The sequence below is a fragment of the Chenopodium album genome, chromosome 8, assembly GCF_948465745.1.
Source record: "Chenopodium album chromosome 8, dcCheAlbu1.1, whole genome shotgun sequence".
Lineage (NCBI taxonomy): Eukaryota > Viridiplantae > Streptophyta > Magnoliopsida > Caryophyllales > Amaranthaceae > Chenopodium > Chenopodium album.
Window position 1 is genome coordinate 5637169 of NC_137841.1, and position 71240 is coordinate 5708408.

Sequence of the window (71240 nt, forward strand, 5' to 3'; positions counted from 1 at the left end):
CTCTTGCTCAGCTCATCTATAATGATGAGGAAGTGGATGTGTTTTCTGTAAAGGCATGGGTTTATGTATCTCAAGTGTTTGATGCTAAAACAATAACGACATCAATTATTAATTCAATCACTGGTGAAAGCAACACTTTTTGTGATCTTGATCAAGCTCAAGTACGATTGAAGAAAGTGCTAACAGGTAAACGATTCTTGATTGTGCTTGATGATATATGGAGTGATACATATAGTGATTGGGATGTATTACGAACCCCATTAAGAGCAGGAGCGAAGGGAAGTAGAGTTGTGGCTACTACAAGAAGCCAGAAAGTTGCCAGGATCATGACTCCAAAGCTGAATAGTATGATTTTGTTGGAGGGTCTCTCAAATGATGATTGTTGGCGTATAATTGTACAAAATGCATTTGATGATGCTGGTGTTTCTTTAAGCCCAAATTTTTGCTTAATGAGAGATGATATGACAAATAAGTGCAGAGGCCTACCCATGGTAGCGAAAGCTCTTGGAGGTCTTTTGAGGACTAAAGTGGAGGAGGATGAGTGGCAAGAGATTCTTCACTGTGATACTTTGAGGATGAGCGAGAGCAGGGTATTAGAGGTATTGGAGTTGAGTTTTCATGACCTCCCATCACATCTGAAACGGTGTTTTTCTTATTGCTCCATTTTTCCATATGATCACGTATTTAAAGAGAAGAATGTCATTTTATTGTGGATGGCTGAAGGCTTTTTACCTGAAAATGTAGGAAGCAAGCAAATGGAAGACATAGGCCATGATTATTTTCATGATCTAGTATCACGATCATTTTTTGAACCGAGCATAAAGGGATCAGAATACTTCAAGATGCATAGCCTACAAACTGATTTGGCCAGGGAGGTTGCAGGTAAATTATGCTTAGCAATAAAGGATTGTTCAGTAAATAAAGATTGGCAGAAGGCTTCTTGTAGAGCTCGATATATATCCTTCTCTAAACTAGATGAACCTGAAAGATACACTGATACCGTTTCCTTGAAGGTCAGCCACTTTCGTACTTTTGCTCATTTTGACAAGCATATATTTTCTGGTTCTTCAAATCGAGTACTTGATCTAATAGGAATGTTTCAATGCATGAGGGTGCTACTGCTACCTCACATGGGACTTACAATATTTCCAGAATCCATAGGCGATCTTAAGCTCTTACGGCTTCTCAATCTCTCATACAATAATATTGAAGAATTGCCTGGATCCTTAAGCAACCTTGTTAATCTCCAAACTCTGTTGTTGAAGGGTTGTGACAAACTTCAAAAGCTGTTGGAAAATATGAGATGCTTAATCAACCTTCGTCATGTGGATATTGATGGCACCTCTGTGCATGAGATGCCGTTGGGGATTGGGAATCTGACAAACCTGCAAGCATTGAACAATTTTTTCATAGGAGCAAATGCGCCCGTTATAAGAGATTTGAAGAATTTGAATCATCTTAGGGGAAAGCTAACTATAACTGGCTTGGAAAATGTGTTAAGCTCCAATGACGCAAGAGATGCAAGGCTGTATCAGAAATCAGGTCTTCATGAGCTAGAGATGGTATGGGATTGGGGAAACTTTATTAACGGGGTTGATGACAACACTAGAATAGATGTGCTTGATCAATTGGAGCCTCACAAATCTATCAAAGTGTTAACTTTGAGGAACTATAAAGGTGTGGCATTCCCAAGATGGTTGGGAGACCCTTCTTTTACTAAGATGGTTATTATAAAGCTAGTAGGTTGTGAGAGATGTGAATCTTTACCACCACTAGGGAAGCTGCCATCATTGAAGGAGCTTGAGGTTCAAGAAATGCGTGGTCTTAAAGTCATAGGTTATGATTTTCATGGTGTTGATTGTTCAAATCCTTTTCCGGCATTAAGAACTATGAGGTTTAAGTCTATGACTTCTTGGGAGAGTTGGTTACAGTCAGCTGATAACAGGGGATTCTCTTGCCTTCAAGAGCTTTCAATCAAGGATTGTTCATCTCTACAGCAATCTTTACCTTCATGTCTCCCTTCACTACACACACTAGAGATACAACGTTGCAAGCAACTGTATGCCTCTCTTCCAAGCCTCCCTCGACTCCAAAAGTTGATAATAGATGATTGTTCATCCCTTGTCATGGTTGATCGGCTACCTCTGACCCTTCGGCAATTAGTAATCTCTAGTTGCCAGAAACTACAGTTCGTGGAATTCAGGGAATCATATTCTTCTTATGATGAAAAACTTACTCTGGAGGTTCTGGAGGTTGTCAATTGTCAATCTCTGTTAACATTGTTGAGTAAAGATCGCCTCAAAACCCTTGAATCTCACAGTTCTTCACACACTTTAGGATTAACAGAAACAGGAAGCATTTCTTCTTCTGATCTTTCACTGTTTGAAGAAGGTTTGAGTCCATCAAAACTTGCTAACCTCACCAAGCTAACAATTAGTGAATGTCCCTATCTCATCTCATTTCCAGAAGATCTTGTTCTCCCTGGCCTACGAAATCTTCTGATATCAGTTTGTCAAAACCTAGAGTCCCTCCCGAATCAAATGCATAACTTCACTTCCCTCCAAGACCTTATTCTTACAAATTGTCCAAAAATCCACTACTTCCCAAAAGGCGGTCTACCCATGAACTTGATTTCACTCTACATGGATGGACTCAACATTGAACAACCAATGCAAGAATGGGAGTTGCACAACCTCCATTCTCTTGAAAAGCTCTCAATATCCGAAATTGGGTGCTCTTCAAATTCAGTATACTCATTCCCAAATGAGGATATTCGTCTTCCCTCATCATTAATCGGATTAGCCATCAGTGGTTTCATAAATATGAAATCAGTATCTTGCTTGGGTACTCTAAATCTCACATCCCTCTATGTTAGGGGGTGTCCAAATCTTGAATGTTTTGTTGACAATTTTCTTCCTCCTGAACTTATAGAATTATGGGTTGTTCAGTGTCCTGTGCTGAAACGTCGAATGGAAAGGGATCCTCTTCGTCACACTCTATCTTACATTACTCATCTCCGTTTTTGCTAGTCTTTTGATGTCCCTGTAATGATAAGGTGATACCATGTGAATACGTGACTATATCATACATCCCAACTATGCACTATTTTTTTATATGTTGTTCAATGTCTTTCCTACTTTGTCTATTGTTCAAGTCTTTTATTTCTCTTTATTTTCTTGATTTCAGAGTACTGCATTTCTAGAATGAACAGAATGTAAATTCCAGAAACTAGCATTACAGATCAGATAAACTGATTTTGAAAAAAATATATGACGTCCGGCCTCCGGACTCCAGTCTTTCTTCAGTTTTCCTGCAGTGAAAGCATCTGTGAGGTAAAAATGCTTACTTGCAGAGAGGGGCCTTCCACGAGGCCATTTGGGGCCCGGTCCCTGGTAAATTATTGTAATTAATAAGTTAATAAACTTAAATAACCTTGTTTTACTTATAAAATATTGGAACATAGCGACTAGTTTAAAGCGAGAGGCAAAAGATTCAAATCCCGACCCTTTAATATTTTTGATCAAGATCCGCCACTGCTTACTTGTGTAGTTAACTCTACTACAGTTTGGGCTTTATTGATTATATATATTGAGTGACGGATTTCCTAAAAAAAGCTATAGAGGAAGAAATGCTAGAAGGGTATGATATCTAGTGTGATATCTCAATTGATACTATATGATTCCTTCAGAAGTGATCATTTTGGCATCTGCAATACTTTTTTTATGCAGTATGTATACTATTCTTCAAGCTTTAAGTTGCTTAGAAACATAAACTAGCATAAAATTAGATGGTGGAATTTATACTTTCGGTTATAGTATTTGCCAAATAAAAGAATTGGAGCCAACTACCGCTCAACACCATTCCACTTCGAATCTTGAATATAAAGATGCCTTGTAAAAATGTGAATATGTAGTACTATAATCGAATAAACACTAAAGTATGATTCTATGTTGATAATATGGGTAAGATTCTAGTACCACTAAATGTGGAAAAAATAAATTCCTGACCCTCTATCATTGTTATTTTTATTAAAAGACTAAAAGTAGTCAAATGTGGCCATTACGTACTTACCTTTGAATCCTTTGATTTAGTATAATGGTTAAGATTAGCATTTTCATATGAATGCATGATACATCCCATCGAACTTACTAAACCGATTAGACGCGAGCATCACTACTATATATCATACTTGGTTAAAGTCTTTAGGGTCATATTCGAAATTGGGATCAAATGTGATCTACACTTTGAAGCTCTCGGTATATAGAAAATAGAATAAAATTATTTTCATTCTTGTTTATTTGTCACACTTTTTTTTTTTTTAGACTAATTTGTCACACTTTTTTAATAAACACGTCTTTATTTAATTGATATATTTTTCTTTATTTTTAATATTCATCGACTTCATCATTTTGAATTTGTATATTTTTTTTACCCCACATTTTACCCACTAAACATTTAATATAATAGAAAAAATCGTACCACCCACTAAAAAAAAGTAATTTGTAATAATAATTCACTACTACATGCCACACAATCAGTGGCGGATCCACTACGGCACAAGGGGTAGCACATACTAACCCTAAAAATAAAAAAATAAAAAATAAAAAAAAAAAAAAAAAGTGTTCAAAGAGACCTGTTATCTTAAATAACTGGTCTCTTTGAGTCTGCTAGCAACAAACCCGCCTGTTTTCCATACTAAAACAAAAGAGATCTGTTATATATAAACAGGTCTCTTAGATTCTGCCTTTTTATTGAACATACTTTCCATGTTAAAAGAAAAGAGACCAGTTATACATAAAACACGTCTCTTATCTTAATTTTATTTTCTTACTTATTTAATTTTTTTTTTTATTATTGATTACTTTTACTTATATTTGTACATAAGTTTTTGTTTTTGAAGGACTCTCATTTATAAAAATAAAGTAATAGAATCTATCTACCAAAATGAATTTTTAAAATTTAAAGGCTAATTATTAAACGATAATACTAATATATAATATAGAACTTTTTTCTAATTTTTTTCCCCTTATTATTCTATGCTACCCCTATTTAGAATTCCTGGATCCGCCACTGCACACAATAACATAACAATTCAATTATGTTGCCTATTTTTTTTCATCCGTTAGACTGTATCAACTAGATGTGTCGAGGGTTTCAAAAAAAAAAAAAAAAAAAAAAACAAAACAAAACTAGATGTGTCGAGAGCAAAATATAATAAAACTCGCTCTCTTTCTTCATTTTTTTGTTTTTTAGAAGAACGCTCTCTTTCTTCATATTTCATGTGATGTGGTGTCTATTATTACCTCTTTGTACATCAAATTTGTGTAAGAAGACAGTAATCAAAGGATAAGGGAGCATATTTCAAAATCCAAAAAATAAATAGACTAAACATATGGAATATATGCCTATGGAATGCACGTTACAGGAATTTTCAAACAATCTTTTTTCAAAACCATGGAGAAATTGAAAATATGAAAATATGATACAAGTGGAGCAAGAATCCACTTTTTTTTTTTCTAACAAAAGAATTATTAGATTATATCTTGGTTCACCTTATATAAAGGGACTAAAACTTTGTATGCTATAACTCACCCACTTCATTTCTAACCCAAATTTCCAACCTTTGAAATAAGTTGTTTTTAATCATTTGTTTATCTCATCAATGAAATTATACAAACCTAGCTATTCCAACCAAACAAACTTTTCTAAATATGAGTACCAAGAGCATATGAGCCAATCAAGCTATGAAAGCCAGGCCCAAGATAATTTCTTGGGCCAATCCATTGAGAAGCCCACCAACTACTATGCCCAAGCCCGAACCGTCCTCCCAAGCCCATCAATTCATGTCCAAGAAGACCATAATGTAATGGGGAATATGAAGATGCATGAGGGTCAAGTGGGCTTGGGAGAAATGGAGCATGGTTGGTCAAAAAAGCCCAATCAATACTCTAGCCAAGCCCAATACCACCAAGGGCAATCCATGTACCAGGGAGGAGGGCAAAAGGCTTACAATTATGGTGACGGCGGATTCGAAGGTGGTTACGCTAGTAAGGCCACCGCACTTTCCGGTCCAAAATACTTGAGCCCAATCAAAACAAATCAATCGGGCCGTATGGCCCATAAAGAAGAGCATATGATGGGGAATATGGATCAGGGTTGGGGTAACTCGACCCCTAAATTCTCTGGCCCAACCCATGATCAACACTTGGGCCTAGCAATGCATAACGAGGATCGTACAATGGGGAAAACGGGTATTGGTTGGGAAAACTCGCCCACGAAATTCACCGGCTCCACTCGAAGTAATCAATCAGGTCTTGGAATGCATAAAAATGAGCATGTGATAGAGAATGATGATGAAGTTTGGGCTTATCCGCCTAATAAATTCTCAAACTCGAACCAAATTCATCGTGATGATAGTTCGCTCCATAACGAGAACCATATGGCTGGAGAAATGGGTCGTGGTTGGGCCAACTCACCAAATAAGTTCTCTAGTCCAACCCAAAATCAACAAGGCAACATGGCAACGTACAACGAGGGGAATATGATGGGTAATATGGATCAAGGTTGGTCCAACTCACCAAGGAAGTTCTCTAGCCCAACAAAGGCTCACCACTCTAGCCTTGCAACACATAACCAAGATTACATAAATGGGAACACAAATCATCGCGGTTGGACTAACTCACCAGACAAGTTCTCTAGTCCAACACAACCACATCACTCAGGCTACACAATGGGGAAAGTGGACCATGGTTATGCTAACTCACCCACCAAATACACTGGGCCAAATCATTTTAGTAGCTCCAACAACACCATGTATGGAGAGCGCGAGCAACACGGATGGGGTGATAAGTCCATCAACGGATTTGGGTCAAACCAACTGAACCATTCGGCCCACACCCCATATGGGGACTATGATCACAACGTAGATGAGGGTGTTAATGACATTATGGATGAGATACTAACCAAGTATCCATCCCATAATGTTAGTGGTGGACATGGAGGTGGTTGGGCTGAAAAGCCCAATACCTATGCAAGCCAAAACCAGGTTATGGGCTATGCTGCTCAAGCATTTGGTGGCTCGGGCCAATATGGGAGCGCGGCCCAATCCATGTCTAGTTCTAGCTCTAAATACGCGGTAAAAAAAGAGTTAAGTTTAGGATTTTCTGCCAATTGCAATAAGGAAGAATATTCAAGTAATTCCAGTGCTAAGAAGTTCGCAGCCAAGATCATGTTTGGTAGAAAAGGGTAGCAAATAGCCAAATATGATAGCTAAGGTGATCAAGAAAGCGGGGTTCAGATTACCAAAGACATTATCAAAGGTAAAAAAAACCTCTTCTAATTAAAAACTTGAAATGTTGATCATCTTAAATTTATTACTCGTATAGGAATATAATTGGTCTTTACGTGTCACATGTGATATGTGACACAATACACACACTGCCTTAGTGCACGTACACTCAAGTATAAGATAGATGTGCTAAGCAGCCTAGCACCCGAGTGTAATACTAGTCACGTTGATCTTTTATGTGTTGAATTATTTTGATATTGATGTATAAACGTTCATTGATTAATATGTCCACGAAATGACAATTGCAGGTTTTACCAAGTAGAGAAATCAGCTTGGACAATATAAAATCATACGGAGTATGATACACTAAGAAATAAAGACTAGTTATAAGCAAGACTTTCACATTTGTCTAGCTTAATGTATGTTTTAATTTAATGCTTAGCATTTGTAAAATAATTATGCTTGTTGCTTTAAGCTCTCTTTTTTGTATAATGAATTGCTTGTTATATATAAACTAGTCTTCTGGCCCGTTCCATGCACGGGTTATTACTTAGAATATTTTCCTTGTAATGTGTTGTTTATTTATGTTGTATGAGTCAGCTTTGTTTTATTATACTTTATATGTTTATATAATGGGGACTAATTAGCTCGATTTTTTTTTTTACTATTACTTTATTTTAAGTTTAAGAGATGAAAGACTACGACTTTATATTGGTGTAGTTGAAACACTTAATTTCCTTACTTAAATTTGCAAGTTACATAATGCATAAAGACATAAAATTTATTTTTTTGATAAAGAAGGTGGCATGTGGCATATGAGTGATTTGTGATGACATGTGACATATAAGTAATGTGTGGTTTGTGTTTTTAAATACTAAAGTATAGAGTATAGATAGATATGTATTTTCAAGCGATTAGGAATTTGAGATGATGTGAAAACTGACTAAAGTGAAGATAAATTATATATCCGCCCATGTGCCATACATAGGCAATATAATGGTTCAGAACGACCCAATAATTTTACAGCCTAGCTTAGTAATGAGACGATTAAGCTTGCTAACGCGTTTAAACAATGACAAATTATACCAGAGACACATACTATATTATCTTCAGACGATCAAGAACCCGTGACAATATCAAAACACAAAAGTAGTGATAAAACAAATCCCCTTCATTTTAATGTTTTGCATTCCTCTGTTTGTTTCAGTACTATTTTGTAAATTGTCCCCCTTTTTTTAACTAACCAAATTGTCACTTTTCAAATCATGGACTACCTTAGTAAAAAAAGGATTACTCCAAGACATAATTTATAACATCACTTATACTAATACATTATGTTTTTTCTCAGGTAATGAACAAGATTTAACACTCCCAACATCCTTAAAAAAAATTTAAAAATTCTAAGTACAAGTTTCACGAGAAATGCCAATCCTATTGTTAGGGACATCATAGACAACCCTGTGGTTTTGTTGCTGCATGTTGGCTATGATATTGAGGGCGGAGTTGGGGTTTTCCGGGGCAGCCGCCATTGCGAGGCATGCAATGCTGGTGGAGGTACTACGGAGTAGGAAGTTGTCTTGGTCTAATGTCAAGTCCATGCCATCAAAAACAAAGGTTATGGATGGTATGGTTATTGGTACGCTGTAGCACGTGTCGAACCCTCCTAGGGATGTTACCTCTGCCTTCCCCATTCGACGCCTGAACTCGTCCCTCACCGCGGTGTAGGCTGGTAGGGCTAGCCGGGTGTACACCGTGCCTGAAAAATATTTTGGAAGAATATAATTAAGCATGGAATAATAATTTTGATAATGGATTGGTCTTTTGACATAAAGTATAAAATAATTAACGTTATTAGTGGTTTGGTCTTTGATACAACTTCAATTAGATAATTATTTTCATTTGATAATTTTTGTAAGGATTATTGTACAAATTAGTTCATAGTAGAAAAAGCACATCAAACTAAATCAAATTCGAAAATGTAGATCATGTTAGGGGAAGTTCTTAGCAAGTCTTAGAAGATCAAACCTTGCCTCGTAATAAATTATGTTGGTACTAAATTGTGACTTAGTACCTAATGACTCAAAGTCTAAATCTTATTGGTACCTAAACGAGGTTTACAAGTACTTAATGACTCAAGTCTGAGAATTTTCCTACTACCTTCGTTTCATATAATTTGCAACGATTTAACATAAAGTAGAAAAAAAAATATCTAATCGTTGCAAATAATATAAAATGGAGATAGTATATCAAGTGAACTAAATATAGCCTAAATTGTCTTAACATGTTAAAAAAAAAAAAATTGGACCCATAATTTCATCATTTATGTGCATAGAACATGTCAACATGGGCATGGTAAATTGATAAGTGTAGTTGACAAAATAAACTTTGGTGTGGTCACAAAGACAACTTTTGTGAATAAAACGGGGGTGGTCCTACAAAATTTTTGGCCTTAAGTAAGTTTGGGGATGACTATGCACTAAAATTGAGAAGAATTGAAGTGAGAGACATAGATATTAACGTTACAATACAAGCATCTAAAAATGATGCCTTTCACGGGTGCGCTTCTGTTTTCCACTTTACTGATAGTGGCAGCAGCTGCACCATAATTTTAATTTGTAGGACATGGAACTAACTGTTATTTTTCCAAAGGGTGATGCAAGCACTGTTATGTGGTGCCTACACCCCGGTATTAGTCTTCATTACGACCTCGGTCATTAAAATGAACTCCCTCTCTCCTATAATATAGTTGTGGTTAGTGTTTTTTCACGGTATATAAAAAATAGGAGGAGAAAATGGATGAATTGCATTAATAAAAGTAAAAAGTATAATTATAGACAAACATAAGAGAGAGAAAGTGGAAAAAGTACGAAGCATGTGCAAAATTCAAGGTAATTTAGGAAGTACAATGAATAAAGTTAAAAAAAAATGAGGGTATAATGGTCTTTACATATTATCCAAAAATAGAAACGAAAATAACATTTTGGATCTCCAAAAATAGGAAAACATGAACTACTTCCTCCGTTTTTAAATACTTGTTCCATTTCTCCATGCGCGCAGTTTTAGGAGAAATTGGATAGAATAATAAAGAAGGTAGTGGGGGTGGGTGGAAGAATAAAAAATTATATAAAGTCAAAGTAGTGGAGAGAATTGGAGGAGAAAGAATATATATATATATATATATATATATATATATATATATATATATATATAAAATTTAAGTTGGGTCCACTAGGTGAGAGAAAATAATTAAATGTTGTAAAAGTTTTCCGAAATGGAGCAAGTATTTAAAAACAGCCGAAAAAGGAAAGAGGAGCAAGTATTTAAAAACGGAGGGAGTAACGAAGAAAAACATGTGTTTGAAGATGGAGTTTCATTGATAAGGTAATGAACATAGTATTCCATATTTAATACCATTATTCCTATGAATTTTGACCATTACTGATGGTTGACAAATTGTCATGTACTAAAATTTACTACCTTTGTTCTTAATTAGTGTTGGAATAATGTTAAAAGTCAAAATAATGCATCTATTGAAAAGCAAGATAGTATATATTTGTTTATTTTTTATGGTTAGTGTTAAATAGTCCGTTTACTTACCGGAATCAATAACAGTGCCAGCGCCGTTGTTAGGGTTGAAGGCCAAAGCTTCCGGTGGAATGGCAACGGTTTTACTCCCCACTTTAACTGCTTTCAAGTTAACATAGTAAAGGGAAGGCCTCTTTGGGTTCTTAAGCAATGGTGTGTAATGGATTCTTTTAGGCTGGGCTACCGGGCCGAGTTTCATGGATCCAGAGAAATTGGATGACCTAAAGCTAGGCAAGCAGTAGGAAAATGTGGATCGATATAGGCTTTGGGTTTGGGACATGAGCGATAATGGGCCTCGTCCAAGGCCCAATAGCCCTTGTGGTGGGACCGACGCTCCGGTTGTCTTTTGGATGCAACCAAAGACATAGCCTGGGATAGGGTCCCGGGCTAGGGCGATGGTGTCTTGTGCAAGGGTGGCCGCTAGGGTGGAACCGCCATATGTCTGGTTGTAGGTGCACGAGTTTTGGACACAGACGGGGTTTGTTACCTAAAAAGGAAGAACAAATAAAACATGGTTAAAATTTTGTATACTTCAAATCTTGCACAACGAATAGATACCACAAAATTATTGATGTACTTTGTATTACTTTTTTAATTTTTTTTTTTAATACAGTGTATTACAAGTATTAGTCAAGTACAAAATGTGATGTAACATATTGCCTATTTGCTTGTAAGAAATGCATAACTAAATTACTGAAATAAATTTATTTTATTTTACTTTTATTTTGGAATATATAATGGTCTCATTATACATAGTAGAAACCTCGGTCATTCAGACTCGTAAAAGATTACATCCACATAATATAAATTCGAACCTCAGTTAGTGGACAATGAGGCTAGATCCAACCCTCATAGTAGGAAGGCGAGAGCTCTAACAGACTTAATTCCTTACAATCCAAAAATATTTTACGAAACTAGTTTTATTTTAATTTTAACCTCCCGCTAATTATAAGACATTTATTTGAAATTCCAATAAATCGCTCGATCAGGATATCATTCGTGTACTAAAGGTCAAAAGCTAAACCCAAATAACAGATCTTGTTTTTTAGGGGTGTGGCTTGTTTATCCATGCCTAATAATTATGAAAGTTACTTTGCCTTTCACTATCTTATTATGTACAAACTCATACTTTTATCCAACATAAAAAGAGCAACTAGCTTTACAACTTTTTAATTCACAATTTCTAATCATGATGGTAGATTCATTTTCATAAAACTAATTTTGTAATAACTGATCAACACCTACTTTCTAAACTATTTGGAGTATACCACAAATGGTACATTTATACATGCCTTCCCAAAATAATAATCCAGCCTAATTTCTAAGTGTGGTAAGGAAAATTATATTACTTTTAATGATACCAAATTTATGAAAATATTGAAAAGTTGTTCAATAATAATGAATGGTACTTATAGTTTATTCTAACATAATTCCTTGATAATGATTGATAATAAACTGTTGCCAAACATTATTTAACACAAAATGTTTGTTACATTTTGCCTAAATTGTGCCATTATTTCAACAAGTAATCCTGGCCTCAAGTTAAGATAAGTCCATCATACAACTAACAAGAAAAAAATAAAGGACGACAATAATGAGGGAGTCTGAGTTGATCCCTTGGATAAACAAAATTTGTTTATCTCATGGCATTTTGGTAAATATATCAACAACTTTATCTAGTCGTTATCACTGTAGAATCCACTTTTATTAAAAAAGTTGATTTATTTACAAAATTGTCATGTGATAAACAAATTTTGTGTATCTCATATATTAACTTGTATTTACCCGACAATAATGTATGCATTATTGCAATAACTATTTATCTAATACATTTTCTATCTTTAGGAATACATGATAAAATTATTTATTAATCCGATCGGTGTAATTAATGTTAAGTTTAAGCCAGTTATTCATAATTTCACTTTATGTCATTTTCTTAATTAATTGATATTTCGTATCCAATTTCTAAGTCAACTCTCGAAAAATTTAGTATCCACCTGGTTAATGGTGGATGTCGTAAGCACTTAAATCTAGTATATGACACAAAAGAAATGAAGAAGAGAAAGTACCTGTTGACACTGAGATGTGCCACAAGCAACGCCTTTATAGGAAGTGGATTTTTCGGTAGAAAAAAGGGAAGAACCACAATTAGTGCAACCACTACAAGGCAACCAAGAACCATCATTACTAGTATCAAATGCCATAAGAAATGTCTGAGCAGGAGTCCCAACCTTCACTCTTACAATGTAGGTTGGGCTCTGGATCAGCTGTCGAGCCCAGGCCACGGGAGCGATCGACTTCCGTGCCACGAGGCTCGACAAGTATTGTAACCGAGCCTTGTCCTCAATAAAAGTTTGGATCACACTTTCTTCCCATGACATTTTCTTGGGTTTGAAGGGTGAGCATGGGCTTGATACATGGAAGACCTTAAGGGTTGACCCCTTGTCTTCTGGGAGGTTACATGTGTGATCGAGTCGGCCGAGGCCGAGTCGAGTGAGGGAGAGGAGTTGGAGGAGGAGGAAGAAGAGGGGTGTGAAGTGGAGGTGTTTCATGGTGGCTAGCTAGCTATGTGTTTTTGCTAGCTATGTTTGGTGTAAGATGATAAAAGAGGGGTTGAGAGTTAAGAGTATATATAGTGATGTAATGTGGGATGGAAGTGAGTGACTTAAGTGAGAGTGTGTGAGTGTGAAGTGGGTGTTGTGTAGTGTGTGATAACAGTCTGTATTCCATTTTCTATGCTCATACTTTTTGTGATAGTTGCAAGAGTTGTAACATGCTAAATGTCCAAATTGTAATCTATACTATGTGCTACATGTATTAAATTAAGGAATAATTAAAGGTGTTATTTACGGACGACTTAAGTGTTGTCTATCTATGACTTTATCTTGTGTAACCTTTCTTTATTGTGATATGACTACATGCTCTCGACTTGAAATTAAATAAACATTTTATTATGCAATGTTAGTAATTTGGTATTGAGATGAAATCTTGTTTGGGATTGTAGATTGTCAAACATCTCACACCTCTTATATGAATGTATTGACCTCTTGACTATTTTTCTTTGTAATTTAAATTTAACAAGATATCAAATCAAGAGTAAACTACGTGCAGGACAATGTTTAGATTTTGTGTGAATGAAAATGTATGTTATGAATTGTTGGACATTGAAAATGCATGAGAAGAAATAATAACCACCTTGTAAACTTAAGTTATTAACTACGTAAGATGATAAGATTTCGTGTAATGTACATAATTATGATTTGTCGGACACTAAAAACGCATGAGAAGAGAAAATGATAACCACCTTATAAGCTTAATTCCTCCATTCCACAAACATTAAGGAAATAAGGAATGTCTAATTTTACAAAGAGGGGAAATATAGAGAAGTAAGACCCACAATAATAAGCAAGCAGAATAACATATGTAGATAAAAAAACGGTTACAATAAAAATGAAGATTGTATACACAACGAGTATGTTGCAATACTATTTGTGCAACGGAGGAAGTATTTCGATTGGCTTTTGGTTTTAATAGAACAAAGTTTTTGGCTAATTTCATCGGTTGCACATTTGCACCATGTGTCCATGTTAGTAGCACATTAATCTTTAGTGTCTTGTAATCTTGTGCAACTACATACAGCTGACATGGCATTACCACCTTTAGTCTGAAAGAATTTTCTTATCACCTTTCCCTGTTTTTTTTTACCAAATTTTGTCCCTGATTTATTTAGATGTGACTGTCTAATTGTAATTTCTGGTTATACTCTGATCTATTACAATAGCTCCAACAAATTTGTAGCATGGGCGCAAAACTATGCGGTTAAGCACGTCGTATAATTGCTTGGGCACTGCCAAATACACAAAATTACAAATGGTATGGAAAATACTTTCAATAATTTTGCAATCTCATCAACATATATATCACAAAATTGTGAGATTGAGGTGGTGGAATAATGGTATCACGTTCCACCTCGAAATCCTAGATCAATGCAGTTTAATGATTAACCTCATAGGGCTCATTTAGTGAGTTTCCTCCTATATCTCGTGCACTAATACGAGTATAATCTAGTATTGTACTTTCTAAAGTAAATATTGTGCTTTGTCAAATATGTAAGACAATTGGTTGCAATTACTTTATGAATTTTCCCATATAGTACATGAAATTTATTATAATTATATTATTAATGAAACACTAGTGCAAAGGTTTGGAGGGAAACTTGGTAGATTTGAGAGACCTGCAGTAAGTAGTTGAGAAATGTATAATAAATTGATACAACATAACCTTTTATATATAGCTGATCACACTGTCTTTCAAATTAGACGACACTGAAAACACGCTGATAATACAAAGTATTTCTTACTACATATATATAAATAATAGTTTTAGAAAAACCGATCGATACTCTTGTGTCAGATTAAGCATATGGATCTTTAAGTTAAGAGTGTTGTATTTGGTTGTACTTCTATCCGTGATTAATAAAATAAAATTTAGGTATAATATTTCCTAAATTACATGAGAGATGTTATCATAGAAATGCGATTAGATGCCAGGGATTGATAAAATCTAGACAAATTCAGGTTGGCTAGTATGATTTAATATTATTTATTAATGTTTGGTAACTAATATTAAATTAATTAAGGATTAAGACTTATGAACACAAAACATCTCTCAAAATATACTGTTTTAATTAGCAAAATCGTACTTAAGTACGTTAACATTCTCTATAATCTAATAATATAACTATATGATCCAAAGTGCAACAACATTCTATCAATTTTCATAAGCAGACAAATGTGTCATGTGATCTACGTAAATTACTAAAAACAATAGAAAATGACTCTTTTTCTGCCCTTCTAACGCATCTCGTGAAATTGATAGTGCATTGTTCTGAATTGGACAGAATATTGTTTCACTAAATACTAATTAAGTACTAATTATATGTTTTACAATGTGATTGGCAACTTAAAAGTCTTATAAATTACTGTCTTATACGTGTTTAATTTCAATAAAAAAAAAATTACACAGTTGGATTGCTAGTTTTTTAAAATTCTTAATGTAAAGTGTACATTTGAGTATATTATGTACGTACGGCATATTCACATTGAAAGATGAAGTATTGAAGCAAAGAGCTTCAATTTTATAAACAAAGTAGGTTAGTTGCTCCACTAATCACTAATTGATTTTAAGATGAAACTTCATATGATTTTGTTAGTGTGTGGGTCTTCATCTCCTCTAATTCAATTTGAGATCATTTTAGCTAAGATGTTTGTTATTGATTTTGTGCCGATAAAGCTCATAAACACTATATACTGCGTCTATTAGTGAGTCGTGCCATATTTTCATGTAAATGATTGATAAGGTATAACCTTATTATACTTCGTTACTAGGCCTTCACTTTCTCATTTCTCCATTTGTTATGTCACTTAATTTCTTAAATTGTGTATATAGTAAATTTATTTGTGTAAAACTTTATTTTTCTCTATTACTTAATTACTTAATGTTTTATATTAGTGAAATCATATCAAGTTAAATAATGATTTGATGATGATATAACTCATTACATAGTAATGGTAAATAATCTTGGTTGTGGAAACCAGTGGTGCTCTATAATGCAGGCATGAGACAAATGGTCCAAGATATTCTCTAATAATTAGACATCATAATCATTTATTAACTTTTATGAAAGTGTGAATTTTTCTCCAAATATTTATGTTAATAAAATATCCTTCTTATCACTTTGCATTTGGTGCTAGCTTTTGGCCCATAAATACACAGGCACTTGGTTTGTTGCTACTTCTTCTAGACAATAGAATCTCTAACTAGCCTTTTTTCCCACTTGAAACGATATTTGTTCATAATAATTTGTGGAGAGACTGTTTTGTACACCCGAGTGCAGTGTATCATATTTGATTTTTTTTGCTAAGTGGGATCATAAGATCATACAATAACTAAGATCATGCCTAAGATTTGCATCGGTGACATTTTGAATACAATTATAAGATCAAGATTCAGTTTTTATGTACCATTTTTGTTTATCTCTATTCTATTCGTCTGAAATCAATAATCACGTCATTTATAATCAAACTCGATCAGTCATGCAATGTGAGTATCTTATATCAATAATGTGATTATTGATTTTTAATAAGGTGACTACTCAAAGTTACATTGTGACAACAAAGCTCGGACAGAGATAGTATTATCACAACATAATAATAATTGCGCATAATCTAGCACTAATATGTTAGAAGATACATTTATTTTTGTAAAAGAAGACTGCCCTACCAAGAGCGGTATACCCACAAATGATCGATATGGGTCAGAACTCAGAAGTCACAAGATGTATAATGTATAGTGCAAACGTTATGATTATAAGGTGAATGAAATGAGAAGAAGTTTGATGACAATTGTTGTCGGTAGGAGCATGCCTTACAAATATTAAAGGAACCCTTAGCTAGCTAGGCCTTTCAAATTTCATTTTTCTATTTTTTAAAGATAATTAAAGGACTCTGATCGTACCTCAATTCTTAAATTTTTTGGTCTAACTTTTTTTGAGTCAAATACTTGAAGTCGGGATAAGGTAAAATGATTTCATCCCACATACTTCCAACTACATCACTTAATAAAATTCAAACCTTAAATCTCCAGGATATACGACAACAAATTAAATCTCTTATCAACTGAGTTAAACCTTAGCTTGCTCGATAGGGCCCTTTGAAATTTGGTCATCATAAGATTGGTAATGATCATGTTACATTATATACATGTATTGTGCATCTTATGGAAACCACATTTCTATCACTGAATATATGCTTTTTGCTTCCACTTTGACTATATTTTATATTGGTAGGTCATATATATATATTAGTTATTTCTCCACTTATTTTTGGTTCTCTAATTTTAATTGGATTAAAAGTAACGTTTTCAGTTTTTTAATTCTAAGCCTTGTAAAATGTAAATTGACTCTACACGAAGAAGAAGGTGGGGAGCAGTGTACGTGTGCTCAGCACTTCTATTTTTGAGCTGTTTCAAGATCGGGGTTCATTCTCATCATTAGTAAGAGACCTTATTTTCATGTAGATATATATCCCGTTAAGAAAATAACCTATAGTTATAGACTTGCATGGCAAATAAGTATTAAGATTATTGTATTATTATTTGATTATTTCGAATTGTGTTAAGTGTTTTTAATTGCGATTAATTAGGTCCATTAAAGTGTGGATTTGATACAATTTACAACCATTTAATTAAGTCGAAAATGTATAAAAATTTAAAGCCAATAAGTCCAGCATATATGGTGCATTGGTGCTGGGTCTTAAAACACACGATGGATTTAGGATTTGAACTCTTGGAAAAGCATCATTATATTGAACCGTACTTCCTAATCATTTTATTTTGATTATACTTCCTAATCATTTTTTTATTGGAAACCATATTTTTGCACGGGAAAATCATTAATATTATTTTCCACCTCCATATATGTATTTATAACAGGAAAAATGAAAATTAAAAATCCAACATTTGCTCGGTCTTCTCTAAAAAATTCAACCTTCATTTAATCCCACAAAAATCCTACAAATTCTTAAATGGACCTGGTTCACACTAATTTATTGTGGACCACCAATATTAGAGACAATATGATTGTTTTGTTAATAAAAAAAAAGTCACTATATTAAAATAAAGGTTATTATGTTGAAATAAAAGGTACTGTGTCATAAGCTATAAGAGGTTAATTAATTTTTTTAATGAAATTTTTAATTCAATGGTCAATATGAATAATAAACACCTCTATGTTAAAATTAAGTTACTATCAACATAATGTCGTACTTTAATTTCATAATAACATTAAAGGTCGCACAAGTTTTTAAAAAGGTTACTATGTTAAAAATAAGGTTACTATATTAAAATTAAGGACACTATGTTGAATATAATGCCAGCTACGTATGTATAAATCTCAGGTCCACAATAATATTATTGTGGACCAGGTCCACACAAGATTTTTTGCAAAAATCCAACCTTTATACCCCACATTCATCCAAAGATCCATTACCTGTTGATGACTGGTTTTAGTAAGTTATATGCCACGTGTTAGCTATTAATAGGTCAATTAATTTTTTGATTATTATAAAACAAAAACAATTAAAAAACTTAAAAGTTAAAACAAAAAAAAATCGGAAACAAACCCAGCCCCACCCTCCTTCCCTAACCACCCCATCCACCGCCCACCGCGCACCGGAACCCAGCAAACCCATCTCTTCCCCCCCCCCTCCCCCGCAGCACAAAACCCACACGCATCACTGATAGATATTATATTTAGGATAATATTTGTCACAGTTTAGGATATATATTGTATATTTTGTATGTTTATCATATCTAGGAATCCTTATCCTAGTGTTGTAAACTCTATATTTTTTATCAATGGTACACACTCCAGATTGAGGAGTTTTCCCGAAATCTAACATGGTATCACAGCTTAGGTTTTAGATCTCAAATTTTTGTTTTTTTTTTCCACTTCGTTGGTTTTTTGTTTTGTTTGGGACCTTGCCTTTCAAGCCTTCCGCGAATTTTTTTTTTTTTTACTGTTTTCCAGATTTCTGTTTTCCTTTAAACACTACACTGCCTTCCTTCAATGGCCAAAGACAGCGACTCACCTCCCCCACCGCCTCCACCGGCCAATGAATTTCACCCGGCTCTCGCCGTTAATAATATCAAGAATGCGATTCCTCTTATTCTAGATTATGAGAATGTTCAATATGTTAATTGGGTTGAATTGTTTGAGAACCATGCTTGTGCTTACAACGTTCTTGACCACATCAATCCCAAAACACCACGTCCTTCTGAGACTTCGGATGCCCTTTGGACTCGATTAGATGCCATTGTCAAGCAATGGATCTATGGAACAATTTCTCTTGACCTTTTAACAACAATTCTTTCCCCGAATTCCACTGCCCAGCAAATTTGGAATCGCCTCAAGGATATTTTTCAAGATAACAAGAGCACAAGGGCGGTGTACCTTGAAAACCAATTTAACGCTCTACATCTTGATAATTTTCCTAACGTTACTGCATTCTGCCAGAGTCTCAAGAGCATCTCCGATCAGCTTGCCAATGTCGATCAACCTGTCTCAGATCAAAAGTTGGTCCTCCGTCTTGTTGCCGGACTCATCAAAACCGACTTTGATACTGTCGCCACTATGATAGCTCAAACAGACCCACTTCCCTCTTTTAAAACCGCACGATCTCGCCTTCTATTGGAAGAAACAGCCGGAATTCTGAAACCACGGCGGCTCCGACCACTTTTGTGGCACAGCAACAACAATCGCCCGCTTCTCAGGACTCCACCCAGCAAAACTCCACTGGCGCCGGCAGAGGCACTAGTGGCGGTGGACGAGGACGCGGCGCCGGCGGTAAGGGACGTGGGAAAGGTCGCGGCCGCGGCGCACCTGGTCGAGGTAGCCCTTCTGGTCAACAAACACAACAACAATAAGGGAGTTGGGAGTCACAGCAGCCCTCACCTAATGGGAAAAATTGGGCCCAACAGCCCCCTTGGCCCAACCCGCAGCAGCAACATTGGCCTCAACAAGGCTGGGCCGTACCTCCTGCCCCCTTTCCAACCAGTGGGATGTACCAGTCTCGACCCAATGGACCCCCTGCTCGTGGTCTGTATTCTCAGCAAGCCTACACCATGGGTCAACCTCAATACGGGCCGCCTATAACTCCCACGGAGCTCGGGAGTGCGTATTCCTCAATGAGTCTATCAAGTCCGGACAATGGGTGGTACATGGACTCCGGAGCTACTTCTCATATGACTCATACCTTAGGTAATCTCTTGCCCCTTTTTAATTTAAGCACGAATAATCATATTTTAGTCGAAAATGGTCATCGCATTCCAATCACTGGTTATGGTCATACCACTTTACCTAACAATTAGCTTGCTTTAAAAGATGTTCTTCTAGCCCCTCAAATCATTAAAAACCTGATTTCAGCCCGTAAATTTACATCTGATAACTCAGTTTCAATTGAATTTGACCCTAATGGCTTTTCTGTGAAGGACCTTCGAACGGGGAGGGTACTAGCAAGATGCAATAGTTCCGACGACCTTTATCCAGTCATGTCCACATTACCAAGCACCTACCTTGCCACTTCTCTTACCACAGTCACTCCGACCACTTGGCATGACCGCTTAGGACACCCTGGAGCACCTTCTATTAATTTTCTTAGGAGCAATAATTTTATTGATTGTAATAAGGAGCTTGACTCCAATTTTCGCAATTCTTGTCAAATAGGGAAATATGTTAGACTTCCGTTTTATAACTCAAATAATCATACTTATTGTGCGTTTGATATTATTCATGTTGATTTATTTACCTCTCCCATTCATAGTGTCAATGGTCATAAATATTACTTGGTATTACTTGATGATTTTACTCACTATGTATGGACTATCCCATTAGCTTCTAAATCCCAGGCTTACCAAAGCTTCCTTATTTTTAGACAATATGTTCAAACCCAATTTGAGCGTCCAATTAAATCCTTTCAAAGTGATCATGGTCGTGAGTTTGATAATGACCCATTCAAAAAATTTTGCAATGCTAACGGTATGGTTTTTAGATTCTCGTGTCCTCACACTTCATCCCAAAACGGGAAAGCAGAGCGTATGATCCGCACCATAAATAACATCAACCGCACTCTTCTTTTTCATGCCTCTTTGCCTCCATCTTATTGGTCACATGCTCTTGAAACGGCAACTTATCTTCTTAATATTTTGCCATCTAAATCCATCAAGAACATTACTCCGGCTCAAGCTCTCTTTCGTAGGAACCCATCCTATGGTCATCTTCGGGTTTTTGGTTGTCTTTGCTTCCCAAATTTGTCTGCCACTGCTCCAAATAAATTAGCCCCTCGCTCCACTCCTTGCATTTTTTTAGGATATCCCTCCAATCATCGAGGCTATAAGTGTCTAGATATTTCCACCAAGAAAATTTATATTTCCCGTCATGTCACCTTCAATGAGACCGTTTTCCCTTTTAAATCCTTAGAAAAATTCACATTGAGTAACTACAATTTCTTGGGCCATGATGAACAGTCGCCTCTCCTTACCCATTATCTCATGGGCTATCCTCACTCCATGAAGCCAAGCCGTGCTGTAGCAGACCCAGCTCAGCCGAGCCCACACATAGCAGGCCCAGCTCCGCCGAGCCCACACACAGCAGGCTCGCCTCACCACAGCCCACTCACTGCTAGCCCACACTCCCATTCTCCCTTTCCCGCAACTCCAACCCAGCGCACTTCACACCCCAACTCGCCAACCAGTCCAGCCACACCACACACATACTCCCCGCCACCTATGCGTGGCATACCGCCCTTGCAGCCCACTCGCCCCCCCCCCCCCCCACCGTCCCCTCGTATCACCCATAGTCAACGGGGTATATACAAGCCTAACCCGAAATATTGTAACCTCACCGTTCAACCTTCGGGTCCACCTCATCCCAAATCACCTCTTCCAAAATCTTATAAACAGGCCTTAAATGACCACAATTGGAATGCGGCGATGAAAGATGAGTATAGTGCTTTAATTAAAACAGGGACATGGGAATTGGTGCCTAGGCCTACGGGGGTGAATATTGTTAATTGTATGTGGCTCTTTAAACACAAATACAAGTCTAATGGTGACCTTGAAAGGCATAAAGCTCTCTATGGTTTGAAACAAGCTCCCAGAGCTTGGTACCAACGCTTTGCAAATTTTCTTATTAATTTGGGATTTGTCATTACTAAAAGTGACACTTCTCTCTTTACTTTCCGGCAGGGAGATGATATGGCATATTTGCTCTTATATGTTGATGATATTCTTTTAACTACCTCATCTGACAGGTTGCGCACATGGATCATCTCTCAGTTGCAAACTGAGTTTCCCATGTCTGATTTGGGGCCTCTGAGTTATTTTTTGGGTATTGCAGTAACCCGAAAACCTTCTTATATGCTACTTTCGCAGGAAAAGTATGCACGGGAGATTTTAGAGCGTGCAGGGATGGCCTCTTGTAAGCCTTCCGCTACTCCAGTTAACACTAAGTCCAAACTTAGTGCAGATGCAGGGCCACCTTTTCGGGATCCTACTTTGTATCGCAGTTTAGCAGGTGCTCTTCAGTACCTAACTTTTACCAGGCCAGATATTTCCTATGCGGTACAACAGGTGTGTCTCTTTATGTATGATCCACGGGAACCTCACTATGAGGCATTGAAACGCATTTTGCGTTATGTTCAGGGTACCATTGATCACAGTCTACATTTATATCCTACTGTTTCACATCGACTGATTACTTACACTGACGTTGACTGGGGAGGTTGTCCCGACACCCGACGTTCCACATCGGGATACTGTTGTTTCCTTAGGGACAACCTTGTATCCTGGTCATCTAAGCGTCAACATACATTATCTAAGTCGAGTGCAGAAGCAGAATATCGAGGCGTCACAAATGTTGTCTCTGAGGCGTGCTGGCTCCGTAATCTTCTCCTAGAGTTACATTGTCCTCTACGGCAAGCTACTATTGTTTATTGTGATAATGTCAGTGCTATCTACCTTTCTGGCAACCCCGTATAGCACCAACGCACCAAACATGTGGAGATGGAAATTCATTTTGTTCGAGAAAAGGTTGCATTGGGACAAGTTCGGGTTCTCCATGTTCCTACTAGATATCAGTTCGCAGACATTTTCACTAAAGGCCTACCGCGAGAATTATTTCTGGAATTTCGATCTAGTCTTAGCGTACGACCTCCTCCCGCTACGACTGCGGGGGTGTGATAGATATTATATTTAGGATAATATTTGTCACAGTTTAGGATATATATTGTATATTTTGTATGTTTATCATATCTAGGAATCCTTATCCTAGTGTTGTAAACTCTATATATTTGATCAATGGTACACACTCCAGATTGAGGAGTTTTCCCGAAATCTAACAATCACCTCCACCAACTTCTGCCTCTGCAACTCTCATGCGCCACTACATCACACGCACAACAACCACAAAAAAACGCAACCTCAATTCGCCTAGCCCATCTAGCCTACCACCCACCAGTCCACCACCACCAACAACAATTGGCACAATTGCAGCGACAACTAGTCCTTGCTCAACCCCCAAAATCGCACCACCTGAAATTGCAGTCCAAGCGAACTCAAATCGTGATTTTTGTCCACCGTCCATCGCACTTCATCATCTTCATTTTGAGGGTTTTTCAATTCAATCTTCGATTTGGTTGCCTGATTCAACCATAATAATCTTTGTTTTGTGAATTTTGAGCCTAGGTAAGGTTGGTGGTTTAAGTTCTAGGTATGGTTGAGTGGGGTAAGTGGTTGTGGCAAAGGTAGTGGCGGCGGCGGTGCGTGCTGAAATAGGACTGGGGTGGGTGGTTTCAGCTTTTAAGGAGAGATGTGAGAGAAAAATGAGGAGTGGGAAGGGAAAGTAAGAGAATTTAAAAAAAAAAAAAAAAAAAAAAAAAAAAAAAAAAAAAAAAAACTTGTTTATCAGATCACAAGTAAAATGGATCTATTGGAGAAGGTAGAGTATAAAGGTTGAATTTTTTTAAGATTAAACGAATGTTGAATTTTTGTGAGAACTGCGCAAATGTTGGATTTTTAATTTCCATTTTTCCTTTATAATATCCACTTTTACACTTCATATTTATACTACCTCCGTTTTCATATTATTTGCAACGATTTGACATAAAGTAGAGAGAAAAAAAGTTTAATCGTTGCAAATAATATGAAACGGAGTTAGTATTATGGGTAATACTTAATGATATTGTAAGTTTTTTTGTTTGATGTTTTTTTAACTACCTAAATCAGCCGCCATAAGCGTAGAAATCAAGTTGTGTATGTCAGGAATTAAAAGTAATATTAGTATATATATTTGTACATTCAATGATCACTGATCAGAACATAATAATGCGATCAAGATATGAAAATTTTAATTAATCAAAAGTATCCTCACGTCAACTCTCATTATGAAATATAGTGATTTCTCCGTGAGTTAAATATTAGTAGATACGTTTTTCAATAATCACTTTTCAAAAGAAAGCAAAAAACATGATTAAAAAAAAGCTAAAAAGGAGATTAAAAAGTGGTGCAAAAGAAAACAGATCTACTTTTGGTGACCTTCAATATTAATTTATTTTAATAAAAAAGTTTAGGGTATGGTACGTTTGTCCAATTTATATACAAGTATATATTTTTTTATTTTATAAATTCCAATTAATACATTAATATAGCTGGAATTCATACTTATTAGCGAAAAGAAACAAAAATGAAGAACACTTAAATTAATTAGCAACCAAAAATATCTTTGTTGTTTTATTTCTACATAGCCAATGCCTTAAAGTAACGAAGGCATGCCACCACGTGAATTCGTCGGCAATAGCAAATTTCATATACGAAGGACTAGTAGTGAAGTACCATTCTTTTAAATTTTTTAATTTCACTAATATCCATAATTATAGCCTAATAGGACACATTGTATACAAAATATCTTTATCATATTGTTAAACGCCGGTCTGGACCGTACCCGCAAACAAAGAGAGAGAGAGTTCACTTTACAAGATCAAAGGAGGTTCCATTCCAAAATCATGTGGCAGTAGGAGAAGTAGCCCCTTAGCCTTATAAAGTGTTTAACTCTCTTTTCTTTAACCAATGTGGGACACTTACATGTGGTGACACTTGAAAAGTTTAGTCTTCAACACATATAAGTCAGCTCTTGAGTTAGTACCTTCAAATTATGAACTAACAATATTAACCCTATGGCCTATACACATACTAGTGGATGTCAACTACATACGTTAGTTGGCTCAAAAACGTTTGTGTGTACATATGATATAGAATAATATTACCATATATCGAACTGTAATAGTGAGGGTTTGAGGAATATATCAAGGTTAGAGCTTCCTTTCCGGTTTGAGGAGATTACGAGATCAAATTTCATAGTTAGAATTTTTTCGCTTTGTGTATTTAGCAATTACCTTTGGGCTTTTAGTTGTTAGCTACTTTTAAGTAGCTATTAAATGTTTGCATTAACTATTTTGACTAACTGATTATAATTAACTTTTTTGGGTAAAATTGTTTGATAAATAGATGTTGATTACTACTTGCTTTAATAACAACAATAACAATAACAATAACAATAACAATAACAATAATTCAGTTCAGTTCAGTTCAGCTCTTAATTTCACTCTCTCATAAAATATTCATTTCAGCTCAGTTCAGTTCAATTTAGTTCAGCTCCAATCAGTTCAGTTCAGTTCAGTTCAGTTCAACTCAGCTCAGCTTAGTTCAATAAATGTGAATAGGCCTTATATCACTTTCAAAAAGCGCATCACCGAGATTGAGAGATAGCTCAAGTTGCTAGAGCTTCCCTCTCAATTCTAAGAGATGTTATGATCGATTCTCACCCCGCCCTTGTGTGGCTCTCTAAACACCATAAAAAAGTGCATCACCAAGCAATCCAAGAGTTTTTGAAATGGTCGTTCAACTAATTTTATTCCAAAAAAAAAAAAAAAAAAAAAAAAAAAAAAACAAAACTCCTAAACATATACCCTCTTAATATCGATTATGGTCTTGATAAAGGTAGGAGTAAAAAAAAAAAAAAAAAAAAAAAACTCCTAAATATACTCCGCACAACAAGAAGTTAACAACCAAAAAACAAAAAAAGAGAGAGAGAGACTAGGGTCAGGTAGATAAAGGTATGGATGGCCAGTACTCCAGTAGGGTGAGTTAAATGGGCTTGGGAAGGGTCAGCGTGAGTCGGGTCATTGGTCTGTAAATACAAATTCTTGGCTGCATTCTAGTGCAGCCAAGCTAGCTGCAACAGCAATAAATATGAACATATAGTACGTTAAAATGAATATACGTTTTTTTTTCTTCCCTATATCTTAATTTTCTTTCTTCTTCTTCCTTAGCTCTATTATTTTTCTCTCTCTTCAGTTTTCTTCTCAATTTAAAATTTTCTCTTTCCTCTTTACCTCACTTCCCTTCAATCTTTAAAGTTTTCTTCTTCTTTATATAAAATTTTGAGTTAGTAATTCGTGTTTTGATGGGTATACTCCTTTCTTTCTAAATCTATGAGTTTCAGATTCAATCATTTGGCTTTATCAAAGAAGAAAGAAAAAAAATGGAGGAGAGAGAAAGTTGAGGTCAAAGAAAACAATGGAGGTTAGATTTTATCAAATTGTAATTGTATTTTGTATGATTCCGTTGATCATGCATGATGATTTATTGTTTGATTATTTGAAATTATTATGAGTTTGTGATGAATATCAATTAAATTTCTTAATTGTTAATGAATATCAATTGTATTGCTTAATTTGTTGTTATTTTCTCTCTCCCCTATCTTTCTCTCTCTCTTTTGATTTTTTTTTCTTTTTGATTTCTAATCATGTTACAAATCAATAATTATTTTCTCTATGATGAATCAAAATTAGATTTAAGGTTTATAATCAATTTTTTAGAGTTTCAATAATTACAATCGATCTTGAATATAATTTCTGTAAAAAAAACTGAATACGTAGGAATTTAAAATGAACATCTTTTACAAAATGAGCATTTAGTACACCGAAAATGAATATTAAATACATAAAAAATGAACATATTTCGACAATTTATTTTATCTTTATTTTTCATTAATAATTATGTACAATGAATTTGAACCTTTATGAAAATCATGTTCATTTTAATATCCTAAATGTTCATAACTTTTTGTTACATATTCATTTTATAAGTGTTCATTTTTTAATACTAAATGTTCATTTTTATTAGGTTGAAAGTAAAATATAATACGTTGAAAGTTAAATTATCTGAACATTTATGTTGAAAATCTGAACAATTTATTATGAATATATATGTTTCGTTATTCTTTACGAACATATCTGTTATTGATTATGAACACATATGACATATAGAGTGAATATTATTTATATTTTAAAGTTTTGTATTGATGATTATATATTATAAACATTATAAATAATTATTATGAAGATATTTTGTGATGATTATGAAAATTCTGATTATTTGTTATATTTTAGTGAGTACAGATTAATTGTATTTGTAGAAGACAAAGACTCTGAATTAGTGAAGAAACAACGAAGAAGTGATGAAGAAGTATATGATATGTACAATGAATTTGTCTTTAAGTTGGAGAATTTCCAATGTATATGATCCCAATTTTATGGTTGTATGATAAAGGTTCATTTCTAATATACTAAATGTTCATTTTTTTTTTTTTTTTTGACGTGTTCACTTTTTATTACTGAATGTTCATTTTTATTACTGAATATTCTCTTTTTTTTTTTTTACGCGTTCATTTTTCTAACAAAATGTTCATTTTTAAGGTCGTGGTCTAGCAAATTTATGATTATATGATAATTAGATTCATTTTTAATAAATTATCATTTCCTTGTAACATGTTCACTTTTTAGTATTAAATGTTCATTTTTTTTACGTGTTCATTTTTTGTTTTTATATGTTCATTTTTTTTCATGTTCATATTTTTCAACTAAATGTTCATTTTTTATTTGGGCCGCGCGTTTTGGGCTTCACTTGTTGTAGCTATCTTAGCTGCACTAGAGTGCAGCCAAGACCAATTGGCCTGTAAACTCAAATTATAAATTATTTTGGGCTTTTACAAGTTTGTATTTGGGCTTTATTAACTCCCTATACTTACAGAGTACAGACAATAGACCACAATCCATATGTTAGTACATCATGAATTTATGGCAAATCATCTTTGGGATCACTACCTTCTTGGATCAAGTGCCACTCCTTTAGTCTTGGATCACCACCTTCTTGTATTTGCTGCTTATCACCAAATCCATCAAATTTACATCATCAATTCTTTCGCACCATGGCATCTCATCAGTAGTATATGTTTCATGAGATTCATATGCCCAATCGCTAATCTAACCATTCGAGGGCACAGCTACTTTATAAAAATGAAAACGAAGACTAACTACAGCACAACCTTCATCGCTTAAATTTGAAGCTTGTTAGAATATAACATGAATGTTTGTATACACTACCATCAATAGTTCTGTAGTTCACAATCTTCTATTACAGCAATAGTAGTGGAAAACTACAATTATCACTCTTTAAGCCTCCTAACTGTAGGCTTTTTTGTGTTACAAGCAAAATTGCCCAGCTAAATCAGGAAAAAAATATCAAATAACTAAACTACAGTTAGCTCCCCACACAAGCGACTCCCCCCCCCCCCCCTCCCCCTGTCCCGTTCACTCGAATAATAATGAATAAAAAGGAAAGTACAATTTGAATATTTGATATTGCTACAGGCTTGCAGCAGCAGAATATGGTCAGGTTAGAGATTCGGCTCCATATTTGAACTCATCAACTGGTAATCCCGGCACATTATTACACTGCCTACAGAATCCTCCTTTAGGTCCTGAGGGCGTGCGCAGCATTGTTGTGCTTGAGATTACAAGCTGTCGAGGTCAATGATAATTATATATCTGAGAATCTATGGTCTGTGTTCAATCTGTTCATCAATAAAATTGTTGTTCCATGGGTGCAATAGAACTCTAGGAAGTCATTTCGACACTCAGATAACAATTAACAAGCGTCTACTTTTTATCCCAGTTCGGAATGTTGGCAGTAGCTTCATTCACCATAGAAACCAGGGTGACCTGTCGATTACATATATTAAGTGCTTAAAATCAGAGAAATTCATTGTCATAGAAACCAGTATTACACTTTGACGTTTGAACTAGTTACATATATTATGCTTTTAAAGTGCAAACCGTAAGTGTTCCTTTTCCAAACTCAACTGATCTAACTAAAAGGCTCAGAATCCACACCGATACTATACTACCAAACCACATGTTGGATTGGAGGAAAAAACACAAAAGATATAAGATACAAATGCTGACAAAACTACATAGTACAGAAAATCCAATGCAACTAGATTACATCAGCCCAAGAGATGTATCTTTTAAAGTGCAAACCATAGTTTTCATTTACCCAAATTTTGACCACTCCTTTGAAACACCCCCCCCCCCCCCCAACAAAACACACACACACACACACACACACACACACAAAAAAAAAAAGTAAATCAGACCAATGTAGCATTTGATAGAAAGGATGAACTCAGTTACTCAGACATCGTTAGAAAATGTCTCTATGAGAATGACACATTTCCACAAATTATAGTTCACCTCTAGCATCTAAGCACAATACCTCAATTGCTACCCCTTTGAATCATTAATTTCGGTTCAAGTCCTTATCAATCAATCAATCAAAGCCTTAATTCCATAAGCATGGTCAGCTACATAAACCAAATTTGATTAAATTTTTACTTATGAATAACTCTATATGGACTGAAACATTTGACTCAGTATGAAAATGAAGCTTTCTGACCACTTCAAATCTTTTACCAGCAGCTAAGCCTTTATGGTTATGTTAAGTTATATAGCCATACGGCATACGATGATCAAGTACAAGACATTTACAATACTATAGGTCTATAACCAAGAAGCACAATGTAACCCAAACTGAAATCACAAGACATTCTCCAGAAAAAGAAAAAGTTAACTTACCACACTTTCAGGAACTCCTGGAGGGGGCATGGGTAGGTTTTTAGGTGGTGGTCCACGCAAGTATGACCTTTTATCAAATCTCCACTCGCCAATTTTTCCATATGTAAGCTCGCCCTGACATGGAGAACATGAAGCAATTATTGTCTAAAGTTTGGCGATCATAATGCAGCCAGCAGAATGCTAAATTTGAAGTCAATAAAGTTCAATAATATATCATTCAAGAATGTATGAACAGCCGGAAAACAGAGTTTACAGTTAGAGACCATTTCATATGATATAATACTCGCACCTTCAGCTACTTTAAGGACACAAAAATCAATACAAACAATTTGGGGTACTAAAAAGAGTAAACTACCTTCATGTTGTAGTCACATCCATAAGTATAGTGAAGAATATACTTGTCTTTAGTCGATAGATCCCATGGAGGCTGAAGAATATATGCATATTAGAGAGTTTTAGCAGAAACAAACTTCTCCTAAAATAACGTTGAAAGAAAGAAAAAAGAGGAAAGGGGCCAAGGTGGGGGAAGTAATGATGATATATTTTCCAACAAAATGACATACCTGGAGCATAAAGTCTTTTTGGAGGATATGCTTCACCCCATGTAGTGCAGATGCAATAGCGTATGCATACCTGTTACAAAATAACAGCTTTCAGTCAGAACTGATTAAAACAAATAAAGTCAGGAACAAAAAACAACTCTGTTGTAGAGAGTTGCATCTTACATTTCTAGCACCCATCCAAAAGTTTTATCAGTCTCCGGATCTTCTTTCATCTTCAAAGAAACATTCATCCATGTAGGTGCAATTTTTGCCAGTATCTCCTGGATAAACCATTCAAGATACAAGTTTAATTTTCTTCAAAAATAAAAAACTAAAAACACAAAACACAAAACTTTAAACTTAAAAAGAGCACAAGAAAGAAAACGAGAATATCCTAGATTCTTAATAATAGCTATTTTCATAAGTAATGGATAAACACATGGTTAGGTCTATTACAAAATACTTTTAAAGCAAACCCTACCTTTTTAATTATTACAGGAGAATTTCCGATAGGATCAACATTTGTGATAGGGCCATTTTCCAATGGATAAAACTTCCTTACAATCTTTTCATGGTCAGCAGGCTTAATGTAGAAAAAGGGGAAGGCAGCTGGAAGTCCTCCGAGTGCTAAATTAGGCAAAGGCCTCAAAAATATATGATCAGGCTCAGCCATCAATACATACCTGCAAGGTAGAATACTTTGTGCTCAATATCATTGAATTTATGAATTATAAATTCAAATGACTGCAGGATCAGAACTTACTCCTCTTTAATTGGAGCCTTTACTAGCCATTGAACAAAAGCCCACGGTCTGTTCAGCACAATATAGCCCTGAAAAGGATGTGCAGAGATGTATTAGATTGGCTCAATTTATGAGCAATATAAAAGAAAGCTAACAATTAACACATCAAATTCGACAAACAGTGGCCCAAAAGTTCAAGATGTTTATGCAGCTTTTGAAGTGGAAAAAATTGTAAATTTCACTAATAAAATACACCATCCAAAACAGCTATTTCAGAGTTCAGACTCTGAAAATTGGCTATATTTTAGACTGAAGATTGAGACAGAGTACTTCCTTGGCTCCAAACAGTTCCTCGAATCCATACACGAAAAACCAAAAGGTTTTGTCCACTTTCCAAAAGAGCGCATTAAGCAATTTCTTAAGAAAAAAATGTACCATACTGTGAAATCGGACCGTGTAACTAACAATAAACTAGAAAATGAACCCGTGTATACATTTAGCTACAGGTAGAAGTCACAGCGTTGAACTAGAATTATTGCTAGTTGTAAAAAGCTGAAGTGTGAATTGACATAGCACTGAAAGAGTCGAGGCTTTTAAGCTCTTAGAGCAGAGGTAAGCTTCCTCATTCAACTTGGTGTGATCAAAGGAGTTAGGAGTATAAAAGGGTGATATCGAGAATTGTATTTATGAAATTTATAAGTGGATTGTAAAATGAAAAAGCCAGAAGTCTCTACCATAATTCTGAACCTTCTAACTTTCCTCTGAGTTTTCACTTGCTCAAGCTCGTCCAAATTATATCATTTTATATCAATTAATCTCAATATTTGCTCATCTTTCTTATCATTTAATCATCTATAAACCTAGATCTCATTTGTATAGCTTTCAAAACCCAAACAATAGCCTATAAAACCCACAAAGTACAATCTTTGAATTTAGCCTGATTCTCATCCTCCAACACAACACAACTATTATAGGGATTTCCTTAAGGTAATCGGAGAAACAATTATCATAAGTGTAAATATTATAGTGAAGGAACCTCTAAATGATAAACTTGATTATGCATCAAAACACAATTGTAGATAATTTCCGGTCACATATCATCTTCTGCTTCCCTTCAAGCAATCAAGCTCATACTATATGCGATTCAAGGTTCTGTATTAGGTAAAAAAAAAACTTAATAACGGCTTGATTAGTTAAAATATATACATCCGTTGGCCAGTGACAAGATAATGCAGACATAGGAGTATATATGACTAATTGATGAGATCACTCTAGGAACATTTAATTTCCCACACTATATCATGGCCCAAAAAAAAATAAAAAAAAATAAAAAAGAATCAACATACAATACATAATAGCAACCAATTACAAATTGATTACAAAAGCCTCATCAGCAGAACAAGACTCTCCTAGTGTACAAAGTTCCTGAAAACAAAAGTTGGAAATCTCTGAATCCTTTCACAAAAAGGGAGGGAAAAAATTTTAGTTCAAAATTCTAATATTTACAGTGAATTCATTTGTGGTCTTCATTTTATGCTGTGACATTCTCTCCTCCTAAATTTAAAATATCCTATCATGTTCTCTGACAGTGAAACTGTATAATCTTTACCAAAATATTAACAGCATCATTTTGTGAAAAAGCTTACAAGTAAACAAAAGATGTGCAAAAGAAGCAATTTGCTTGAAGAAAGGAAGAAAAGAATTACAGAACCAACTAACCAAGACATAAATGATACAGAGTATACTACAAAAGTTAATAACAAGAGAACAAAAGCAAAAAGAAAGTACAAAACAAACACTAACCCGATCCAAACCAGCAGGAAGAGGATCAACGACGAAAGTTGGGATCTCATCCATCAAGTCATCAGATCTTCCAGAATGCAGAATTCTAGTAAATCCTCCAAAATCAGATCCAGGCAACTCCTTCTGCTTCTTATACCAGTAGTACATAATTCGACATTGCCATTTACTATAAGGCGCATCCGTTGCAGTCAAAGCTACATGAAAGGGTTCTCTACCTCCTTTAGGTCTCTTCAAATGCTCAGGAATTCCAGTTATAGGGTCAATTAACATATCATTTCCTAGTTCATTCCGAACCCATGAACTTAATCTTCTATTATGGATCACCATAGTAATTAAATTATATGTTGCAAAGAAAAATCCAAGAGCCAAAAGAATCAACAACAACGGCGAAGCTCGTCCCATGTTCTTCCTCTCAATCATAATCAATTAACACACAAAGTTCTAATTCCAACAACCTCAAACACTCAAAATTCAAATAACCCACTTCATCATTCACCTTATTCAACCAATTTAACCCAAATTCAACAAAAACATCCAGCACATTCCTCAATGATCCCACTTCAGGCTATAATTCGACCGCGAAATTAACAATAAACTTGATGTTACACAACACTAAAACAGTTTTTAAACTATACCCACTTCAATTCAAGCTACAATAATTCATCTGCATCAAAAATACATCACCAAAACACATTATGAAACAAAATTCAAATTATGGGTATATTACAATTCAAAACCAAACAAAATAAATAGACCAATTGAATCAAAAATTCAAAATTTGACTGAACCCCATATAAAATTTAAAATCTAAAAATACAACAAATTGATAAAATTAAATTAAATTAAAGAAATAATCAATGAAAGGGATTGGAGTTGAAAAATGTTATGTAAGAAATAAAAACAAAATTAATGACAGAGAAACAAGAATAAGTATGTAGTAACTGTACTATGAAACAATAAAAAGATAAGATCAAATGATCTAACTAAGTGTATGAAAACGTACAAGTGAAGTAATTAAAAAAATGGAAGAAAGTGCGTTACATGTAATCACTGACCTGGATGTGCAACGGCAAATGAGAGAGAGAAAGAGATCCGAATGTGGGTTATTCGGATCCGGGTATTATGAGAAAGATGGAGAAAGTTTTGATTTTTATAAAGAAGTTGCAGTTTTATGATTATGATTATGATGATTCTAGTTTAAAGAGTGCAAGTTTCTCTCTCTCTCAGACAATGAACAAGTCTTTTATTTTATACAGTATTTATTATACTTCGTATTTTTTTCAAATTTAATTTTGGAAGATTGTGTTGGAAGAAGTGTTTTTTCTTTGATCGATTGAGGGGGTTCGGTAGAGGGGCAATTAATCAAGTCAACTCTTTACCTTCCTATTTTGGAAGTATTCTGATCATTAATAACTTATCCGTTTTACAAATACAATGGGGTACGAAGTATCTATACAGTCTAATGTCCCAAAAAAAAACAATTATTAATACAATTATTAATACAAAGTATTAGAAACTAATTATGCTTCTGGGAGTAGATACTAATTATGCTTCTAGGAGTAGAAAACAATTATTAATACAAAGTATTATGATTATTATCAAAAAAAAAAAAACTAGATGGGCGTAGGCACCCAAAGTGCATCAAATAATTAGCATCATTCTCATATTATCATCAGCTCATCACAATACCTTTCAAATGAATTCAATCATATACAACTATACAAGTACATTTTTTTGCAGGAAACCGAGCTAATGAATTAAATTAAGGACAATAAGCCCGAGATCTCCGGAGGGCAATGATTAACCCACACTTGTTCAATCCCGAATGGCACTAGCTTACATAGGTAGAGATCTCCGGAGGGCAATGATTAACCCACACTTGTTCAATACAAGTACTTTACATGAATAGATATAGTACAATTGATGTTCAGCATTTGCCTTTGAGCCGTAATGTGAATGCTTGCAATGCTAAAAGAACTTCCTTTATCTTTTTTTCGGCATCTGCATCAATTAAGTTACCCTCACTGTCAAACTTAGCAGGAGGTTGGAATGCATTCAAAAAAAATTCTGGCTTGTTGATGAAATGAAGATCAAGATAAACTCCAATTTGCCGTAGATGATACTGGGCTCGGCCCCCACCAAAGCCTCCTCCGGTACTTATGATTGCAGCAGCCTTATCTGCCCAAACATTCGGGGGCCTAGATGCCCAATCTATTGCATTCTTCAACGGAGCTGACAAAAAAAAAAAGGTAAGCAAAAAATTAAGCATCAACCAAGAGAAAATTGCAGCAACATTAGGACAGAGCCTGCCAAAACAAGGTTTCAAAGATTTATGACCAATTCCAAGTAATTCGTAGTAGAACAAGGAGAAATTCAGCAAGATTGAGGGATTAGATGATTTAATCCCTTCCCTTCGTCCTTTGTATGTTTGAGCTTCGAAAAATATTCATGGATGGGTTCTGGGATGGATAAAAGATGCAGGTAGTTGACATTCACATAATTACGCAGATTGGAAAGGGTAAACCACTACATAATGACAAAACTAGAGTCTCACCTGGAAGGAATATTTTAGTGAAGGATGGAACTTAGAGCAAGATGCCACTATAAACAAAAAGTTAAAGACTTTGTTTTGGGAAGTTTTAATGCATCAGTTGGGCATCTATTATGGGATTAAGGCTTTGATTGATTGATTGATTGATTGATTGAGTTGGGCATCTATTATGGGACAAAAGAAGTATGAATTTATTCCTTAAAAGCTCCAAACATATAAATTTGTTCAACCATGAATGAACTGGCATGAAAGTTAATTATATGCCAAATTACACTATCAAAGTTTCAAAAAAAAAAACTCTGTCAAAAGGGCAAAAACACTAGAAACTTGAATAGTATAGATTGACTGGTGAGATACCAGTACCATTCGAATTTTGAAGAAATAAACAAGGTAACATTTGGATTTGCTTCTGTATCGGTTAAATAGAGAATACGGAAAAGGGCCTTGATGGAAAGTTATTTGGCATAATATAGGTTCGAACACTATATATGCAAGTGGATAAAACCAATATGCAATATATGAAATGAGCAAACACTAATACAATAGAGAGCATAGGTGAATCAACTCCATGCATTACTTAAAGTTAGAATTTGTATTGCAATTTGGGAGCTAAGAAGAATTTTTTTCTTTGTACAATGAAGGTAATTTTACACCCCTAACAAGTCAATAGAGGCATAGAGCACTAGAGACTACAAGCAACAGGCCATAAGCTCTAGCAACAGAAGTATCAAAAATGTAGTACTTAACCTCATGATGGTACTTGACCAAGATGTGCAGATTAAAGAGTTCTCCGTGAATTTACATTTTTATGCAAGTCCCAGCAGTTACTCATATGGAGAAGGATGAGAGACAGTAATGCTTAGGACCTGTTCACATTTACTGAACTGAGCTGAACTGAACTGATTGGAGCTGAACTGAACTGAACTGATTGGAGCTGAACTGAACTGAACTGATTGGAGCTAAACTGAACTGAACTAAGCTGAAATGAATATTTTATGAGAGAGGGAAATTAAGAGCTGAACTGAACTGATTGGAGCTGAACTGAACTGAACTGAAATTAAGTAAATGTGAACAGGCCCTTAGTCTTAAAGATTATTCAAAATGTATTCTAGCCTTCTAGGTTGTATAAGACCTCTAACTGGATCTTCCCAGCTGCAGATATATAGGTGTTTATATTTGCACTTTGCAGAGCAGAGCAGACAATTGGATCATATACAAGACGCAAATAAGCTCTTTATCATGGTGACACCTACATAAGTTCAGGTACTTCTTCCATCCTCTATTATACACAGTATCTTTTTTAGGGAACACCAAATGACAAAGCATAATTAATTGATGCCTCCAACTTCTCATTTTTTTCTTTCCCAAGTCACATTAAGGGGTCGTTTGGTTGGGGGTAACCAAGAAAGGGAATGGGAATCAACTAGCCCGATTCCCGATTCCCTTTGTTAATGTTTGTTTACCACTTTCTTTCATTCCCTTTCCTCTCTTCATTACCCCAAATCCCTCTAAGTTCGTTCCCCACCCCCCTAGACTTTTCCATTCCATTCCCTAGCCACCACCACACCACCACATCACCACCTTCCTACCTCCACACACCACCGAGAAACCCAACCACCGCACCACCCATTGCTTCGCCGCCTCTCCGACGACGTTTGCCGCGTCTTCGACGACCTTCGCCGCGCCTCCCCCTCCCCGTAAAACTCTCTTCTCCTCACGCAAACACTAACCCAGCCCCTAGAAATCCCTCCCTCTCCCCGCAAACTCTCTTCGGACGGCGGTTTTGCGGGGAGAGGGAGGGATTTCTAGGGGCTGGGTTAGTTTCTAGGGTTTTCGAGGTTGATTAGACTGCTGCGCGTGTGCGGTGGAGGGCGGCGAAGGTGCGGCGAAGGTGCGGCTGGTGGTTTGGTGGACGGATGGTGGCTACAAAAGGTGGAAAGTGAATGAATTAGGTGGTTGTGGGATGGTTGTGTGGTGGTGGGTTGATGGGATTGTTTCCCTTTGTTTCTAAAACAAACAACATAGAGAATACTGGGTATTTTCATTCCATTCACTTTCATTCCCTTTGTTCATTCCATTCCGTTTACCCCGGGTGAACCAAACGGCCCCTAAGTATTCTAGTGTAGTACGATTAGGAAGATTGAAATCTTAAAATAAAGTACTTGCTGACCAAGAAAAGCAAGAGAACTAGATTTCATAAGGAAATAAAGGAATATAGTTTATTGTAGAACAAACATTTAAAAATCCTAAATTTAAGATTACTGTGTTGTCAAAGCATAAGCCGCCAACAAGTTAACATGCAATGCATTTTGCTAAAAAAAAATCAGTAGTGGAATGTTGAATTCTAACTCAAATATCTCCATCCAAACTTAAACTCCGTACTTCACTTAATAATATATTCAAAACCTTATGTCATCACCAATAATCCCCAAACTTCTTGCAATACTGAATGGACAACCTAACAAACTTGACCACTATCAAGAATAATCAAAATGTAGATTTGTAATCATTGGTCTATTATCTTAACCCATTAGCTATTGTCGCTTGAATTGGTAAACTGGACTAAATAAAGGATTCGGAAAATTAAAACAGCAAAGTGAAAGTGACATATATAATCCAAAATCATTGGGAGAAAGTATGAATCACAATAGACCTTGCCACCAGCTGATTAAATTATGCTGATATTCCTAAACCAATTGGGGAAAAAAATATCCTTAAAAGACCGGGCAATATTATGCACTTGTATGGGTAGTATACTACGAGTATTATTAATAACTAATAAGAAAGCATAATAAATTACATTAATTGATTATCAATCAACTAAAGAAATTCCAAAGCAACACTACATGATACCATAAAATATACAATTTCAATCCGAAAAGCATGTTCCATGAAACTAACAATAATTAAAAATCATATGTAGTATTAAATAACAATCATTTTGGCTTCAGGCAGTAGCATAGACACGATTCGATCCTAGATCTTGCATTTTGGTACCACCTTACAAGACTTTTAACCAAGGTCATTGACATTACCATCTAAAAAATTTGCTGCAACACAAATTCCTCTAACAGTAGCATATTTTTTTCTTTTATTTTGAAAAAAATGCAATTAAATCTAAAAAATTTGCTGCAACACAAATTTCTCTAACAGCAGCATAATTTTTTTCTTTTATTTTGAAAAAAAATGCAATTAGAGTAAAAATGTCCCACACTTGCATTTTAGCAAAAAAAAAACAAAAAAATCAAAAACAAAATATTGCCCAACTCAACCATTTTTAGCACATATTCTTACAAATTAATAAACCGAAATTAGTTGATCATAATTCCCTGCTTTCGTTCAAAAAAAAAAAAAAAAAACTGAAATTTTGCCAAACACACAATTACTTAATATATCTATACAATAGGATAATCAAGTATCAATTAATACTATAACACAAAGCAAAAAAAATGGTAAAATTGCAAAAATTGAAAAAAAAAAGAGAGAGAGAGAAGATATCATACGAGCGACAGAGAAATTATACTCAGGAGAAGCGAAGAGAACACAATCAGCTTCCAGAATTTTCTGGCGAAAAGCTTCAACAACGGGTGGATAAGTACCGTCAACCTCGAGATCAGTGTTAATCATCGGCAATGGCGAAATATCGATGGGATTGATTTTCATTGTTTGTATTGATTCTGAACTTATCTTCATTGCTGAATTCATTCAAAATTTAAAATAATTTAACAGAATTAGAATTTGTGGGTTTTTGAATTTGATTGTGGAGAAGAGGAGGAGAGAGAAAGTACCTGCTCGGAGGAGACCTCTGTTGTAGGAAGCTTTGCGAAGGGACCCGCAAATGGCGGCGACATTGATTACTGGTTTTGCTGCTGCTGCTGCCGCCTCCATTATTCTGAGATTATTATCAAAATTTAGAAGGTGGGGTTGGTTTTCTCGGTAGAATGGAGAGAATAGCGAGGCACTCCGCACTCCGCACTCGGACCGACACCCTACGTAATCTAGACATCAGATATACGGAGTACTCGTATATACTACATCCGTTACTTCTTACTTTTATTTCCTTCATCCCATAATATAATTTCTGTTTTCTATTTTAGAGATCTAAAATATTATTTGTCATCAAGTTTCATACGTGGCTGGTCACACCGTACAGTCAGCCACAATTTTTCTTTTATTTTTTTATTTACAAATCTTCTCTCTCCCGTCTATGTCCTCTTTACCCACACATCATGTATACCATTAATTCTCCATCCATTTTCTCTCTCCTCCTTTCCAAATTTAGCTAAAGGTTTCTCATTAATTCTCCACCCATGCTGCCACTTTCTCATCCTCCTACAAGCTAGAGGTTTTTAAGGCTAAATTCAGCCATAAAAACTCTAGATCTAGAGTTTTCATTGACAAATTTGGCCTTTTTTTAACCATATTCAGAGTGAAATTTGAAGCAATTATTAAATTTTAAGGTATTTGTTCATTTAATTTTTTTTTAATGATTTTTATTTTTTTCGAGTGTTTTTAGTTTATGGCTGTCGTGGTGTGGGTGTGTTTGAGTGGGTCTGGTTGGGTAGGGATCTAGTGGTGGGTAAGGTTTGGGTGAGGTTTGGGAGCTATCGTGGTGTGGGTCTGGTTGGGTGTGGTTTGGTTGTGGGTTCGGTGAATTGTGGTGGTGGCGTGGTGTTGGTGGTGTGGGACAATTGGTACGACAGTTGGTGGTCAGGTGGTGGTGTGGCCATAGGCGGCGTGGGGCAGTGGGTACGACAGTGAATGTGCAACATGTGGTGTAGGTTAGTCGGGGGTTACTAGATCGGTTAGGGGTTGCTTGGGGTTACTAGGTCGGTTAGGGGTTACTTGGGGTTACTAGGGGTTACTAAGTTGGTTAGGGGTTACTGGGAGTTACTAGGTCGGTTAAGGGTTACTTTTGTCTAGGGCTTACTTTGTCTGAGGGTTACTTTGTCATTTACTGATTTGGCATCCTGCCGCATGGCAGAAACGCACTGTTTGTTTGTTTGGCTGTTTCTATATTTGGATACCATGTAAAAGCTTTATATCCTCACTTTTTAAAGTTTATTCAATATACTTCCTAAATTAACCTTGAATTTTGCATATGCTTTGTACTTTATTCACTTTTTCTCTTTAATTTTTGTCAATAATTGTACTTTTCACTTTAGTTAATGTATTTCATCCACTTTTTTCACTTGTTTCTTAAATGCCATGAAAAAACACATGCAAGAACTATATTATGGGATAGAGGGAGTAATAACAAGGTGTATGACATATTTTCAAGCGTTAACCCCCTAACTTGAACCCCACTGAGATCATACACTAAAGTACGGTGGCGTCCAAAAGGAAAGAAGATAGAGCAAAAGAGTCGCCAACAAGTTTTTTAGGAACTTGTAAACTGTTCACAGGTGAAGGTTACACCCCTTAACGATCCAAGAGATCGTCAACTCCATAAAGTCTTGAACCAAATAAGGGTTCGGGGATGAAGGTACAAATCCAACCTAAAAGAGATTGAACCTGCCCTAATAATAGGCCTCTACTTTATTCTAATCGTATTCATGTGCGCTTTCTGACTAACATACAATCAATAGGATTAGCCTAAACCTGTTTATCTATGTTGGTTGAATTTAATGCACAAATAAAACTATTATTGGCGATCACTTGAATTATAACCATATTAAACCTAACAAGATTATTAAATGTCTTATTAAGCGTGATTACAAGTACCAATTTTCTTTAAACATGCATAAAAGGCGTGATCAAGCAATAAAAATAAATAATCAAGCAACATAATAATAATCAGAATAATAAAATTATAATCACAACAATCATAATTAAAAATAATCATCATAACAATAATTATAACAATTATAATCATAAATCATAAAAAATAAGCATAATAATAGCAAGATCCTAGGCATGATACTAACAAGATTAATAACAAACCCTAGCATGTCACTAAACAATAAAAATCAAATCTTTGACTCTAACATGATACTAATTAACAATCATAAATATTAGGAAGAACATAAGAAGCATCGTAACAATCATATTTGATATTAAATTTACCCTAGACATGATACTAGGAATCATAATAACAATCTAAGCATGATTTCTATATCATAACATCAATAAAAACCATTAAAGTACTTACTTTGATGCCTCGTACCTCAATCTAATAACAAAATACACACGTTAGTAACTTCAAGGAAAATAATAAACAAAACAATTAAATTAAATAATTGAAATAGAGATTTGGGACCAAACCCTCATAAATTAAACCTTTCACGTCTAGGGCGAAGGCAACTTCGAATATGGCTAGGTGTTTCTAAGTCTTGCGAATGCGGAATTTTGTATATGAGAAAAGCTAGTTTAGAAAAGAGAGAGAGAAAATAATCAAGAGAATCTTGATGAGAGTTGGTATATTGTATATGAGAATTGGTTAAAATTAGAAAGAATAAGAATTGATGATTGTTGATGAATGAAAATTAGTTTTTTAGATTAAAACTGGTTATCGAAAACAGAGTTTTTAGTACGTTATTTATAGTGAAAATCAGCCAAAAAGATAAAATATCGAAACAGAGTCTGGCGCACAAAAAACCTGATCAGCGCCAACGCTGGCCATTGGCGTCAGGCGCCAAGCGTAGCGCCAGGCGCTACAGCTGGCGTTTGGCGCTGATTCAGAAAATCACGCGTTTTCTTAAAATCAGATAAAAATTGCTGTACAGGAGGATAAAATCATATTTCCCTCCAAAATGCTCTTTGATTTTAATTAAAACTCTGAAAAGTCAACAAAAGTCAATTTATCAATGCTAATTGAATTAGGAATGAAAAGAACCTTCTAGAAGAATGTAGAAGACTAAAACCATTCCTAATTGCATTAGGAATGATAAATCTATATTAGGCCCTCCCCTAAATCATTGGGCTGCATATAAGGCTCAAAACGGGCCCAGTTTAGTAAATTGGTCATAACTTCCTCAATATTCATAGAAATTGGACTTATAATATATCGTTGGAAAGCTCTTGTCAAGCCCCATCCAACTACACTACTATTGGACCCATATCATGGACCAACCAAACTGGATTGACTGTTTTCTTAAAATAAGTTTTCAAAAACAGAGAGAAGAGAAAAGAATTAAAATTATCCGCAATACTAAACTTTCCACACTTTCACTTCATTCGATCATGATTCGACGCAAAAGGTACTCATCACTAGGTTTGGTTTTGGGGAGACACAAATGCGTGTCTACACAAGGGTATTATTTGTAAGACAATTTGTTTAAAATATTTCTTGGATTTTCTGCATTGTAACCCAATAACTTTCCATTTACTACGATGTGCCCCCTTTTTTGAGAAACCACACTATAACCCCAAAATACATTTAATTTATAAGCTTGCTTGTATCCCCACGTTAACAAATTCCGTTAGTGGGGTTTGCTCTCCACTTAATAATATTTTTTATCGATTTGTATGTTGAAAATTGTTCTATTTAAGGTTTTGGGGGCTATTTTAGGCTTTTAGGGTCCAAATCGAGTACAAATTTGGCAAAAATATAACGTAAATGTCTCGTTTTGCGTATTAAATACTTAAACACGTAAATCAAGTCATTTCTTAATACGCTAAAAGAGGTTACGTGTTTTTTCCCCAAGATTTGAGCTCAATTGGATCCTTAAGAGACTAAATAGCCCTCGAAATCTTTAATGAAATAATTTTCAACACGCAAATCGATAAAAAATATTATTAAGTGGAAATTGGGCCCCACTAGCGGAATTTGTTAACAGCGGAATAACGACAAGGTTACCGTATAGAAACTAAATGTATTTTGGGATTATAGTGTGGATTTCTCAAAAAGGGGGCACATCGTAGAAAACGTAAAGTTAGAGGGTTATAATATAGAAAAACTCATATTTCTTTGTTACAACTAAACAGTAACGGAAGTATTCCATAGTGTATACTATCTCCGTTTTTTATTAGGTGACACATTTTGACTTTAGCACTATTCACAGACTTCCCTTTGATTGTGTTTTGTCATTTAATAATAAAAAACATAGTGATGTAGGATCTTGTTAGAATCGTCACGATATATATTTTCTAAATATTAACTTTTTATAATTTTTCCTTATTGGAAATTAAATATATAAATGGTTGAATTTGTGCATTGACAAATGTAACACCCCGATTTACTAGCTATTAATAAACAATAAATAAAGGGAATATAAACAACCTTTAAATAAAATTGCGGAAGTATACACCTAAATCGGAGGTATTACCGCCACACTCAACAACCTGTCAAGTGTTAAGGCTTACAAATCCCAATAATTATAACCCAATAAATCTAGGTGAGCTATTTACAACTTTACAAACTCGTTATAGCTTACTAATCGATCACTTGAGCTCCTTTAGCTACGATCACTTGATTAACCTGCTTAAACAATCTTGACTGCTCACCATTAAGGACAAATTCCAAAATAGATCGTCGCAGAGCCACCATAAGAAAAAGACTTGGCCGCAAATACAAGTAGCACATCAAAACACCACACACGTCAGCAAAAGCTGAGTAATCACCACATATCAGAATATAGAGTATAATATAATAATTAACATTACTAGATCAATTAAACAATGTAGTTCGAAACTACATTACACATTGTACTCTGAAAGTAACCTTTAACAACTCAACCTCGAATAATAATACGAACTTTTACTCAATTAACTCATATAACCCATAGGTGTGCCATGCTCTTTGTTTTATACCTAGCCTTGGACATGGGTAATTCAAATAAAACCAACAAGTATAAAAACTTGAATATTCCCAATAACTAGAAAACACCTTGAACCAGACCACATACGGGTCAATTCCCATTGTAGGGGACCATAGAAAAATAAATAATAAAGATTGTACCTCATTCTTAACTCATGATTATTACCCTCTTACCAACAAGCCAAGGACTAAGTCATATAACGCCGAGCCTCAAACCAAGAACAAAATAATAATTCTCAACTTTTTGATCTCGTACATCGATCAAATAATCATTCACATGATAATAAATTCTCAATATTGGCACATGCTCCCAAATAATATAATAATTCAAACTCGATTCAATCGTAATATATCTCAACTCTTATAGGGCAATCATACTAGTTACCCAAATGTAATCAACTCTCAACCCAAAATAATACTCTACATTAGTAACCCTAAAACCTCAATATAACAATACTCCCTAAAATAACAACATTAAAAACCCTAACACGAATAACACAATAATCACTTCGAAAATTAAATCATAAAATAAAGTACAACAAAAGTAATACAATATTCAATACCAATCAAATCATATAATACCATATAATAATCAATTATATACATGTACAAGATTACAAATAATAAATCATACAATTCATATATAATAAGAAGAAATATAATACAAACGACTCCAAAATAAGTTTCGTGTGATTACATAAAATAAATAATACAATCAAATTATAAACAAACGATATAAGGGTTAATAGTGTGATTACCATACGGATGAATTCACTTCGGACTACGGCAAGAAATAGGCTAACATAGGCTTTGATTTTACCAAAAAAAAAAAAAAAAAATTTTCATGTGGCTTCTCCATTGATCTCATCATGATGTAACCATCAAACAAAACAATTGATATGATGATGGAAATTGTTGAATGAAAAAGAAAATTTAATGAAGAATCAAAGTTTTGGTATTAGTTAACATAAACCACGCACAAAAAACGAAAACCACTGCTCCCTTTTTTTATTTTTTATTTATTTTTTATTTTTCTAAAATACAATAACTTTATTAGGGTTTAAGATAATTTATAGTTCGTAAACAAGAGTTCTACTGGACATAAAATAGGAATTAAAAATTATTTTATTTATTTTTCCATAAAATATATTTTATAAAATCGTAAAATATTTGGGTATTACACTCTACCCTCCTTAAAACAAGTTTCGTCCTCGAAACTTAAAAAAGAGAATTTTAGGGTATTACAATCTACCCTCCTTAAAAAACAAGTTTCGATCTCGAAACTTAAAATAGATGAAAAATAACTTACTTGTAAATTTGAAAAAATGTAAAAACTAAATCAAAATTTTCTGTATAAAATATATAAATAGAGTAATAAAATAGTAGGAGTATTACATACAACAAACATAACTAAAGAAACGTGTCAACTAAAAAGAAACGGAGGAAGTATAAAACGAGTTGGTACTCCATACCAATTACCAATACTTGATCCAATTGTCCTAATTCGAAAAAGTGAACCAATTCATACTTATATAAGTTATATTGTTGTACGGGTTAGTGATTTAGCATGTATCAAACTCTATTTTAGGGCTTGTTCTCATACACTGAACTCAGCTCAACTGAACTGAACTGAACTGAAATTAATATTTTATAAGAGAAGGAAATTAGGAGCTGAACTGAGCTGAACTGAACTGAAAATAAACGTATGAGAACTGACCCTTAGTCTCAACCTAACTAAACCTAACTAGCCCAATCTAGTGATCCAAATTGACACTTCACCATAGAGACATAGGCCCTGTTTTTATTTACTTTACTGAATTGAACTGAACTAATTGGAGCTGAGCTGAGCTGAACTGAACTGAACTGAATATTTTATGAGAGAATGAAATTAGGAACTGAACTGAACTGAAATGAACTGAACTAATTGGAGCTGAAGTGAAGTTACTGAACTGAAAATAAGCTGAAGAAAATAGGCCCTAGTGTGAGAACCGAAATGTACCTCCTCCACCTTAAAGAATTAAAGCACTTATACTTTTATTTTGAATTTTTACTTTGACAAATAAACCACAACTTTTCTTTTGTTGATACATGATTATAAGTTTTATAAGATTCAAATTAATGTATTGAGAAATTTGACTGTGTTAATTATTTTAAAATGGGGGTAATACGTTGTTATTGATACGAGTAGTGTTACAAAACAATAATCCGATGTCGAATGCAGAGGTATAAATTCAACTTTTCCTGCTAAACCAAGCCATAAGGTACATGGATATACTTTATTTTCACTTTCTCTTTTTAATCCTTGGACTATAACTTTATTTATTTATTTATTTTTTGGAACCCGACTATCACTTTTTTTTTTCTTTTTTTTTTTTTTTTTTTTTTTTTATGAATAACCCGACTATAACTTTATTAGTACTCGTTATTTAAGGGCTTGTTTGACATTATTTTTGGTTTTCAGTTTTCTGCTTTTTTGAAAACCAAAAACCAAAAACTGGAAACAAGAAAAAGGTGTTACCACTTTTCTGTTGTCAGTTTTCAAAATTATCAAGATTTTAATAAGTCTATATATTTTTTGATTCATTATGTGACATATATAATACACTTTTAAAAAAACAAAAAACCAAAAAACAAAAAACCACAGCGATGCCAAACGAACCCTAAGATAAACAGATTGTTTAAAATAAAAGTGACATATGATTGAAACATGTAAAATAAGTACAATAATTATCCTTACAAATTCAACATTTACAACAATAAATTTAACGTGAAATTACTTGATCGTTCAAAATTGATTCGTACTAGATGATGCAATTGTCACGTTACTACATTCAACATTACATAACTCTCGAGTTTAAAGCAAACTAATGTGATAGATACTAATACATTAACCAAAATAAGGTAATTGAAAGTAGACTTGTTTATCCTTGAACAATCTCTAACCCAAGCCGGATTAAACTAAACTTGATCAGAACGACCCATTTGAAACCTTGTAAAACGCTATTGAGATTTGCCTTTGATAAGGCGGAGTGTAAATGCCTTCAATGCAAGGAGCATTTCCAGCAACCTTTGCCTGAGATCTTCATCAATCAAGTCACCATTAACATCAAATTTTTTAGGAGGTGAAACAGAATTCACAAAGAATTCAGGCTTGTTGATGAAATGAATGTCAAGGAAAACTCCGATTTGGCGAAGATGGTATTGCCCACTTCTGCTGCTGGCTTGCACACTGGCTACTGCTGCTGGCTTGTCTGCCCAAGCGTTTGGTGGTCTTGATGCCCAATCTAGTGCATTTTTTAATAGTGCTGGTACAATATAAAGGTTGAACATAAATAAGTTACTTCACTATAATTATAAATTTGTAATCAGTATTAGTTTATTGAGGTATAAATGGTATTATGCATAAATTCATTCATCAATCGACAAAAATATGAAAGTAGACATAATAATAAACTTGATCATATTTATGTATTAAACTAGTCATTTGGACTGATTTTATGGTTTGATTTGTTTTATAATACTATATGGTTGCTAACTTGTTGAGTCATTTAGTTTGGGTCGGACACAAGCCGGGTCATATTAGGTTATTAAACTAGTCATTTGGACTGATTTTAAGGTTTGATTTGTTTTATAATACGTATATGGTTGCTAACTTGTTGAGTCATTTTGTTTGGTTCGGGCACAAGCCGGGTCATATTAGGTTATTTACGAAACATTTTACTAGTGCTACGAGTTTTGATGAGTAGGTGTTATGAATGGGTTGGTTTATGTGTAAGAGACTAATCATGAAACTTTTCTATCTGATTAGTCAATTAAGATGATCTCAATGGGGGTCAATTGTTGACAATTCTAATTATAAAAAAATCACTTGTAGTCTAATTAATATTAAATTATTAATTCATTCTAAGTTTAGTTCAAATAAATTTTGATTCAAAGTCAAAATTGGGTTTTTAATTAACAGGTTTAGTAAATTTATATATAGCTAATTTAATAGGATCGATTTTCTTTTATCGTATAGCTAATAAATAGGGATGACAATGGGGCGGGTCGGATGCGGATGATGATACCTCCATACCCATACCTGCCTAAAAATCTTATACCCATCCCCGCCCCACCACCCGTGGCGGGTACAATATCCATATTCATAGCCGCTCCACCGAGTACAAGATAGGATCCATCCCCACCCCATCACCCACTTGGATATTCATACCCACCTCATCCCCGCACCAAAATTGTCCCAAACCCATTGCCATGATGCTCTATTGTATCACATTAATGACAGTTATACCAAATTAGGTTAAGAAAATTGGGACTTTCACTATTCAAACTTATTGGGTCTTAAGGTATATTAAGTTTCATAAGGGTGAGTTTATCCGCAGACTCAGACCCAGACTCTAGACTTTGCTACATCAACTTTCCCTTAACTTTAAAATGTTTTTTTTATTATTCAGATTTATACAGGAGTTTCTCTAAATTCACACATTATCCCAAGACTCACTCCAGACTCACTTCAGACTCACTTATCCTCTCAAAAATATATTTATTTATTTATTTTATATATCTTTAATTATTTTTTTAAAAAAATTATTATAAACATTATTAATATTAGGTGATGAGTTGGCAAGAATTGGTTGGCTAATGAGAAAATATTGCAGCATTTTTGGTCACATGCAAAGTGTGGAGAATAGTTTTACTTTTACAAACTCACTCCACGCTTGAGTCTTGAGTGAGACTCTACTCAAGACTCACTCCAAGACCCCTTATAAACTCACCTTAAGTTCTAAACTCTTCTAAAAAAAATATGGTTCGGGAATAAGGTGGATATGGGGCGAGTCTACTCTGAAATTCATACCCACCCATCACCCATGACGGGTACACATTTTATACCCATCCCCGCCCCATCACCCGCCAAACCTCCCTCTATCCCCGCCTCGCCCCACCCTACTTGAGTGGGGACGGGGATGAGATGGGTCTCCCATTTAACCCGACTCATTGCCATCCCTACTAATAAAGCTTAACATTTAAAATTCACATAGCATAAACTAAACTAAATGTACTTAAAAACATCAAGATAATAATTAGGAAAGTGATAGAAATACTTTCGTGTGACAGAGTAATTATAATCAGGAGTAGCAAAAAACACAGCATCAGCTTCACGAATCTTGCGTCTAAACTCTTCAACCAATGGAGGGTAAGTGCCATTCACCTCAAGGTCAACATTCAACATTGGCAATTTTGATAGGTCTAGTTCTTCCATTTCCATTCCTTGTATTTCTGACTCCTTCATTGCTGTAAAACAATCACACAATCAATAATATGGATCATATTCAATTTTAGTCGAAGATTTTAAATACTACCTCCGATTTTTATTAGTTGCAACTTTAGAATATATCTCACAAATAATAATTCAAAATTACAAGTAAAAAAAGCCAGAGGTAATAGAAAGAACAAAAAGAAACGAACAAGTAATATATTAGTGCGATTAAAAACATACCTGCACGAATGATGCCTCGATTGGTAGAAGCTTTACGAAGAGAGCCACAAAGAGCAACGACCTTAATCACTGGTTTCTCTTCCATTTCACTTCCCATTTTCTCTTTTTAATTAGGAATTGATTTATGTGAAAGCTTAATGTTTTTTTTAAAAAAAGTTTAGATCTTATTGTGTAGATTCATGGCTTTATATAAGGGAGGGAAAATGAATTAAATAAATAGATGTGTCAACCAAATATGATTGAGATTCGTTTTGTAGCCAGTCGCTGAAGTGTCAATCTAATGGTCAGAGAAGTCCGAGGATTTTTCTATTTTGCTGACCTATGCGATGATGTGGCGTTCAATCTCAAGTGCGTGATTTTTTAGTTTTTAATTTACTTGAACTTTCTTAGAAATTGGTGGTTTAATGGCAAAAGCTAAACGGGACGCACGATAAAATAATTAAAAATAGAATTATGGAGTACTCTCTCCGTGTTTTTTAAAGTGTTACAGTTTGACCGGCATATAATTTTAGGCAATTTAATTGACTTGAATAAAATAAGAGATAAGTGGGTAATTAAAGTATTAAAAAATTGTAAAAGAAGACAATTTAATTGACTTAAATAAGATAAGAGATAAGTGGGTAATTAAAGTATTAAAAAATTGTAAAAGAAACATAATGAGGTTAATAGTTTATTAAAAAGTAATGAATGTGAGAGAAAAAATATCATAAAAAAGTAGTATTGGGTTTGGGTGAGGACTATGAGAGGAGAGAGATATACAGTAATATTTTAATGTAGCTTTTTGCCAAAAAAAGAAGTGTAACACTTAAAATAATACGGCCGAAAATGGAAAGTATAACACTTAAAAAAACACGGAGAGAGTATTAACTTTAAAAAACATTAATTACACTAAACGATACGTAATTTTGGCATGCATTTTCAAATTAATACAGAGTATTATTTTAGGATATACTCTTTTCGATCACAAAACTCATTTTCTGTTTGGATAAACCAAAATACAATGTCAATTTCTATTTAAAGGTTGTATATTATGACATTAATACCCATTTTTTTTAATGAGTTTTCATTTTTTTCCTTTACTTTTTGTACTTTTAATATCAATTTCCAACACTTTCTCTCTATATCTTTTCAATTATTTCTCAACTACTTTTTCTTTGGAAAATTTGCAAATTGCAGCCATTTAAAGTTCATATTTTGCAAATTGCAGCCATTTAAAAAATTAATTGCAAATTACAGCCTAAAAGTTCGTATAAATTGTAAATTGCAGCTCAATTCAACTTTTTTTATCGGTTTACATGTCAAAAAATCTTCGGTTAAGGTTTTAGGGGCCATTTTAGCCCGTAAGAACCCGAATTGAGCTCGAAATTAGTAAAAAAATAACGTAAGTGTCTCGTTTTGCGTAACAAAAATGTATCGATTTGTGGGTAATTGTAAAAATGAGACACTTACGTTAATTTTTTGATAATTTCGAGCTCAATTCGGACCCCTTAGAACTAAAATGACCCCTAAAACCTTAACCGAAGATTTTTCGACATGTAAACCGATGAAAAAGTTAAATAGGGCTGTAATTTACAATTTATACGAACTTTTAGGCTGCAATTTGCAATTTTTTTTTTAAATGGCTGCAATTTGCAAATTTTCCTTTTTCTTTCCCTTTATCTCTCTCTAACCCCACATGCACATATGTATTTTTAATCATTGATTTTAAAGAATTCACAACTTTCTTAATTTCCATGTAAAAACCAAAAAAACATTTGTATTAGGGGGGTGGAGGGAGTGTCTTAAAGGGTTGTCCAATGCCTCTAGCGCGTTCGTTAGCAAGATTCACATGTAATTCACTTTACATCTTAATCCCTCCATATTTTACTGCTTGGTTTATTTCTTTGGATATATAATTTTAAGATAAACAATAGAAAATACTATTTTATGACGGAAATGACATTGGTTGAAGAATAAAAAAACAATTAAAAAGCAAAAATTATTATAAGTGAGGAGGAGAAATATGAAAATTAGATGTGAGTAGATCACTAAGCTAGTTGAAGGATAATAGTATGTAAGAATTTCAAAAGAAAAAAAATATAATAAAAATGGAACAAGTAATAAAATACGGAGGAATTAATTCAAAAAACATTGGTAAAAAATAAGTATAATGAATAGTGTCAAAAACCCTGATGGAGCACTTAAAAAACAAATTGAGTAACAAACTAGATACATCGAATAAGTTTATATCACATCAAACATAAAATTGTACTCCACTGATTTTTTTAAGTGTCTTAAAGTGACATAGCGCATATCTGGTGTAAAACTTTGTTCAATAATATCTTTTATTATCAATAACTTTATAAATTATAATAACTGAATATTAATAATTTACGTACTCATTAAGTTGATTCTTAACAAATATCCACAAGACTACATTTTTTCTTAATATAATCGTAAATATTGGTAAAGTAAGTCTAATAAAAAGTTCCAAAACTCCTAAAGTCCTAATGGGTCACTTAAAAAATAAATAAATAAATAAAATAAAATAAATAAATAAAAACTACCAATGTTTGGATTGAAGAAAATGGAGGGAAAGGAAGGGAAGAGAAATAAAGGGATGGATTCTCCTTCATTTGGATAACAAATGAGAAAGGAAGAGAATTGGAAGGGAGAGAAATGAAGGGAAGAAATTGTAAGAAATTAATCTCTCCAACAATGGAGAGATTTGGAAAGAAAACTCATCCTTCTTCCCTCCCCTCCCTTTTACCTCCCTCCCCTTCTTTTCTTTCCCATTTCTGTATCCAAACACACCGTACAAGATATCTAATTACATCAAATAAAGAACAATGTGATAACATCATAAAACTTACGTGTACAATTACTACAATTAAGCTGTAAGGATGATTATATTAAATTACAGAATTTCCTCAAATAAAAAAAAAAGTTAAAAAAAAAAAATTACAGAAACTATAATGATCATATTACTAAAATTATTATGGGAAATTCTCATTGGTAGCAACAAACAATTGCACATTCTCATTGGTAGCAAATTTTTTTTAAAAATCTCTTAAATAGCATTTGTAATCTAATTACTCTCTAATATAGCATTATTTTACTAAAACTAACATAATTAAGTTAATTGGACTAACCATAGTTACATAATTTCCCTCCAACACAATTAAAACGATTTCCCTCCCCCCAAAACTAGGGTTCTTATATAAAACTCCTATTTCCACAATTTTTCTAACTTCCATCTTCTTCTTCCTCTGAATATTGTTTCCCTCTTCTTCTCTGTAATTTATATGTTGCGAATTAAGCTAGTTGCAATGGTGGAAAAGTGAGAATACAGCCCCAAACAGCAGGGTCCGCGACCAGGCTGCGGGAGGAGGCAATGAGCCGCGACCAGGCCGCGGACAACACTGCTGCCTGGGCTGAGCAGTAGCAGGCAACAAAAGGTGTCGCGAGCAGGCCGCGAGAGGAGGGGTCGAGCCGCGACCTGGCCGCGGACCATACTGCCAAGGATGAAATGATGAACAAAGGTCGTGTAATTGAAGCACATCAGCAGCAAGTTTGAATTCGGGGAGTGAGCATGATGTTGCTCCCGGTTTGACAGTGACTTGGGAGTCGGAGTATGGTGAAACTGTGAAAGGCTTACAACGATGTTGTAGAGATGATCCTAGATGCTGGTCACACTAACACTATTTTGACAGTATGATTTTGGTTATGCCCGAATGATTAAAGAAAAAGACTACGAGTATAATTTTATTGATGTGAAGAGCAGAGCTAAGGTTACTAATAATTGAAGCACATTTGTTAATGGAACAAGAGATTAATTTTATTCACCTGAAAAGGCAGTTGCTGTAAAAATATGCCATTTGAATAAAAATAATTCGGTGGGATTGAAGCTAAGGAACATACCTAAGCTTTTTATGCATTGGGGATTCTCTCATTAAATCTGCACAAAAATGAAATTTTAATTTCACATTATTCTGAACTCTAATGTCTCTACTCTAGCACACTTGATATAATCAAGATAAACACAAAAATTGACAAGAATTGACATTCATATATAATCAACAAACTGCCATTTTCAATCCCAAAGATGATAGAATATACAAATGATCCCAAAAACAGGTGTTGACATTCATCCATAACAAAGTTCAAATTGAAATAAACCACTTGTTCAAGCAAAAAACATATTGCTCAAAAAACAGAATATCCACCATGTTTACTCAACTAATAAGTTATTGCACTTTTCTTGGTTGTGATGCAAAGTTACAAATAGCTCCCGATCTAGCGACTATAGATGGTTGTGGTTGAGATGCAACCAACCTTGCACTTTGTCTGGTGTTTCTAGGTGGAGAAGGATTAAGCTGAACATTAGTAGCCTGAGACGATGCATCCTTTTTTGTGTTCTTTTTCTTTCCACCCCATTTTTGCTTTGCAGTAGCTCCTCCCTTACAAGTCTGAGCATTATAGCCATAATCTTGACACTTGCTGCACCTAACAGTCTTACTCTCTTTCCCTTCTTTTCCTCTGTATCATCTCTCTTTCTGTTTCTGCAAGGTCTCCCAATTCCTCTTTTTAACTCAGGTGACATTATCTTTGGCACATTGAACTCAGGCCACTGTTGAGCATCAGGTATGGACTTAATCCCATTTGCATAGGCTGCCTTGTACCTTTTGACAGAAAACCACTCATCCACAAATGCATGAGGGTCAAGCTTTGAATCTAATATAGCCCTCATTCCATGTCTGCATGGAATTCCAGAAATTTGCCATTGACCACAAGCACATGTTTTCTTATTCAAGCTTACAGCAAGATATGACTTACCCTCAAAGACCTAAATTCACCGGCAAAAGACAAGTAAGAGTGGCAAGTTTTTGAGTTTTGACATAGCTTATGAACCCTTTGCACTATGTTTGGACAGATGTCAGTCCTGCTCCACTCCTCACACTTTTGCCTTCTTGTTGCCAATCTAACCATGGTATTTCTTCTAATACCTACCAAAAGTAAGTAAATTATGAAACATAAGTAGCCATATTAATGAAAGTAAGGATAGGTCTAACAAGTAATGCAAGTAATACCCAAAATAAAATTGTACCTTCTAAAAGTGTAAGGACTGGTCTACATCTGTCAATGCCAAGAGTGGCATTAAAACTCTCAACAAAGTTTGACTTATTAGAGTCACACTTTGTTGCAGTGTTGAACTTATGCTTTGTCCACCTAGATTGTTCTCCAAGCTTTGCAAGCCACAATTTTCCTCCTTTTCCAACCTTGTCCATTTGCTCCATTGCTTTCTTAAAGGTAAATTCTGAATAGGCACCACATGCTTTCCAAAACAGAGAGAGCATTAGTGGACCTGGAAATGCTTTCTTCCAATTGGAAGCCAAATGTTTAGTGCAGTATCTCCTATCAACATTTGGCCAGATCTTGTCAAGTGCAGCTTCAATACCCTGTTAATTTGGCAATCAATATCAGTCTAGATAATGCAAAAAAAAAAAAAAAAAAAAATGCAATTTAACATAGATTTATAGCACAGAAATATACCTTTTGCCTATCTGAGATAAAGCACCAGTTATCTCCTCTTCCAGTTGCTCTTAGTAGATTTCTCAAATGATGAACAAAAAAGCTCCATGTATCTGAATCTTCAGTAGACACAATTCCCCATGCAAATGGAAACAACTCATTGTTCCCATCTAATGCAATAGCAGACAGTAGAACCCCCCCCCATATTTCCCTTTCAAGTGAGTTCCATCAACTCCCACAAAACCCCTAACTCCATCCCTTAGCCCATCCAAACAAGGCTTAAAAGAAATGAAGATTGTGACAAAAGCCAATGGCCTGTCAACATGAGTTGCTGGATTCCATACACAAGTAGCATATGAACCAGGGTTAGTTCTCCTAATCATCTCACAATAACCAGGCAAAAATGCATAAGATTCATCAAAGCCACCATGTATCTCTATTAAAGCCCTTGCTCTGACGCGATACAAAGTACTAGTAGCCATTTGCACATTGTATCTATTCCATAACAAAGCATTCAAAGCCTTACCAGATATATCATTATTAGCTCTAATGTCTTCTAACAGTACTCTGCTTGCCCACTTTGCAGTTACCATAGGGTTTTTTTTATCTCCAAACCCAAGCATGTGTGATCAGGATTTTTAATAGACTTGATAGCCCAAGTGAACCCATCTGTCAGTTTGGAAGCATGGAGCCTCCACTCACAACCTTCTGCAGAACAGTACACTGTGTATATGGAATTATTTGCCCTATCAACAACAACAGAAAACCCACATTATATGCAATAATCTCTAACAACATCTCTTAAATGTTGTTTGTCACAAAAAAGTTGCCATGGTCTTAGTTCTATTCTCCCATCTTCTTCTCTATCAAACATTTCTCCATTTTTATAAAGCTTTGCAAAGTAATTCCCATCCCCATCATCTTCTATATCATCATCTACCCAAACATCATCTTCATAAGGGTCATAGTTATCACATACCACCATATCATCAACATCACTTAGTTGCATGCATATCCTCTTCATCATCTAAAGTTTCAGCATCACTAGAAGAGCTATTGACTTGTCCAGAATGGATGAATGGTGGATCTTCTTCTTGGTCAGAGTCCATATCCAAATCTTCAAGTGAAACTATGTCATGTGTTCCACCATTAGATATAGACATTGAACTACTAGCAACTAACAACCCTTTTCTCCTAGTTGTTGTATTTGGCACTTTCTTTCTTAACACTAGTGTTTTAGAGGATAAGGATGAAACAGGTTCAGGTTGCAATGGTAGTGGAGGGTAATCAGATTGTTTATGTTTCCTTGGACTTCTTCTGACCACTCTAACACCTATGTATGCTTCAATCTCAAGCCCATTTTCAGGTTCACTAGCACCTATGTCAGTTGCAATATTTGATTCAACTCCTTCTGTGTCCCCGGTTTCAAGCCCCAACCAGTACTCAAATCCCCTTCCCCTCCCTCCAGTACCCCTTCCTCTCCCTCTACCCCTTCCCCTCCCTCTATCTTGGCCCCTTCCTCTCCCTGTACCTCTCCCAACCCTCTCCCCCTCCCTCTCCCTCTATTACCAACTAACTGAACATATGCATTTAAATTATCCTCATCCTCAATTGGTTGATCCCCTAACTCCACCACACCTCTATATTCACCCCTACCCCCACACCTCCCACCTCTAGTTTTAACAGTACCTCTTTTTTGAGTCAAATCACCCATTTCATCCAAGTTAACAGAGAATGAAATACCAGCAAATTCTGCAACACCTTTCATTTGTTCCTTAATCTGTCTTGCATTCCTAGTTGTTCTTAAAGCCTTAGCATCTTTAAAAATTTGACTTGGACTATTAGCATCATACACTCATATGTATATAACATTCTTTCCAGCAAAGTCATAGAACATCTTCATTAAGTCCTTATCACTATTAAGATAGTGGTAATTTTTGTTATGCACATATCTAAATGTAGGGAATTTGGGCATTTCAATACGTCGTTCAACGGCATAATCCCAATAATCTATGATCACATCGATAAGGTTTGTCTTATCGATGTCCTCGACAACAACATCTATATCACCACTTCTAAACTTGAATTTCAACACAATAGCATCACCCATTCTGCATTTATTAAACCAAATACACATCTCAATTCAACTTGCAACATTAACTCAATAAATTCGAAACATTCAACTAATTTTGGACAGAACTAACAATCCTAAAAATACACAAGAATTTCTCCATTACAACCACACGAATTCACATATAAAAACCCAAAACAAACCACACACCAATTAACAATAAAACATACCCTAATTTACCAGAAAGATTAAAAATTTCAGCACATAAAAACCCAGATTTCTCAAACAATCATCCATGGAAAAAACAGAGCAATTATAACAACAATACATTTCAATTAAAAAAAATAGAAAATTTAGGGTTCAAATAGGATGACATACCTTCCCAAAGTCAAAATTTAGCACCTTGGAGAGATTAGGATTGAAATTGGTAGATTGATAATTGTTGTTTAGCACTCGAAAATCATCAACGCAGCAGCACAACTACGTTCGAAAGTGTTGAACGGCAAAAGTCTTCAATGAATGGGCCTTTTTTAATTGATCAGTGGGAGTGCATTTACAAAATTAAAAGGGGTATTTTAGTCCATTCCATATTATGTAACCATGGTTAGTCCAATTAACTTAATTATGTTAGTTTTAGTAAAATAATGCTATATTAGAGAGTAATTATATTACTAATGCTATTTAAGAGATTTTTAAAAAAATTTGCTACCAATGAGAATGTGCAATAGTTTGTTGCTACCAATGAGAATTTCCCAATTATTAATACTCTCATACAAAAACAAAATCAAAACTCTTAGTTCTATTTGAAATATGGATAGCTTTAGAGTATGATGCAAATCAAGTTTAGGGTAGCTCAACTCGACTCTTTAACATGATCGAATCGAGGTTAATTGAGCTTTGACTGAGTTGAGGTTTGACCAAATTTAATCAAGTCGGTCTTGAGTAGCTTGTAATTTGATTCGTATTTTAGAACTCCGTACTTAGAGTGACATCATTCTCTCTCTTTTAATTACGTCTTTTGAGAAATATACATATGGTGATATGAGTGCATAAATATTATTCTAATGAACTTTTGAGTCGAATAATGAAATGCTCGGTTTGACTCGTCAACAATTCAAGTCAAACTTACACAAGTCGAGTTTTGACTGTCTCGAGCTCAAGTAGCCCGCGAGTCCGTTATCTCGTCTCACAAGCATCCTTATATAGGCTCCTAATCTCCTATTCAAATGGAATATAACATTTTACATTCTTATTCTTCAAACATAGTCATATGATATCTTATTAATTTTGTCTAAATTTTTAATTTTCTAATACGGGTATATAGTATGAGATATGTTAATTACATTATAAAATCGGAAATATAGAAAACATAGGGGGTATCATATTCAACCTTTTTTTTTTCTTCTGAAAAATCATATTCAACTTGTTTATCAGAAGATTAAGAAATTTCTATTGAAAATATGATACCCTCTAGTGAAATTTCTATTGAAAATATTTTGAGTATGATACTTTGATACCCCCTCTATTAAAAATATGATACCCCTTCTATTGAAATTTCTATTCAAAATAGTCAATATGATACCTTCTCTATTGAAACTTCTATACCCTCTATTGAAATTTCTATTCAAAATATTAACTTTTCAAGATGAATATCAATATATTAAGAAAAAACAATCAAACATTGTTATCAAATTAAACAAGTATAAATTAGCAATTTCGAACATCTCTCAAGCCACACACTAGTTGCAATTTTGCAAATATTATAAAACGGACGTAAAATAAAAGCATTGCAGTTATTACAAAACGAAGGGAGTAATTTTTATATAAACATAACCAAATTTTAATAGTTCAAATTGTGCATTGACAAGTGTTAAACCCTTTGTGTTTGTTTTTTGATGCAAAAACCCTTTTTGTTTGTAGGTAAAATAGAGTGGAAGAGGTATATAAGTTTAAAAAAAATTTACAAACAAATTAGATCGATCGAGAGAATTAAAGTTCAGGAAAAAAGAATGTGAAATTATTGTGTAGAACGGACTCAGATGAGTCCGGTCATACAAACAGAAAAAAAAAAAAATTTAATTGTCAGAAATTAGATAATTATGGTTAGATATTAAGTTATAAATATCATATATTAGATTAAAAGTGTCAGAAATTAGATAATAATGGTCAGATGTTAGATTATAATTATCAGATTTTAGATTATAAGTGTAAGATATTAGGTTTTAACTGTCAGAAATTGGATTATAATAGTCAGATATTATATTTTAATTATCAGATATTAGATTGTAATTGTTAGGATTTAGATAATAATTAACAGATATTAAAATAAAAGTTTCAGAAATTAGATTATAATAGTCAGAAATTGGTTTATAAGTATCAGATTATATTTAAGGGTTCCGCAGCACAATAAACAACCAAACTTGACGACTCGAATTCCTCCCACTGTTCAATAGAGAGAGAGCTGAGAAGCTGCTTCGATAGTATGGTAGATTCTAGAATGAAGAACAAAAAGAAGAGAAACTTTCGTTTGTTCGGTGGTTGTTCCTGTGTATTTTGTGGGGTCGCCTGCGTCGAGAAATGGGTGGGGGGTCGCCGGCGCCGGGGGATGGGCAGGAGAGGGTGGTCGTCGGCGCCGGGGGATGGGTAGGAGAGGGTAGTCGCCGAACGTAAAGTGGCTAGGTTGTGGCAGTGGCAGTGGGTGGGGATGGGTAGAGGTGATCATTGGACGGGCTTGCCGGGATGAAGCTAAAAAATTATGCCCACTTCTTGGGCCGAGCCAAGCTTCGGGCCCAAAATCGCCCAAAATGGTCAGGTCGTGTGGGCTTTTCGGGCCAATATGGATGAGGCCTAAAAATTCAACTAAATATGCGTAAAAATGTATTCCCAAACCCACCCCAAAAAAATTTCGAATCGGAAAATTCTGTCCAAAACCCGCCCAAAATCGAGTCAGGTCGGGCTAACCTTGATCAGGGATGGGTGTGTGCATTATAAATCGAACTCACGTGAAACGGTTTCACGCAAAACCTTCTAAAAAAATAGCCTTAGACTCATTTACTCTAGTCTAAAACGACTGTCTGATAACATCAAAACTAAACTCTAGCCTTAAACAACTGATAACATCAAAACTATCTCCTACGTATTATTCGCATACTATTACTCCCTCCATTAATTTTCTTTTTAATGTATCAGTTTGAATTTTGCACTATTCACATACCATGTTTGACTTTTTCATTTTTATTTTTATTTTTTTTGCTATTATAAAATAAATACATGTTACTCCCTCCGTTTTTTAATACTTGTTTCACTTTCCATTTTCGGTTGTTTTTAAATATTTGATCCATTTTCTTTTTTGAAAATATTTTATAATATTTAATTCATTTCTCTCACCTAGTGAACCCAACATAAATCATATTTTTTTTTAAATTTTTTTTTTTTGAAAACTAAACCATATTTTATTAACTTCATATTCTCTCTCATCTAATTTCTCCACTACTTTGCTTTTTACGATTTTTTTTTTTAATTCTTCCACCAACCTAACTACCTTTATATTTTATTACTTCATGCAATTTTAGAACTCCGCGCATGGAGAAATGGAACAAGTATTTAAAAACGAAGGGAATATTATATAATATATTAAAGATTCATCATAATGTTTACTTTCATAATGTAAATTTGTTACAATTTTTACTAATAAACAATTAAAAATATTAACGGTCAAAGTTACATCTTGACAAATGTGTCAGTCAAAGTAATGCATAAAAAATAAAAAAAGAAAAGAAAAAAAGAGGGAGTATCCACTTCGCAAATTATAGTCGTATAAAATCTTGTTAAATTTGTCTAAATGTGAACGTAGTATTTATTAGATTAGAATTTAAATTTTATAATTTGTACAAATTCATAATAAAACATTTTACATAAATTCTTATATGCTTTTTTTATTCGAATGAGGCAAAGCTAATTACAAAGAAAACAAAAAGACATAAAACAAAAAATTAAAGTAGGCCACACCTCGAACATTCTTATAGGTGGTTGCCTGGTTGGCCACACTATGTGGTCCTCTATCATAGGTTAACTTCGTTAGTGTTATACATAGTATGGATTAATCAGTCATTGTTACAGAAGTTACTTCGTTAGTGTTATATGCGTTATTTAGTCAACGTGAAAAGGGTTACGCGATCAGTGTTATAGGAATTGCTTCTTTTTTTTAATTGTAATTGGCCACATGGTATGGTTTAGTCGCATGCAAAACACACTTATATTTTAAGAGTTAAAGTTATGCTTGAAAAAATGTAGAAAACAAAGATGTTGTAATTTTTTTTTTTTTTTTTTTTTGAAGGCTGAATTTTGGATTATGTGAATATTAAATAACCTTCAATTAATAATTTGGATACATATTCTAACACAAATGCAAATGTTGGTAACAAGTGGGCTTAGCAATGGGTGGAGCCTAGCTAGGCCCAAGGAATATAAGCCCGACACCAATTCAAGCACAACGCCACAACCCACCAGGCCACCACCATCTTTAAATACAAGCAATTCACTTGCTATATGATTAAGCTATTTTATTTTATTTCATTGAAAAACATTTTTTGCATTAAAATTTGTTAATTAACAAATTATTTGTATTGCAGGGGACTGAAACTGGTACGACTTTATAATTAAGGAGGTAACCATTATAATTCACAATATTATATTAATAGAGAGTGATGGATAGCTCAAGTGGTTAGAGTTTCCCTCCCGATTTCTAGAGATCTTGGGATCGATTCTCACCCCCGCCCTTGTGGCTCTCTAAACACCAAAAAAAAAAAACAATATTATATTAATATATAAATCCAAAACCAAAATATTGAGAAGAATGATTTATTTATTTTTTTTGGTTTATTAAGATCAAAGATAACGACATAAAATGCAACTCCAATACACAATATCACTGATTCACTGTACAATATAATACGGGTTAGTATGATATTATTTAATCTCTTAACCTATTAACATACTTCAATATATTTATAGCTAAAGTATATTTATCATTGTGCGTTGACTTCAAACAACCTCTATCTATCATGCAGGCCGTATTCTAAACTACAATATAACTTGATCAAGAACAATTCTTGAAAACATAGTTGTATTTTGTAAAATGATACACCCAGATGCCGTGTACCTAAAAGTAGGTAGAGCCGTACGATACATTAAAACCAATTTTTATCGCTCTTTAACTCATAGCTCTAAATGAGTTCTTAGTAGAAAAATATCAGCGAGTAAGACGATTTTAGATGCGCTTATTTATCGAGTTATAGGTACATCCGAATATTTAAGTTATAATAACGTCATCTGTCCATCACAATGGAGTCATAAAAGAGCAGTTAATTAAATCAAGATGACTTAAAATGCAGGTCAAAATGTAGGTGAAAACAGGATTAAAAACAAAAAAATTAATTGAAGAATAATGTTAAAATTAGGAGGGATAATATGTAACAAAAAATGAAATAAAATGATGCCAAATAGTCATAAAGAATAGAGGATTTGGAAGACTAAAAATGGGAAATGCACAGCAAAGTCTACAACTGGCACCATTAAATTTCTTACATGCAAACATCTCTTCCAACTGTTTGGTATGTTAGCAGTTTTAGGAGCAGATTTCGGAGACATTTAGATGGGTTTTGTTCAATCCTTTGGTCCAAACACAGAAATTATCAGAGGATAGGAGAGAGAGAGAGAAGAGTAAAATAAATTAAAATAATTAATAAGTAAAAATAAATTTTAAAAAATCCCACAAAAATAGACATAGAAAATACAGAGCCGGCCATTGGCTCCATTTTTTCACATATTTTTTTGACAACAAACATCATATTGCATTTTTCACACCAGAATATTCAACCCCATGTCTTAAAATCATTAATTTATATCAAAGTTCCAATCTTTTTTGAATATTTTGATGATTCAGTTATATGGGTATGTCAAAGTTTCAATCTTTGAGACAATGTGAGTTGTTATGATAACGAGGCAAAAAGAAGAGGAAAAAAGATTGCATTTTTACTTTTTCTTAGAATTTTTTTGAGGAAATTATTTAATCTAAGGATGGAGATTAGATGATGGGAAGAGAGAAGAAAAAACAGGGGATTAAGGAATGAGCTGAGATTAGGTAGGAAGAGGAAAAAGGAAGATAATGAGCAAAGATTTTGCTGGTATCTTCAAGTTCAAGGTAAAGAAATCAACCGCATTAGCAGCAAGAAGAACAAAAACCAACAGCATCTTTGCATCAATGTCTGTTGCCCACGTGGACGACGAGGACCTCGCCGCCACAGGGCCCGGGTCAAGAGCCGGGCCCGGGGAGGCGTACCGAGCCGAGACGGTGTTCACCAATGGGGATTTCTATACAGGGCTGTGGATTGATAACCTTCCCCATGGTAATGGAAAGTATTTGTGGAATGATGGTTGTATGTATGTAGGAGAATGGCAAAAGGGTAAAGCAATGGGCAAGGGTAGGTTCACTTGGCCTTCAGGAGCAACCTATGAAGGGGAATTCAAAAGAGGTTATATGGATGGAATTGGAACTTATACTAATGCAAATGAGGATTCATATAAAGGATTTTGGTCAATGAATACGAAACACGGTAAAGGTTCCGAAAATTTTGCAAATGGAGATTACTATGAAGGGGAATGGATAAAGGGGATGCAAGAAGGTCAAGGGAAATATCAATGGGTGAATGGGAATTGTTATGTAGGTCAATGGAAAAATGGAGTTTTTCATGGTAATGGTACTTTAAATTTTGCTAATGGGAATGTTTTTGAAGGGTGTTGGGAGGAAGGGTATCCTAAGGGGGAAGGTACTTACAAATGGGAAAATGGAAGTTGTTATGTTGGTGTTTGGAGTGTTGAACCTAGTGAGCAAAGTGTCACCTATTACGCGGCAAGTAATGCATCTGATACTGGAGAAGGTGAATGGGATCCTCAAGATTTGTTTAATGTTGATATGAATGAATGCAAGATTTACCCAGGAGAGGAGATTACCATGTTTCCATCACAAAAGGTGGTCAATTGGCCTAGTTTCAATGGAAAGACAGCAAGGAAGTTGGTTGATAGTAGGGCCTCGAAAGCAGGTTGGGAATATGATCAAGATGGCTCTCCTAATGGTTTGAATAGGAGAACTGGAGAGTGTTTGGAAAATTCCATGCCACGGAACTTTCGACCTATTCTACTTCCAAAGACGATCAAGAAGCAAGGGGAGACTATCTGCAGGGGGCATAAAAATTATGAGTTGATGCTCAACTTGCAGCTAGGAATAAGGTTATTACAGAATATTTCTTTTCAAACTTGTTTCAATGAATCTACTTTTGTCTATACCCTAGTTTGCTTTAGTTGCTATGTAAGAGCACATACCTCTGTACTGCAGATTGTTACAGAGTCGAAAATTTCTGTTGTATTCAGACTGCAGTTACAGGTGAAAACATAGTGTTCATTAGTTGATCATAGCTAACAGCCTTGGTATCTTTGTGCAGACATTCTGTGGGAAGACCTGGGCCGCCAATAAAGCGTGACCTGAAGTCTTCGGCTTTTGATCCCAAGGAAAAAGTTTGGACGAAATTCCCTCCAGAAGGTTCCAAGCACACTCCTCCCCACCCATCTTGTGATTTCAAATGGAAGGACTATTGTCCTTTGGTTTTCAGGTTAGCCTTGTAATGTAGGTACTTTGGATTCTTCAATTTCTTTTCTACAAAAGCAACGAAGCATTATTGAGGATTTTTATAGCTTGTGCCCATTCAATGAAAGCATGTAATGAAAGTAAATACGTACCAAACCATGCAACTAGCAAGCCAGGAGCTTAGCCCTCTTGAGGCAGACCCAGAATATGCCTCCCAAGTCCCAAGTAGGACGAGGTCGTGTTCGGCCATGTCTTGCAAAGGCTTTCAGGGGTACGATGGGTGCCTGACTGGCTGGCAAGGCCAATGAGTAACTAGGGAACCTCTAGGAGCCTTAGCTGAATGATTTTTGTATTAAGGAATTCCTACTCATCTGTAGAAGTTTTTATCACCTGCAAAACAACTTTTCTGCTATATTGGTTTGTATTTGGGAGGACACTTAAATATCATTAACAAGTGATAATTTTAAACAGATGACTTTTAAATTATTAATCAATCGTAATCTTAAGTTTTGATTATATTTCTGCTCAGGACCCTAAGGACACTGTTCAAAGTGGATGCAGCTGATTATATGTTATCAATTTGTGGCAATGATGCCCTTCGGGAGCTTTCATCTCCGGGAAAAAGTGGAAGCTTCTTTTACTTAACCCATGATGACAAGTATATGATTAAGACAATGAAGAAATCCGAAGTAAAAGTGAGTTGCTCTGCTTCACATTAGTTAAATTTTATCTGTCAATCTAATTTGTTACCCTCAAATAGCCCTATATGATGCATAATTCGTAAGGCTAAAACGACACTTTATCTACCAAGCGTGTATTTTAGGCTGCTTACTCAAATAGCTGACAATGTTATCATTGATAAGCCATTCTTATATCATGCAACCGGGAGGCAGGAGATCAATCATGGTACTCCTCTGCCGGTATGTACATGGCACACACTACCTTCATGTGCCCTACATTTCTCACACGCGCTAGTGGTCACCATGCTAACTGCTAAGTGGTGCTTCTATTTCTGCAAATAGTTTAATACGCCTTCTATAACATATTTTGACCCTTATGCAGGTGCTCCTTAGGATGCTTCGAGCTTATTATAACCATGTTCGCACTTTTGAAGACACTTTAGTAACCAGGTTCTATGGTCTTCACTGTGTGAAGTTAACAGGAGCAACACAGAAGAAAGTAAGACTGAATAAGCCACAGACAGTACTTCCAGTAAATCTTATGTACTATCTGCTATTTCTACTCATAGTTTTGCAACTGATGGAACAGGTTCGATTTGTTATAATGGGAAATCTCTTTTGTACTGACTATGCAATTCACCGGCGGTTTGATTTGAAAGGCTCTTCGCATGGGCGTACAACAGATAAACCCGAGTCAGAAATTGACCCAACCACCACCCTCAAAGATTTAGACCTTAACTATATCTTCCGATTACAGAGGTTTTGGTTCCAAGAGTTCTGCAGGTGATTATAAATTTGTTTTCCTTTTCCTGAAACCAGAAACAGTTGATTAGTCAAGATTTTTGACTTCTTGTAATATGCCTAAAGAGAACTTAGTTTAAAAAGTTCCATGTATTATGATATTTCCTTTGTGTTTTCTTAATAACCTTTGAATAATATTGGATATTCCTTAATGCAGGCAAGTAGACAGGGACTGCGACTTCCTCGAGCAGGAGAGGATTATGGATTATAGTCTTTTAGTCGGTTTACACTTTCGAGATTCTTGTGCAAAAACTTCAGAAGGTGAAATTTTAAATATATCTAGAATCAGATCTTTGGCTTCTTCAGTTCTTTGCCATAAGGTTATTAAGAAGTTTAAGTATGTGCTAAACTATTTTGATGCAGGAAAAGGAGAAAGTAATAGTGACCTGATAGCACCTCGGCTTTCGAAAGTAAACGAAACAGATAAACTAGTTTTTGATCCTAACCAGTAAGATCTTATCCAATGTTGTATACAATAAATGCTTTAGATCTTGTTAATTGTTGAGAAATTTATTGTTTACTGCTTTATACTTGGTTTAAATTCAATTTGGTAATGGTGATTTTTTTTGCAGGTGGGCATCGATTAGATTAGGGATCAACATGCCAGCACGAGCAGAATTGACAATACGAAAATCAGAAGATGGTGAATTTCAGGTAGTAGAACCAACAGGAGAGTGCTATGATGTTATCATCTTCTTTGGAATAATTGACATTCTACAAGACTACGATATCAGCAAAAAGCTAGAGCATGCATATAAGGCTTTCCAATATGATTCCACTTCTATTTCTGCTGTTGATCCTAGGCAGTACTCAAAACGTTTCCGAGATTTCATTTACAAGGTATTTGCAGAAGATGGGTAATGGAGATCAACATTCATTCCACAAAATTTAGCTTTCAGCTCAGATGCTCGTTTTACAGCCAGGATTTTCATTGTATCAGAATTTAAGCAGGCGATTCTGGCCATCAGAGCAGGCAGCCGGGCAGCATTCGGCATGAACAACATTTTAGGACACATTCCCATGACAAATTGTTTTAGTGAAAAAAAGGTATAGATTAACCAAAAAAAAAAAAAAAAGAAAGGAAATATAGAAGCTGCTCCTCAAAGATTATTTTAACTGTAAATTACAACTCCTAAAACTCGAAAGATAAACAGATTGGTTAGGCTGATTCTTCTTACACCTCAAAATTTCATTTTATTTTTTCTTTTGGTCCCAGAAAAATGAAGAACTTGGGGGGTCAAAGTACTAGTTGGTAATTGTACAGAATTCATTGAGGTAAACTTTTTGGTAGTATAATTTATCTAACAGGAAAACGAAATTCTTACAGTTTTCTTTATGGTTATAGCTTGTATTTTGTGATTAGATATAATTAGGAGCACATTCTAAGTGGAATTTGCCATATGACTGCTAAGTCTTATCATAATGCTCTCCCAATACATGGAAAATGAATTCATGACAAAATCACGCATGCAATCAACCAAAACAGTTGAGAACAATACAAGGTGTTCAAAACACCTAAAACATCAAACCAACAAACACAACCTGAACCTATAAGTTTCACATAATCCTTCCCCACCTTCAAATCTAGGAATAATTAAAAGAAACATTATTTTTATTGTTTAATAATTCAACTATTACATTCTTATAAAAATACCTCAGGTTTACCTTTACCATTTTTTCTTCCAAGTATTAAAATTCTGACTGAAGATTTGTGTGACAGAATCATTGAAATCAACCAAAACAACTTACTAGTATACTACTCCGTAGTAATAAAAGTTTATATAAAAATATTGAGCCACTAAACAATATTGTAATAAAGTAAAGATGAATGGCCTGAAAAAGTTGAATCCTCGACAGAATTCTGATGGTGAACGATTGAGATCCACTTACAGAAAAGAAAGAAGAAAAGACGGAAAACAACTAGGCCAGTGATGTTTTCCATTTTCTTAAGAACGTAGTTGAAATTTCTTTAAGGGGGAAAGCGCGCACGTACTAGTAGTCATGAATATGAGAACAAAGCTTCCACAGATGAGCAAAAACTACCTCATATAAAGTGAGTTTTTATATAAAACTGAAAGTCTGAAACCATAAAGCATGAGAAACAGTGGCATCGAAATACTAGTTCGTAGTTATCAATCTTTCAAGAGTTCCAAACCCTATACAAATGTCATGTAACTGGAAAATACTTTTGATGAAGGTACAAGTGTTATGTACATTTTATATGGGAGGTGGTGATATGATGGTATATACATAGCATGTGAAAAATGTGACATGAGAATAACAAACAGTTCCTACTTTATACAATTATCAACCTCCCACCCCGGTTAAACATAATCATACATTTACAAAGAAGCAGAATACTCTCAACAGCCAACAAAATGCGACAGATGAATCAGTCTAAATACATTCATCAAGACAAGCTCAGATTTACCTTCTATTGAGCTCCGGTTAGTGCAAATATTTTCTCATCTCCCATAGAAGTTGAAGCTCGTTGCCACTTTAAGATCGACAAATTCATTCACCAAGTATTTTGTAGTCTTGATTTCCAAGTGGCTGTCTGACATTAGCTATTCGATTGATCAGAGGAATAAAATCTGTATCAGATAAGCTACCATGGCTCGGAATTGTTACGAAAGAAACTTGCTGAGGGTCTCTTCCACCCTTCTTCCATCATAATAAGGTTAAGTCGAACAATGAGTTTTTCAACAGCATCATCTTCAGCTGGGTTCAGTGAACCTGATTTTTGCTGCATGATGGAAGAATCACATGTTTACTAATTTTTTTTTTTTTTTTTTGACGGCAGAACTAATTATTATTGCATGGAGAAAGATACATTGGTTAAATTTTTGAAAACACATATTGGGTGAAATAGTACCTTTACTTCATTGTAGAACTTCAGGTACTGCAATGCCTCCTCATAGTAGCTACAGTGGTACAGAAGAACAGCATAATCTCTCAACTCCTCAGCATTGGCTTCTAAGAGAATTAGACGTTCACACGCTGAAAGCCCCAAGCAGGGGGGAGGGGTGTTAGTTGCATTATGCATCAATTATCATAAATTAAAAAAGAATTATTGAATCAAAACAAAAGCACAATACTTGCAATCTATAACCAGTGAGAAAAAATATGGATAGAAATATATTTTGTCAGTGTGCACTATATATTCGTATCATTATGCCTTCATATTCCAAGTCCTTGAGTATATACTTTAAAGTTATGATCATGAACTTTTCACCACTTTATTGTCAGATTCCATAGAGTTTATGGCAAGTTGGCAAATCATGTTTTAAACATTGAACATATACTTCAAAACAAGAATATGTTGCATCTGATAGTTTCTTTTTACTAAATGCCATTGAATTGGCAATATTTCACATCAATTATAAGAAGAAACTCAAAAAGTTTGACAAGGGTCACATTACTTAAAGTCTAAAACTAGCAAGGGCCAAAAGATGAAACAATAATTAAGGTGAAGTAAGAACTTAGAAGAGTGGAAATTAGAGTAGTAAATTTGTAAGGGAAGTGAGGACTAGGGAAGCCGTGGGTATTGAGTGGGGTGTGAGGGAAAAGAAGGACGAATATGCCAGTAAAGGGTGGTAGGCAAATAATGTTGAAGATCAGTGGTCGCTGTGGCTAAGATAAGGTCAATGGTGGCGGTGGGTTATCCAAGATCTTTGACATAAGTTAAACCAAAGTTTCGTCAGAACCTCAAAAGTCAAGACAACGAACTCATTAAATCAAAATTGGGGGTTGAACACTGAGTGTAAATGAGTTAAACATTTATAAAACATTCTAATGGCTTCTATGTGCATGGCATACCAGATAATGCACGCCTCATGTCCCCAAAAAGCACACTAGTCCAAACTCCACGATCTAGCCTATGTTGGGCAGCCTTTGCAGATGCATGTTCAAAGCCACTGAAATTAGCAAACAAAAATTTCATTAACTCAGACTCAAATAGACATCACAGCAGGAGAAGTTTATAATTGACAGTTAGCCTCAACCTGTTAACGCAATTAGCTGCAATTGCTGCCCTTAGAAACAAACTCTCTGTTTGATTCTGCTGAAATGGCCAATAAGTATTCTTCAAATCTCTCAAGATCTGCAACAAGCACAACAAATATGCTAACTAAGCAGTTCCACAGTTCTCTAGACAAAGTTCAATTACTTGCAATATATTATTCTT

General features: G+C 34.7%; 9 protein-coding genes and 1 pseudogene across 13 annotated transcripts in view; 3 read left to right on the top strand and 7 right to left on the bottom strand.

Annotated features, from left to right (window-relative positions):
* Positions 1-3248, top strand: part of LOC145641657 (putative disease resistance RPP13-like protein 1) — a 5687-nt gene extending 2439 nt beyond the window's left edge. Inside the window, exon 2 of the mRNA XM_081692558.1 lies at positions 1-3248. This exon is cut by the window's left edge and continues 364 nt beyond it. Coding sequence (XP_081548684.1) covers positions 1-3029 — 3029 coding nt within the window. The 3' untranslated portion in view covers positions 3030-3248.
* A 2329-nt stretch (positions 3249-5577) lies between these two features.
* LOC145641658 (uncharacterized) lies at positions 5578-7940 on the top strand. The gene is made up of 2 exons (XM_081692559.1): positions 5578-7319; positions 7597-7940. Exon 1 carries the CDS (start codon positions 5663-5665, stop codon positions 7247-7249), a length of 1587 nt encoding a protein of 528 aa, XP_081548685.1. The 5' UTR covers positions 5578-5662; the 3' UTR covers positions 7250-7319; positions 7597-7940.
* A 623-nt stretch (positions 7941-8563) lies between these two features.
* LOC145641659 (aspartyl protease AED3-like) lies at positions 8564-13454 on the bottom strand. Its single transcript, XM_081692560.1, has 3 exons — positions 12943-13454; positions 10886-11360; positions 8564-9044 (listed from the first exon to the last, which is right to left on the bottom strand). The coding sequence occupies exons 1-3, from the start codon at positions 13423-13425 to the stop codon at positions 8689-8691; spliced, it is 1314 nt and encodes a 437-aa protein (XP_081548686.1). The 5' UTR covers positions 13426-13454; the 3' UTR covers positions 8564-8688.
* Positions 13455-29130: 15676 nt separating this feature from the next.
* LOC145555724 (hydroxyproline O-arabinosyltransferase RDN2-like) lies at positions 29131-34793 on the bottom strand. Of its 3 annotated transcripts, none has more exons than XM_081617451.1 (9): positions 34602-34793; positions 33547-34210; positions 31765-31832; positions 31483-31684; positions 31185-31282; positions 31023-31092; positions 30815-30886; positions 30460-30573; positions 29131-29346 (listed from the first exon to the last, which is right to left on the bottom strand). In XM_081617451.1, exons 2-9 carry the CDS (start codon positions 33964-33966, stop codon positions 29218-29220), a joined length of 1173 nt encoding a protein of 390 aa, XP_081473577.1. In that variant the 5' UTR covers positions 33967-34210; positions 34602-34793; the 3' UTR covers positions 29131-29217. The 3 variants fall into 3 exon arrangements, with proteins under 3 accessions (XP_081473577.1, XP_081473578.1, XP_081473579.1); XM_081617453.1 differs by having other exon boundaries at positions 29207-29547; XM_081617452.1 differs by lacking the exon at positions 34602-34793 and having other exon boundaries at positions 33547-34583.
* Positions 34794-35183: 390 nt separating this feature from the next.
* On the bottom strand, positions 35184-40094 carry LOC145555726 (NADPH:quinone oxidoreductase-like). The gene is made up of 3 exons (XM_081617454.1): positions 39886-40094; positions 39601-39792; positions 35184-35778 (listed from the first exon to the last, which is right to left on the bottom strand). Exons 1-3 carry the CDS (start codon positions 39983-39985, stop codon positions 35474-35476), a joined length of 597 nt encoding a protein of 198 aa, XP_081473580.1. The 5' UTR covers positions 39986-40094; the 3' UTR covers positions 35184-35473.
* Positions 40095-47855: 7761 nt separating this feature from the next.
* Positions 47856-48995, bottom strand: LOC145642666 (NADPH:quinone oxidoreductase pseudogene; annotated as a pseudogene).
* A 907-nt stretch (positions 48996-49902) lies between these two features.
* On the bottom strand, positions 49903-50446 carry LOC145642668 (NAD(P)H:quinone oxidoreductase-like). Its single transcript, XM_081693846.1, has 2 exons — positions 50350-50446; positions 49903-50144 (listed from the first exon to the last, which is right to left on the bottom strand). The coding sequence occupies exons 1-2, from the start codon at positions 50444-50446 to the stop codon at positions 49903-49905; spliced, it is 339 nt and encodes a 112-aa protein (XP_081549972.1).
* Positions 50447-54631: 4185 nt separating this feature from the next.
* Positions 54632-56845, bottom strand: LOC145642669 (uncharacterized). The gene is made up of 7 exons (XM_081693847.1): positions 56691-56845; positions 56508-56606; positions 56135-56355; positions 55882-56030; positions 55436-55787; positions 55240-55334; positions 54632-55174 (listed from the first exon to the last, which is right to left on the bottom strand). Exons 1-7 carry the CDS (start codon positions 56843-56845, stop codon positions 54632-54634), a joined length of 1614 nt encoding a protein of 537 aa, XP_081549973.1.
* Positions 56846-64003: 7158 nt separating this feature from the next.
* On the top strand, positions 64004-68199 carry LOC145555727 (phosphatidylinositol 4-phosphate 5-kinase 6-like). Its single transcript, XM_081617455.1, has 8 exons — positions 64004-65218; positions 65431-65598; positions 66103-66268; positions 66636-66752; positions 66843-67036; positions 67212-67315; positions 67418-67502; positions 67627-68199. The coding sequence occupies exons 1-8, from the start codon at positions 64098-64100 to the stop codon at positions 67913-67915; spliced, it is 2244 nt and encodes a 747-aa protein (XP_081473581.1). The 5' UTR covers positions 64004-64097; the 3' UTR covers positions 67916-68199.
* The window catches only part of LOC145641660 (uncharacterized), an 8551-nt gene continuing 3923 nt past the window's right edge, over positions 66613-71240 (bottom strand). Inside the window, exons 5-9 of one of the 3 annotated variants that reach the window (XR_014115487.1) lie at positions 71059-71156; positions 70874-70971; positions 69930-70054; positions 69486-69800; positions 66613-67062 (exon numbers count right to left, since the gene is read on the bottom strand). Coding sequence is in view for 2 of the 3 variants with exons in the window: in XM_081692561.1 (XP_081548687.1) it covers positions 69663-69800; positions 69930-70054; positions 70874-70971; positions 71059-71156 (459 nt within the window). In the remaining variant the exon portion in view is untranslated. Of the gene's footprint in view, positions 67063-69164; positions 69801-69929; positions 70055-70873; positions 70972-71058; positions 71157-71240 lie in introns of those variants that run through there. The other 2 variants (XM_081692562.1, XM_081692561.1) reach the window with 2 other exon arrangements.

Bases quoted from the DNA above. Each gene is read 5' to 3' on its own strand.
- LOC145641658 (XM_081692559.1), top strand. From the start codon at position 5,663: ATGAAATTATACAAACCTAGCTATTCCAACCAAACAAACTTTTCTAAA.
- LOC145641659 (XM_081692560.1), bottom strand. From the start codon at position 13,425: ATGAAACACCTCCACTTCACACCCCTCTTCTTCCTCCTCCTCCAACTC. The intron at 11,361-12,942 runs GTACTTTCTCTT...CTTCCTTTTTAG, and splicing joins GCACATCTCAGTGTCAACAG to GTAACAAACCCCGTCTGTGT. The intron at 9,045-10,885 runs GTAAGTAAACGG...AATATTTTTCAG, and splicing joins TGGCACTGTTATTGATTCCG to GCACGGTGTACACCCGGCTA.
- LOC145555724 (XM_081617451.1), bottom strand. From the start codon at position 33,966: ATGATTGAGAGGAAGAACATGGGACGAGCTTCGCCGTTGTTGTTGATT. The intron at 31,833-33,546 runs GTTAGTGTTTGT...CATCCTTTTCAG, and splicing joins TTCCTGCTGGTTTGGATCGG to GGCTATATTGTGCTGAACAG. The intron at 30,574-30,814 runs GTAGTTTACTCT...TCTCCATGTCAG, and splicing joins GATGTGACTACAACATGAAG to GGCGAGCTTACATATGGAAA.
- LOC145555726 (XM_081617454.1), bottom strand. From the start codon at position 39,985: ATGGAGGCGGCAGCAGCAGCAGCAAAACCAGTAATCAATGTCGCCGCC. The intron at 39,793-39,885 runs GTACTTTCTCTC...GAATGAATTCAG, and splicing joins CAGAGGTCTCCTCCGAGCAG to CAATGAAGATAAGTTCAGAA. The intron at 35,779-39,600 runs GTATGATATCTT...TTTTTTTGTCAG, and splicing joins GTATAATTTCTCTGTCGCTC to CTCCGTTGAAGAATGCAATA.
- LOC145642668 (XM_081693846.1), bottom strand. From the start codon at position 50,446: ATGGGAAGTGAAATGGAAGAGAAACCAGTGATTAAGGTCGTTGCTCTT. The intron at 50,145-50,349 runs GTATGTTTTTAA...ATTGTTTTACAG, and splicing joins TCGAGGCATCATTCGTGCAG to CAATGAAGGAGTCAGAAATA.
- LOC145642669 (XM_081693847.1), bottom strand. From the start codon at position 56,845: ATGGTGGTATGTGATAACTATGACCCTTATGAAGATGATGTTTGGGTA. The intron at 56,607-56,690 runs GCAACTTTTTTG...TGTTGTTGATAG, and splicing joins AGAATAGAACTAAGACCATG to GGCAAATAATTCCATATACA. The intron at 56,356-56,507 runs GTCTATTAAAAA...GTTATGGAATAG, and splicing joins GGGTTCACTTGGGCTATCAA to ATACAATGTGCAAATGGCTA.
- LOC145555727 (XM_081617455.1), top strand. From the start codon at position 64,098: ATGAGCAAAGATTTTGCTGGTATCTTCAAGTTCAAGGTAAAGAAATCA. The intron at 66,269-66,635 runs GTGAGTTGCTCT...ACCCTTATGCAG, and splicing joins TGAAGAAATCCGAAGTAAAA to GTGCTCCTTAGGATGCTTCG. The intron at 67,316-67,417 runs GTGAAATTTTAA...ATTTTGATGCAG, and splicing joins TTGTGCAAAAACTTCAGAAG to GAAAAGGAGAAAGTAATAGT.